The sequence below is a fragment of the Numenius arquata genome, chromosome 7 (assembly GCF_964106895.1).
Source record: "Numenius arquata chromosome 7, bNumArq3.hap1.1, whole genome shotgun sequence".
Classification (NCBI taxonomy): domain Eukaryota; kingdom Metazoa; phylum Chordata; class Aves; order Charadriiformes; family Scolopacidae; genus Numenius; species Numenius arquata.
This window is the reverse complement of record NC_133582.1, coordinates 51,398,617-51,455,893: the sequence shown is the minus strand read 5'-3', so window position 1 is coordinate 51,455,893 and position 57,277 is coordinate 51,398,617. Positions and strand designations below refer to the sequence as shown.

The 57,277-nt window shown below is 41.0% G+C and overlaps 2 protein-coding genes across 2 annotated transcripts; one reads left to right on the top strand and one right to left on the bottom strand.

Annotated features, from left to right (window-relative positions):
• Positions 1-8,430: 8,430 nt before the first annotated feature.
• Positions 8,431-17,722, top strand: WIPF3 (WAS/WASL interacting protein family member 3). The gene is made up of 7 exons (XM_074150885.1): positions 8,431-8,727; positions 10,616-10,748; positions 11,414-11,542; positions 13,075-13,833; positions 15,388-15,534; positions 16,227-16,328; positions 17,244-17,722. Exons 1-7 carry the CDS (start codon positions 8,431-8,433, stop codon positions 17,282-17,284), a joined length of 1,608 nt encoding a protein of 535 aa, XP_074006986.1. The 3' UTR covers positions 17,285-17,722.
• Positions 17,723-22,730: 5,008 nt separating this feature from the next.
• SCRN1 (secernin 1) lies at positions 22,731-50,523 on the bottom strand. Its single transcript, XM_074150441.1, has 8 exons — positions 50,365-50,523; positions 38,820-39,001; positions 32,306-32,508; positions 29,193-29,387; positions 27,414-27,579; positions 25,457-25,637; positions 23,310-23,469; positions 22,731-23,035 (listed from the first exon to the last, which is right to left on the bottom strand). Exons 1-7 carry the CDS (start codon positions 50,521-50,523, stop codon positions 23,311-23,313), a joined length of 1,245 nt encoding a protein of 414 aa, XP_074006542.1. The 3' UTR covers positions 22,731-23,035; position 23,310.
• Positions 50,524-57,277: the final 6,754 nt, after the last annotated feature.

The window sequence follows — 57,277 nt, the reverse complement described above, 5'->3', positions numbered from 1 at the left end:
ATTCTCTTTAGAATTGTTATTACCAAAGACTTAGCGTAGAAATTAACCCCCAAAATCACAATGGATCAGATGATTAAAGCCAGTAAAGGAGCACCAGGAGTCTATTTGCCTTATTGGCATACTGAAAACTAGGAGAGCAGGACAAGAAAGGAATATGCTTACTTTGGTGAGAGAAATGTGAAACGAAATAATGATGAATGCTAGATTGGCATGTAGATTAATCTTAATGATTACCTCACTCTTAGTTTAAAAAAAAAAAAAGAAAATAAATAGAATTTCTGTTGTAGATAAAGATAAGTCAGTTTACCAAGTTTGTTATTCTGACCTTATTTTCTACTCTTGTAATAAAAAAAACTCAAAAAGGCAATTCCTCATGGTATAACACTGTGATAAATGCATAATTTACACAGAGGTAGGATTTCTAAGGTTAAGAAAAACATCAGCTGATAGTTGTCCTTGGGGAGATGTTTTTTCTCCCTCCTCCATGCACTTGTCAGAGTGCAAACCTTGTTGAGCTGTTTCCTTCAACCTTCCCGAGAAATTCAGAGAGCTACAGTGCTTATCTGAAGGTGTGTGGGAGTTGGGTTTGCTCTTCTGACATTTAGCTCTACTGTTCTTTGGAAAGAGAAAAAACAACGCATGTAAAACAGCTTGGCTGAAGATAATGGTGATTTATGGTATTTTGATTTGGTCTTACCAAATATATTATGAGAAGGAGAATATGAGCATATAAGTGTGCATATGCGTAAATGTTTGTGCCTGCTTGCTAATTATTTATTGTAAAAATTAAGGTAGTTTCTCAAGTTTTCATTCAGACCCCTAGACCTGCAAGCATAACACTGAAAGAACAGAATCCTGCTTAGTGCCAATTACAAAATATGTAGGAATGTGTTTATTAAAATTTCATGCGAGCTGTGAGTAAGATGATATTTAGTACTTTGTCATAAAGTCCCTAGGTCAGGAGATACTAAATCATAATATTTATTGCTGCGAGGTAAAACATACTGGAGTGAGAGAGAGTGCAGGCTTGGTAATCCCGGTGACAAGCCATTACACGGGCTGTGCTAAGGGCTGGGCAAAGTGCAGCTGACGTTTTTGAGAGTGCTTTGTTCCAGCCAAAATAAAGGAAACTCCTCATTTATAGTGTTTTGATAATGCATCAAGTCTCACACCAGTCTGCTTTCGTAAAGAAGTGGGGGGCAATTATGAAGAAAAAATTATGTGGTTTTATGTGGTTTATTTGACTTAATTTTCAGCTACTAGAAAACGCGGGATTGCATAGCTATGGCATCTAAAAGTTCTGCTGCTGTAGCCTTCCGCTCTCGTAGTCAACAAATACAGAAATGGTAAGTGGGAGCTATGAAAGGTGGGGAAGATGTAAAGAAAAAATAAGTAGTAGGTTGGCGTTGCTCCCTGTGTTTCATCTGGACAGGAAGGTACTGCATATATTCATATGTGCTAATCTTCTTGAATGCTTTACTTGAGCTCTCTTAGGTCACTGCTTTTAATCTGTTTAGGTGGTGAATTCTGTTTTGCAGATTTCTTCATAAAGTCGTGCATTATACAAGTTATCTGAATGGAATGGAAAGCATTTAAATTTATTTTTCTTGTTCTTACTATCTGTTTTTTTTTCTGTATAATTTTCCATATAAAAGTATGGAAATTGCAGCGTGTTGCAGAGGTACCAGCTGTAAATGATCAAGCCCAGGTATTAGAAGCAGCCTATCTGCAGAGAGCTAATGGGTTAATTTACCATTCTAATCACAAGGTAATATTGCCCTGAAAAATCAGTACCCCATCTGTAGCATATGCAGTGGCTACATATTAAATTCCATCTGTCAATTAATATTACACTTGCAGCCTTTTAATTAGAAGAGAGCCCAGAATTATAGCGATACTTGAGTTGAACTTCTCTGTGTGGCTGGTCAGTGATGTTGCAAGAAATGTTGGGTTTTCACTATTTTCCTGTCTTGGGTTGACCATAATTTTGCATGGATGCTAAAAGGCATTTCAGAAGGATCAGGAGCGTCTGCACAGGTAACTGGGTAGGACAAGTGGCCTAGCGTCCTGAGAACAGAGGGAGATTAAAGCGTGATACGTATAGGTTGTCACATGTTGAATATTTTGTTGTCACTACTCATAATAGCCCTTGTCATTGTGGGGACCCTGCTATGGCAGACAGAATAAACAGAGGTCGTGGCACCGGCTCCCACGGCAGTATTTTCAGCCTTGTGCTGTTTGACATTTTCATTGCGATTCCAGGGCCTCAGGTTTTCTTGTTTATGTAAGAATTTTCACTCCTGTTTTAATTGATGTGGAGGAAATCTTGGGAATTTGGTTCCCAAAAATTTAGAAATCAGAAGGTGAAGTTCAGTATTATTTTTTTAAGCCAGTCTCAGGATATTTCTGGTATCTGACTTGTTACCTACTTTTAGAATAGTTTTGATTTTATGCTGCCTCCGTTCTGGTGGCTTCTGTTACTGCATATTTTCTTTCAATGAAATAACAGCCAGAATTTATGTTTTAAATGTGGGTGTCAGTAAGTTCAATACCCACAGAAAAGCTAAATGGCTCAGCAGCTATACATTGTCATATTGATTCCGTTGCATTTTTGCATTCAGGTACAGAAACTTAGCAACCCACACTGGAAAACTTTTAAGTCCACCCTTGTTCATAAGCTCCGCTCGTGGCAGGAGCAATCCACCCTGTCAGTATACGTGATTTTACGCTGTCTGATGGAGCGGTGCTAAGGTAAAATGAAGAGGGTTTTATTGGGTGCAGTGGCACTGATTACTGGTGGCGTTTGAAATGAACAGTGGGATATAGATGTAGAAGAGACATCTATATCCTGCTACGCCATTCTTTCGTCTCTTGTTCCCTGCCCTCGCTGGTACGGTTCAAGGGGGTAGATGGTAGCGCGGAGCAGGCACCGTCCCTGCTAACGCTGAAGCGCCTGATTATTTGGGACCAATGCCAGGACCAGGCGGCGGCTGAAACGCCGGGAAGAGGTCAGCAACAACTTCTGCACGGCACTTCCCTTGCTAGGAGCGGAGGAACGGGGCTGGTGTGGACACGGCCTATCGAAGCACACACATTGCTCCGTGACCTTTTCAACCCGGCGGGTTCAGATTGCAGAACTTTGTGCAATGGAGGCTGAGATCACGGTTCATCATTATTGAGCTGGGTGTAGATGGAATCGTGAAACGCGGGTCCTGTCATTCTCTTGAAACAATGACTTCATTAGCTGCCAGGAAGCTATCTGGCAGGTCCCCTCATGCGAGTTCCCTCCAAAAAAAAAAAATGTTGGCTGGAGAGTGACCCCTGGCATGGGAAGTGTTTGAAGCTCAGCTTGCTAGAAGGCTGAGAGATTGCCATGTTTACCCAGGTAGTCCAAGTGCCAAGAAGTAATTAGTTTCATCCCATGCTACACAGCAGAAACACAAGAAGCGGCTCTGATCTTGCGATTGACTGTGCAGGTGGAGTCTTGCACCGTGGCGAGGTTTCCCGTAATTAGAAAGCTTTAAATCAGAGGTCGGGGCTCTGTTGTGAACAGATGAACCAAAACTCGCACGTACCAGAGCTCGCAAGCTTCTTTATAAACGAACAGTTTAAAATACTTAAAGTTTTTTTTTAAAAAAAAAAAAAAAAGTCATGTGCTTTGTTGTTGAGACTTGTTGGATTGTTCCTCAAGCTGGGAGGGGGGATTGTTTTCATTCTTTTATTTCGCATTTGACTGTGCATGAGTGAAACCGCACCTGAAGCATGTTTAAAGTAAGTGCAAGAAGGATGACAATGTTTTTCTCCATTTTACTTCTGTTTGTGACTTGCTGGAAATTGGGCTTATTTTATTATTTTAATAAGTTCCTGGTTTTTGTTGCAGTTGCATTCCTCGGCACATTCCCAGGGGAGACTTTAGGTGCCCGTTTGAGAATCCTTTGTAAAAGTAATGCTCTCGCCTGCTGGGCAAACTGCTGCTGATGATGATACAAAATCGTGAATTCTTGGCATAATTCTAATCTAGTGAAGGTGGATTGATCTTGGGAAAACGAGTTCCTGTGGTGTTTCTGATTTCATGTTGGGCTACAAATGCATAGATGACTTTTATAATCCTATGCTATGTCAAGGAAGACATACTGGCTGCCTTACACTGAGATTTCTGCTCATCTTCCCTATTCTACCTTGTTCCAAAACAACCTCATCCTTTTCATAACAAATTATGAGATTGTAGTTTCTTTGAATGTTCTGGCATCTTACTGTCAATGTTTTTTTTCTGTCGGTTGTGTTTTTGAAAAGGATGGAGTCTTTTAAGAGTTGATTTCATTTAAATGCACTAGTCCTGGTGCTTACAGGGATCTCCTTATGGAACACTTGTGGTCAGCAGCTTGTGGTTAAGTGGAAGGAAGTTATGGAGTCAGTTGCTCACAAGCAGGTCTCCCCTGTTCTTAGTCTACTTTTTTTCATCATCACTGTTCCCAGAAGGGTATTTTAGCAGGGTGTTGCCCCTTACAGCCCCTTACTCTTACGTTAGTGCCCTTCAAGACTGTTGTGAGCTGTGCGTGGCTTTCCTTCAAAGGAGGAGGAGCTGTATGGCTCAATGGGGACCCAGTCATCATCTCTGGCTCCATGCTGTCCTCCTTGGAAAGCCTTGCTGTGCCATATGGGCAGTGAGAACACTCGTCGTCCTTCCTCAGATGATTTACCAACCCCAAAGAAGCTGTGTTTTGCTCTCGATATTCTTGGCCTTCTCTGACATGACGCAGATACAGCATTACACAGCTTGCTTCACCTTTATTGTCCTCTTTCCTGAGCAGTCCATATTTATCTACACCAGAATTCCAGTTATTGTTAATATTGGAATAATTTGGGGGGGGGTTAATTCTATTTCCAGTTGTTCAGCCTCTTCCTTGATGCTTTGCAGGTCCTTGAATTGAGGTTTAGATGTTTCAGTTGTCTCTCACTGTTGGTGCACATTTTCTTCAGCCAGACTTGTCACTGTCACCGTTGTGTCACTGACTGCATTGCCTACGCAGCTAATGCTGGTTTTGCCCTGTCTGTTGTCCTACACGCTGATTTTAATTGTCCATTGCCATGTTTGTTGGCTTTTTCTTTTGCATTTGTTAGTTTAAGTTTGGTCTCTGAATCATGTCTGAATCATGATGCCAGAGGAGGCCAGGACTGGCCCGGGAACTCTAATTTTCATGAATGTGTGTCTCTTTGATCAAGCATTCCTTGTCTTGGTGCTTTCTGTCCATCTTTCTTGATCTTGCTGCAACATCTTTCCCTTTCCCATGTGAACCTGAGGTGCTGCATGATGCATCGGTGAAGATCTCCTGCCTCAGCCCATGTCTGTGCAGGTTTGGCTGAGCACGGCAGAGAGAAATAGTAAGAAAGCAAGGGTTTGTTAAGGGGTGTCCTCAAGCTCTTCTTTTGCTAAAATATACACTGTGTGCGCCTTCTGCTGGTATCTGTGCTTGGTCTCTGCATTGAATACTTTTTTTTTGTCAAGGGGGGGGGAAATTTGGCATGGGAGAGAGGAAGGGTGATTGACACCAGATTCACAGAAATAAATGAAATTGTCAGCAAAAGAGAGAGTTCTCTTTCTGCCCATAGTAAAATACTGTGTGTCAAATTGATTGATTGATTTTTAATTTTCATGGTATATGTCCCACCAAATAGATAGTTGGGGATAAGATAAATGCATTTTGACTTCTCTTTTGGTTTAGTTTTTTTATCTAGTTCAGATAAATAGATTTTCTACACAGCTGTATTTCCAGTATTTCCTATAAAAAGTGATCAGAAAGGGAATCTACTGTAATGATACAATTCATTAAATTTTAGGCATATAAATACTCAATACTATAAGTTCTGTAAAATAAAAAAGAATGCAGTGCCTTTGGATGGAATTGTGCTTTATTTTATCTTACTTACGGCTCCTACCTATTATAGAGCTGGAGTACTGGGTCCTCTTTTCCCAATTAGCTGATGGGTTTGTTCTGAAACAAGGGTCCGTGACTGCCTGGCTACTGGATTGTCCGGGTGGCTAGAGGTTCAGTTTTGCTGCAACTGTCATGTTTGTGAAGATCTACACTACCCTGAAGTATTTTGCAAATTCAGTAAAGAGTGTATTTAAAAATCAGAGTAAACGTAACTCCGTTATGGAAACAGCGTGTGCATCCACTGTGGCCTGCAATCCCTGCCCAGAGTCCAGAAGATTTCCCCTTTCCTGTGTGCAGGGGCGCTCTTTCAAAGCTGACAGATAGTAATTAGTACTTCCCTATAATTCGTACTACTATGATTTTTTTTCAAATGCCTAATGACCTCTGCATTTATGTAATTTTAGTATCTGAACACGTATACCTCTTAAATATTTTAAGTGTCGTAGGAGCCCAGAGGGTAGGTTGATGTTCCCATCCATCTTGCAAGACATAAAGTGATTTTCCCAAGGTGATGCAAGTGTCGCAGCAGTAACGTACCCAGAGATGGAGCTCATTGCCATGGATTTCAGCCCATTGTCTTTAAAAAACAGGTCTCTCTGATCTTAATTTGTCTGATACAACCCAGTTTAGGGTGTTACGGTTGTGGTTATTCAGGGCCAAACTTTGCATGGTCCATAGATGTAGTGTAAATAGAATTGTCCTGCTAAACAAAATGATTCATTTTCACAGAACTCAAAACTGGAAGGAACTGTTAGGACCCACCGGCCACCTCCCCGCTGCAGGGTGTATTGCAGATCAGCAAGTAGCTCTGTTGGGGGGGGCCAATGACTTGTGCTCCACAAAAAGGGCTTCTGCCAGAGGGGATCCAGCCTTGATCCAAAACCCAAGAAATGGATAACCTGCTGCCGCCTGCAGCCCTTTCTTGCAGGGAACGGTCCCTCTGGCTGCTCCCGCGCTTGCTGCTTCCTAATCGGAGCTTGTCTGGCTGTGTCTTATGTTAATTCACCGAATGCCTGCCTCTGCTGGATTAACACACCCCAGGTCCTCACCGTCATTTCCCTGTAAAGGTTTGTGTGTCGTGCGGGCAGCCCACCCCTCAGACAGACCTCAGGGCTGACGGACCAGGCTGAGCTGCTAAAAGCTGAACTGTTTTCCCCCAGCTTTTTGAATACCACGTTGGCTCTTTCCTGTGCACCTCCAGTTTTTCAACATCATTTTAAAGATCTGGAGACCAGAGTTGAACTTGTAATCCCATTTTTGCTCACATCATTTTTTCTGGAAGGATGAAAGACACCCGAGGAGCGTGCTGTTCCCTCTTGCGCTGTGCTAGGGGGTCAGGCACACTTGCTCGTGCAGGCTCGCTGCTGGAGCCCACTCCCAGGTCTGGGCTTCTGGCACTCAGGATGCGGGCTGTCACTGCAGAAGTATAGCCAGAAGTTTTCATCCAGTCATTTTTACATTTGTATATTGTGCATTTTCGTATTCTCCTTCCCTCTTCCCTCCCCACCCCGCCAGCAGTGGGGGAGCACGTTTTGGATTTGTTGTTCTTTTCAAATGGCCTCAAGTTGCAGTGATTTGGATCTCTCTGAATAACCGTGCTGTCCTCCTTCATTTCTCTGCCAGTCTAAGTTATCACCTGCAAGTTTCAAAATGTTTGTTTCCATCATGGATGATTTACTCTCTGGAACATCACTCTAAATATTGTGATTTAATGGTACTTTCCTATCTACAGGTACTTTGGAGGCCTGTCAGGTGGCCCAAACATTGATCCTTTACCTTAGTGAGTGGCACAGCTGAGGTAATTTCGGACGCTGAAGGCAAAAGTAGTGGAGTTTGGCGAGATGAGAAGGGAGTAGTTCTTTTATGGTCAGGGTATCTACATGTGTGGTTTGTTCCATTCTGTTTCCAAGTAGGCATTGAATGTGCTGTGCTTTATGGCTGAAATAGCAGCAGAATAACCGAATGGTTACTAAGGTAATGAGAACCCACTGTTCCCTTACCAATTCATGTAAATAAGGTATGGAATTTAATTTCACCCTGTTTTACCTGAGGCAGCTCTGGCATCTGATAAAACAAATGAGCTTCACATTCTTCCCCAGCTTCTCTTCCAATTTTCATTGACAGATTAAGATGTTTCTCTTTTTGTGAATAAATGAGGCTGCCCTGCAGATGGGGGGGGGGTAGAAAGTAGCCTACAAATTACATCGTTTGTTTTGCAGCTGTTTTTCCTCTGTGACTCCAAATATATTTGTCTTTCTGCTGAAACTCTTCTATTGCAAGTAATCGGGATTGAAGATTTGACACCCATTTGTTCCTCTTTTTATTATTCTCTTAATGCACAAATGTATAGGTTTAGTATCTATTCTTGTGCTGTGGATTGCAGGCATAGCGTGAGGGCGAATTTCTTAATCAAAGGAAGGAAGGTTCCTTTCCGATTGTGTGGCAAAGAGCAGTATGGTAAAACCAAGAATTTGCAAATGCAGGACACCGGTAGATGAATGGGGGACAAACTTACCTGGTGAAGGGATTCTTGACAAGAATTGTCACCGGCCTTGGGAGTGACAGTGGGAGCAAACCAGAAATCCAAAGGAGCTCTGACCGCTGTGCAACCAGGCAACACTACACCCTGGACCACCTTGACTTTGTAATGGAAAAAGAGAATCTGTTATCAAGCCACTCGGCAGCGGATCAATCGCCCGGGTCCACCAGGCTGGGCATGGAAGATTGTGTCTCTCACCTGCAGGAGGAGGAAGGAGAAACAGCTGGGACATGGGATGGAGTCGTGCTTGAAGTAAGGGGATCTATCATGAGCGGCAGGCAGCTTGTTACGCTGCATTATGGGCCTGCAGAATAGTGCTCCTGCTTTTTTATGCTACGGATTGTGAAAAAAAATTAATATCTTGGCCCTGTTAAAGTGATACCAAGACACAAGTCCCTTGCGAACATCAGCTGCCATGGGTAGGGTGTTTTGGCCTAACAGCTATTTGGATATCAGGACCTTATGCTTAGAGGCATAGATGGAGGCGATGAAGTGGACAGCTGGCATAATATACGGACACTTGAACCGGGAAACGAAAACACAGCTGCTGGATCTAATTTTAAACATAGGTCTCGATCAGATCCCTCTAGATCCTGGTTGTCCTGCTACAACAAAGTCATTAGTGGGAGTAGAGAGGCGTGAAGTTCAAGATACTGGTAGAACGCTTTTGTGAGAAGGGGAGTCACCCTTGTTCCAGTTATGGTATTTCCATTTTTCACAGTAAGTATGGTCAACTTATAGAAAATGTGGGTGAAAGTCGTTTCTGGCTGGTACATGGTCTAACACTGCCTGCGCAGGCAGCTTTTCTGGCTTCTTAATGGGCAGCGGAACTCGCTGTCCTGAAAGCACGAGGGCAGACAGAGCTGTTTCAGATTAGTAAACCATGTAACAAAGTAGTTTTTTTCTAATATTTTTAAATAAATAGGGTTACAGTATGGGTCACAAGATGATAATTCTGAGTTTTTACATCAGGTGTTGGGAACGCAGCTGGCGTTGGCAGTGATCTGGAGTGCCATCTAGTGGGGCTCTGCACATCTAGCCTGACTTTTTTTTTTTCAGCGAGTACAAAAATAACTGCAAGTAATATCCTACCGGTATAATTCTTCATTTAGGATTAGCAGATTAGACTTTTTATTAATTCCGCAGCTGGTTAAGTATTATCAAGTTTCTCTTTTGCTTTCAGAATGCTATTACCAAGTTGGGTGTTTTGTTTTAAAGGGTGACAGTTTTGTTCTGCTTTATGATGACTGTGATGCTAAAATTAAGGGCTACGGGAACATTTCTGGTATTCGTTCTCTTTAGGAAGTTACCTGAGCTATGGGAATTTGCAGTAGCTGTGGACACACGCAGCACATTCAGCTTTTCTCACGTGGGGATTCCCCTCTGTTAGAGCGCTCTGTGACCACAGGATAGGTTTAGAAGTAACAGCTTTGCTGGTTTATATCTGCTTCAGGAAAGCAAAATGTCCAAACTTTTTAAAGATTTTTTTTTTTTTTTTAATAGCGGGAAACTTGATGAAATGAGAATAAAGAATTAAAATATTTTGGGGGTTTATTAAAAATTTTAAACTACAACCTGGCTTTACATTTACAGACCTTAATTAGGCTAGAAAGTTACTAAAATATAATGGTATTCTTCTAAAGACAGTCTACTTAATCTCATGTAAATCTCCGATAGACTCTAAATTAGTTAATGATCTTATTCAAATATAAGTATGCAGTTATCTGTCTCTTTTCCTAAGGCAAAGTAGGTAAAAGAAGGATGTTTGTTCTAAGGTGACATATAAAATCTTTGTTGTAAAGCATTGTAAATGGAATGAAAAGAGCTAAATAGCTGGTGTTGGGGGGCAGAGACCATAAATGGCCAAGCAAGAGGTCACATTTCATTTAAGCCTGTCCCCTAATTTCTTTTCAACAGCATTAGGACAGCTAGTATTAGATTTGTATTATATTTAAACTTTCAGGTTTCCTGCTTCCTATGCAACTGAATGCTCTTCTTGTTGATTCAGCTCAAAAGGCTGTGAAATGACAGCTGCCAAGGATGGTTTATTTCAAATCTTTTATCCCACGTTTGCTTACGTGCCCTTTCTTAGCATGTGTTTTTGTCTGTACCTCCTGTCTATTGCTCTTATTGTCAACAGGCAAGTTCAGAGATACCAAAATTGCGAAAGGAAGACCAAAAAGCACGGAACGCGCTCTTAGCTGATATCCAGCAGGGAACTCGCTTGCGGAAAGTGACTCAAATCAATGACCGCAGTGCACCACAGATTGAAAGTAAGTACATGCTCCTGGGCAAGATCCCTGGATGGGCTTTGCTGAAGCCTTGTTTGTGGAGGTCAGCTTGACACTTCTCAAACTAAGGGCAGGTTTGAAGTCCAGCAAAGGTCTGCATCTTCACATGGCTTTAGGGCGCGGAGAGAGGGGACGCTTTCTAAACTTGCATCCTGCTCTAAAGTCAGGAACTATTAACACTTCAGAATAAGTCTATAACTGGGTATCACCTTAACAGGCATCCCTTGTAAAAAAAAATCATGAACGATGAAATCCTTGAGAGTTTCTCAGTAAAATAATTGTTTAAGTGGGAATTGTTGGCTCAGGAAAAAGAGTCGTTCTTTTCTAAATAAAAAGAACAAAAAATGCCCAAAAATTCTGGAAAAAATGCCAATAAATTCAATGTAGCCTAAGACAACTTCTTGCTGGTGTCATCATTGGTGTGAAATTAAAGAGCACCAGAGGGTGCTGTGCTGCAAGGTACGGGTCAGAGAGTAAGGGCAGTTCACTGTACAAACAGTACCTCTCCTCCCTGAGCCTGCCCAAAGAGGGAAAACTCTGGTCTTGGCTATGTTTGTTGGTCTTAGCAGTCTGAGAGCAAGGATGAAGTGACTTTCTGATATATCCTGGGGGGGTTCGTGACTTTTTTTTTTTTTTTTTTTTAACAGAACCCAAAGGAGCTAATAGAGATGGAGTTACTTCAGCCGTTAATAAAGGCGGCTCTCAGCAGCCTCTGGGAGGCTTATTTGCTGGTGGCTTTCCTGTTCTCAGACCAGCAGGCCAGAGGGACATGTCAGGTAAGGGCTTCGTTTGTATGAAAGAACAGTTGGGGGGAACTGCGATTTGGGATGAAGGTACTTTGGGGTTAGCTTTAGTGAGTGATCTTTATTATGAACCCTTAATTCAACTTGTGACCATGGAAGGGTCAATTAATAACGTGCTTTAAATCATCTTTCTAGATCTCGGGTGCCTTATTCCTTAAAATGTCAATAATAAACTATGTCTACACTGGGTATGATGGAGATTTAATAGATTGTACAGAGTTTTAATGGAGATTTTTTTACATTAGTTTAAAATTGTGTCTTGAATAGAGTATTGAAATCTGAGTTTACCAACTTCAGCACAAACGCAAAGAAGTCTTATTTCCTTCCCTTCATTAGCACGTGTTTGTGTGTTATTTTAAGGATTGATATTTAAGATTTCTGCCCTCTGGATTTTATAAAGCATAGCTTTGATCCAGCAAGGTAATTTACTGACCTGAAAAATAAGGCATTTGTCACTTCACAAGGGCGGGAGGAAGGCACGTGTAGGAGCCCTACTGCTGCTTTCACCTCGGGAAGTGCCAGCATCAATGAGGGGTGACTTTTAGAGTCACGGCAATGGCCTGTGGCGCTGCTGGGCAGCTGGTGCCTGCTCAGGCAGCACAGAGAAAAGCAGGCGTTTGCGGGGAAAGCCAGAACTTGGCTCTACCCGGGTGGGTTTTTTCTGGAAGGCAAGCCCGAGCTGCGCAGCACAGCTGCTGAGTGGGCCTCCTCGCGTCGCCTCAGCTGCAGCACCTGCTTGGAGTTGTTCTTATAACTGTGCCCATGCCTGTCAGCCTGCATGAATGTAGCATGAGATGACTTCTCTGACATCTCGCTTTGTGAAAAATCCTTGACATTTACTCAGGAAAACACATTTTGTAAGGCCGAGTCTTTGGGCATTTGCTGTTGAAAAGGAAACATTAGAACCTGTGCCTTCTGGAAAGCCTTTGAGGCGATGGTAGGTCCCGGTCCGATTGGTCCGGGAGGGGCCAATTTACTTTTAAGAACTTGGCTTTTATCCACGGGATTGAGATTTATGTAACATTTGTGTGAACGTTTTAATCTTAAGTACTCTAAACTGATGTGTGTCGATCTACTTGAGGGTTTTGAGCCTTTTCACTAGGATTCTCGATTCCATCCCTGCTCAGCGGGCTGTGGGAGGCAGATGAGCCTGATATGGAGGACCCCAGGCCTCTGCAGAAAAGCACCCTCTCCTTAAACTGTTCCATTTTGCAGGAACTGGGGAGCAGGGTCTCTCAGCAGGTTGTCATAGTAGGCGTTTGCAGGGAAAGGCAGAACTTGTGTTTTTCTTCCTGGAAGGCAAGGCCAAGGGTCCCTGGTGCCCACTGGAATACATCACCTCCTAAGCCCCGTTACGCCAGGGGCAGCCTGCTGGATATGAGATGTTTTGGGTGAATTAATCACTCGGGGGAACCACTGGGGAGGGGAAGATGAAGAGCTTGCTCTTTGCATTGTTTTGTGGGAACGAAATCCTGATGTCATCTATGTGATATGTGTTTTTTCAGCAGGGAGGCCTGGGCAGCTTCCTGGAATCCGAGCAGCGGCTCCCAGGACCCCCGCCCCACCGAGCAGTGGTGCTGTGAAGGGGAGCAGTGTCCCCTCGCACCCAGCCGAGGGTCCAAGGGCAGCCATCCCACCGGAACCTCCCAGCACCTCCCGAGCCGCAGCCGGCCCCGGGCGGCCCAGCCTTCCCGCTCCCCCTCCACCACCTCCCGCTTCCAGCAAACCTTCCCTCACTTTCCCCCCTCCTCCCCCTCTGCCCCCTCCAGCCGAGCGACCTCCCAAGGGGGTCTCCCCCAACGCTCCTCCTCCGCCCCCCCTTCCTCCTCCTCAGGCTGACAAACCCACCAAGTTTCAAGTGGGCACTGTGCATTCGCCCCCTCCTCCTCCTCCTCCTCCCCCCCCCTTGCCCCTTGTGCCCCCATGCGGGTTTTCCAGCAGGACATCCGATTTCTCCGCTGCTGCTTCCTCTCCACCTGAAGGAAGGGATTGTCCACCCCCCACACCACCCCCGCCACCTCCTCCCCCACCCCACACGCACTCCCTGACCTCAAACAGGCTCTCCTTTCCACCCTCCCCAGCCTTTAGCGCTCCTCTCGGGGGTGCTGACCTGCCCCCTCCGCTGCCTCCCAAGTCCCCCCACCTGCTGTCACAGTTCCATAAGCCAAGCAGTATCCAGTCCATGCCGCTTCCTCCCACCCCCGGCCTCCCCCAGCCCACAGCGGTGGTGGAGACCAGGAAGAAGAGACCCGGCCGAGGCGCAGGTGAGAGCAGCACGTTCGGAGAAGGGAGGTTTTTTTTCTCTCTTTGGCTGGCGGGGGAAATGGCACTGGTGGCTGGAGAGCTTGGAGGGGTGAGGATGAAGAGCACACGTAGCAGGGGGGTGAAGCCCATGGCGTGGGAGGAATACCTGCAGGTCGCACGGCGTGCAAGGAGCGTGAGAGACATCATGCTGGCCACGCATGCGGTATAGTTCAATCCATCATTCTTGGAAGCAACATGCTGGTCAGCAAAAGCAACGTTTCAGGATCACTGGGCTGCTGCTTGTGTTTGTGTTGGCGTCGGGGTGTCTCCAGCAGTGCAATGGCTGAGCTCATGGGTGGTCTCCTCTAACAGTCTCTGGTAGGGTAGCAGAGTGCACACCACCATGGCCGCCAGATCTGCAGCTGCTGGAGTGCCAGCCTCCCCATGACATCCCTCTACTGCTGTACCCGTGCAGTCTGGAGCAATATTGGCAATGGCTGGAAAATGTTACAGTAGAGAATAAAACAAAGATGGGGCAGCTACAGCCATAGATGAGCAAAGGCAAATAGGGATGCAGCCCTCTGCTTTAGAACAAAGAGGAGCAGCCAGTGCCTCCCATGACCAAGGTGGCAGGGCCAAAGGTTTCTCTTGACTACTTGGGAAGCAGGGCTATTAGCTAGTGTTCCCCTGAGCAGATGGTAAAAGGAACTTTTATCAGACTTCTCTGATATGACAATAATAAAAAAAAAAAAAAAGAGGCTATATCTGTGTGGGCTTGAGAAATGAAGACAGCTACTTAATAAGGAACATCTGAAGAGAATGTTCTGTACCCTGTATTTTAGCAGCCAGCTGTCGAGAGGAAGATTACTGGTTCCCTTTGACAGCCATGGGGGAAAGGCCGTGTAAGTACAGATCAGGTGCTTCGTGATGGTGATTAATGCCGCTTGGGAACTGCCTGAGGAACTGTTACTTTGTCAAGATGCCTGTTTCTCATGGTCGTTCAACTTTTGAGGTTTCCATAAGATTAGTCTGTCTTTCTCTTGGTTATCTTGGGGGAGAAGCAGTTTTGAGAGGCTGTGAACTTGGAGGCCTTGGGCTCCCTCCCCCTTACACAGTTCCTGTGGTAGAACTTTGATGGCCCTTGCAACTCCTCAGTGAAACGCACAAGAATAATGGCAGTTCTACTGTGTAGTTGCCAAAGTGTCAGGAAATCATTTTCTTTTAGAGATACCATCTAGGATGGTTGGGTTTGGGGTTTTTTTCCTAAAGAAACTGCTTGTTCTTGTGAAAGTGGAAGGATAGTCCTCCCCTCCAGACTGGGACAAAACCATACTTCAGAATGTCAGACTTTCCCTAGAACTAGAAATAACAAGCCAGCTTCAGTAGTGACTTAAATTTAATACTTAATGCTATAAATCCGTGGTCAGGCTTGATAAACAGCAGTTATGAAGCTGGGTAAGTTTGCCCCAAACATTGCATTCCTTCTACACTGCCTCCACTTTTGCGCAAAGTTTATTCTCGGGTTTGTTAAGTCCTGGTGATGTTTATGTGCTGATCTGCTGCTTCTTTTCAAGGAGCCGGTGCTGGGAAGCTCGTCACACCTCCACAGCCACCAGCAAGGTCACCAACAACTGAACTTACAAGCAAGTCTGGAGTCTCAGCCTGGGCTGCAGCTCACGACCCCTACCCACCGCTTAAAAATGGAAATATGCACATCATTGGTAATATCATCTAAATCACATCTCTTAGCCTCAGTTAATAATTTTAGTACAAAAGCACGCGTGTCTCAGACCTCAAAAACTCATTTGAGGCTTTCTTATGTCAATAACAGGGTAGTATAACCAGACCCATTAGAAATATTTTTGTTACAACCTTATACAATGAGAGAAAAAAAAGGCTTTTTCACAAAGGTTTTGAATCATCCAGTAGACATGAAAAGCATGCACTAGCTGCAAAATTATTTAAGTTGTGAAAAGTGGTTGTAGTGTGCTTCTATTGCCATTCTTAAAACCAGTTCATGGACATTTAGTAGCTTCAATCCTGTAGAGCAAAGACTGCTAAGAATTATTTTTGTGGTCTGATGAATTGGCCATTCATTCTTGCTTAGAGCTAAATGGCTTGAAAACCACCTATGAATATCTCCGTTACCACAGTATCATCAGTGGGAAAAACTGGAATGGCAGCCAGAAGTTTAACTCTTCAGTTAGTAGCAGGCAGATTTGCAATTAAGCCAGAAACTTGGATGGCTCACAGAATACTCATCAAGATTGTTTATATGGGATGAACCACTACCGATTCCAGGGGAAAACAAGTCAGCATTTTTAATTGAAATTACTCGTGGTAATGATGTGTGGAATTTTTTATTTTTCAGTATCTAACAGTGACTAATGTTTATTTCCCTGAAATTTCTCAGATGACTTTGAATCTAAATTCACTTTCCATTCTGTGGAAGATTTCCCCCCACCTGATGAATTCAAGCCATTTCAGAAAATATACCCCAGCAAGATAGCTAGAGGTAAGTGTGTAAACATGAGAAGGACTGATAATTATCCAGTAGGATTAAAAACACAGAATTAAAATAAGGAACAGAAACAACCATTAACATGAAGAACTGGGTTGCTAGCATAGGCACAGGGAGGAATGGCATTTGTTACAGTGGTAACAGGGACCACAGATACTTAATAGTACTTAATTAATTACTTTAAAGTCTCAGTAGCTAAAAATAAAACGATGTGGCTCAAAACACAGCCTGTGTTCTTTAGATTGTTGAATTTGAAGAGCCCTGTTAAAAGCAGTGATGTCACCTAAACAGACTTGGGCAGGTACCAAATTGGGATTTTTTGTTCGTGAACTTGTGAAATCACAAAAGAAAGGTGACCTGATCCATGTCTTCCATAATGTGTTTTGATTTAAGTCCTATGCATGGCATTTTACACACCTGAATAACAAAGCGACTTGGTACCTGAACCTTGTCAGGAAAGCAATGAATGAATAAACCTTGCTTCCCTTCCACCTTTTAACTTAGAAACTTGGCATCAGGTCCCTGTTGTAGGAGCAGAAGTTCATCTGTCCAGCTTTGAAAACTGGAAGATGAAGGTGCCAGAAGATTTCATGCCCACATTCTGCTTTTTTATAAACTCCAGTCTTTTCTGTATTATTAGATCAACTATTTGTCTCCAACTTTTCATTAAGTCTTTTTTGGTTTCCATGCCAAGGTACTTTGCATGACTTTTCATAGCGGCCTCAGTCAGTCTAAATTGTCTGCTGTAGGATCTTAGGAAAGATGTTTTTGCTGAAGGGCTACAAAGCATGAACAATATATAGATATGTATACGTAAGGGTAGGAGATAAATGCAGCATCTCTGCTGTAGAACTGCATCCAAAATATGTATTTGTCTCCTCTGATTAAACCTGTCCTATCTGTTTACAGATCCCTCTAAAAATCCTCCATTAAGAACACATGTGAGATGAGAAGAGTCTTCTGATCCTCTGTGGATTAGTATTAAAAAAGAACAACATGAAGATAACCTATAAAATAGAAGGGGTCCCCATTACAGTGAGAGAGATTATATTTGAATTGCAAGTGCTGCAATGTTAACATTTCCATAAACTGGAAAAGTGATGTAAATCATACTTACTATAGGAATGTTATTACAGGCTTTTAAATTATTGTATATAAGTGGATATTTTTTAAGCCAAGTAGCATAAAATTTAAATTCTTTGTAGTGTTGAAATGATTCTCGTCCTTATCATGCTGACAGATGTTACCTCAGAATACTTTTTGCTTTGCCTGCCTGTAGTTAATTTTTCTCCTTCAATCATAATTTTAAATTTTTTTGGAAATTCTCCAGTTATTATTCAGACATTTTTCAATGAATTATCAGAAACTAACATGCATTAGACTAACATTAGTCTCTTCGTATGTTCCTTCACTGGATTCTGCCTGTCCTCAGATTGCAGCAGAATGTCACTTTCATGAACACATGGGCCCACAATCCTTTTCTCATCAAGCACAAAGAGGAGAGAGATGAGAAGGAGCCGGGGCTGCTGTTGAGCCTACCTCCTATTGATTACAGATCCTTATAGGATAGCATCTGAAGAAGCCCAGCTGGGAAGGGTGATCATGGACTTGACAAAGAAGACAGAACTTTTCCAAACTGGAAGACAAGAAAGTTGTTCTACTATAAGAAAAAAAAATAATAGTGTGTGTGAATACACATGCCATGAAATACGTATGTAAGGGGCACGTGTCCTGTCTTTTCCTGCTGGCAAAGTGACTATTTACCATTTGTGTGACAGCCTGTCTTTACCCAGCAATTAGGAGGCCTTTGGATGAGGAGTCCCAACACCTACATTCTAAACGGGCAACTAGAGCTACTATTGTTCACCCATAGCAGCAGTGAGGATTCACTGTCCAAAATACACCACAGGGAACAAGCCGTCCCCGAAGTGCTTGTTCCCTTGAATACAGTTGGCTGAAAAAAGTAACAGCCTAGCAGTGGACAAGACTTGAGCTTCTGCTTTTACAATGCAGCCTAGGGTAAGGTCCTTGGATCGCAGATGTGCAGATGTGGTCATAAGATGTCTCTATCCGGCAAGAATTACCCTTATTCTTGTGCATTTCTCTGCATTAGGAGGAGTATTGCCAGCTGGTTGAAGGAGGTAATCCTTCCTCTCTGCTCTGCGCTGGTGAGGCCACATCTGGAGTACTGCATCCAGGTCTGGGCTCCCCCAGTACAAGGGAGACATGGACATACTGGAGAGTGTCCAACAAAGGTCCACTGGAGCATCCATCCTATGAGGAAAGGCTGAGAGAGTTGGGACTGCTCAGTCTGCAGAAGACTCAGAGGGAATTTCATCAATGCATATAAATATCTGAAGGGAGGGTATAAAGATGGAGCCAGGCTCTTCTCAGTGGTACCCAGTGGCAGGAACAGAGGCAATGGGCACAAACTGAAACACAGGAGGCTCTATCTGAACGTCAGGAAACACTTTTTCACTGTGGGAGTGATCAAGCAACTGGCACAGGTTGCTCAGGGACATTGTGGAGTCTCACTCCTTAGAGGCGGTCAGAAGCTGTCTGGACATGGTCCTGGGCAACCTCCAGCCATCTCTTCCAACCTTAACCACTCTGATTCCCTTTCTTGCAGCTTTCCTGGGTTCCTGCGCTTGGGTCACAATAACCCCATGCAGTGGTACAGGCTTGGGGAACAGTGGCTGAAAAGCTGCCTGGCAGAAAAGGACCTAGGGCTGATGGTCAACAGCTGGCTGAATATGAGCCAGCAGCATGCCCAGGTGGCCAAGATGGCCAATGGCATCCTGGCTTCTATCAGAAATAGTGTGGCCAGCAGGACTAGGGAAGTGATCGTCCCCCTGTACTCGGCACTGCTGAGGCTACACCTCAAATACTGTTGTCCAGTTTTGGGTTCCTCACTACAAGAATGACATTGAGGTGCTGGAGCGTGTCCAGAGAAGGACAATGAAGCTGGTGAGGGATCTGGAGCACAAGTCCTCTGAGGAGTAGCTAAGAGAACTGGGGTTGTTTAGTCTGGAGAAAAGGAGGCTGAAGGGAGACCTTATCTCTCTACCACTACCTGAAAGGAGGCTGTAGAGAGGTGGGGGGTCAGTCTCTTTTCCCAAGTAACAGGTGATAGGATGAAAGGAAATGGCCTCAAGTTGTACCAGCGGAGGTTTATATTGGATATTAGGAAAAATTTCCTCACTGAAAGGGTTGTCGAGCATTGGAACAGGCTGCCCAGGGGAGCGTTGACTCACCATCCCTGGAAGTATTTAAGACAGGTAGACGTGGTGCCTAGGTGCACAGGTTAGTGGTGGATTTGGCAGTGTTAGGTTTACAGTTGGACTTCATTTTAAAGGTCTTTTCCAGCCTAAATGATACTATAATTCACCAGCTTCCAAAAGGGCACTGCTGTTCCAGGGTAAGCCTAGTGCTAACAGCCAGGCTATTTACAGTTATGTAACAGTTACAGTATACAGTATATTAATGTATATAACCATAAATTCCCCTCAGCTGCAGGTGTAACAACATTATAGATCACAGGTGAAGATCACTCCCCATGGCCATGCCTTTTAACAAAACTATTTGGAAAAGACAGGTAACTGCATCTTTACACGTCTCTGCTTTTCTCTTAGTTCTTGCAACAGCTTAGTTATGCTATAGCTCCTACTCCCGCACACGTGCACGCCCATGGTGTGGAGATGGTGTAAGGGTAAGAAGCTCTTCACCTGTAGGGCTCTAAGAAAGCATCATTAGTCTTTTTCTAGCCTATTATACCACCTTGCTGTACACCATGTGAAAAGAAAAAAAATTAGTGATGCTTGACCAACACTTACTGTCACTGTTGTTATTATAGTTACTTGATAAATATGCATAAATATAGTACTAAGCAGGGGTCAGCATATACATTGCTTCTCAAACAACTGGGAAAGTTTAATACTGCTTTGAAGAATATTTTGTTATAGTACTATTAAAGGTGACTTATTGGTTGTTCTCACTTGTTCTGGAACTTGTGTACTGCTCTGAAATAAGTACCTTCACAAGGATTTTAAAACTACTTAACGCTATACTACCTGCCAGAAGATATCTAAAGGAGAAAAAAATTCTACTCCTGTTTTTATTATGATTAGGGGTACTTTAGAAGCAAACAACACCTTTCAGGGATTAAATTAGAAACCCTGTGAATATCGGCAAGCATTGGTGAAGTGTTATTTCCATATATACTGGATTGTTGTTCAAGATGCGTTGAAGCTTCTGAAGTTGCCATTACCTGGAGATGGAGAAAATCACACTGGCTGTCACCCAGCAGCAGCTGGTCCCAACTATGTCCTTCCACTGAGCTACAGCTGCGCTCAACACCACTGGAAGTTTTAAGACCACTGGGGTGTCTGGTTTCTCAAACTCCTAGGACTAGTGATTGCACTCAAGCATATTGCTGTAGCACAGTTTTGTGTTTGGTGGTGTTTTGGTTTGTTTTTTTTTAAGTGTACTACACATCTGAAGCAAAAGCAACATACTATTACAAAATTACTACCTGGATTGCTGTGCTCAAAACAATTTATTAGTTCTGTCATATAAGCAGTTCCAAATAAGGACATAAATTCCCACAAGATAACTGCAAATGTTGGTGTCTCCTTTCCTAGGAAACAGGCAAATACAATACATTAGCAGGAACACCCTCTTTCATCTTGCCTCCCTCCCAACTCTCAAAGGTCAGAGATCTGAGTTGTGCAAAAGAGCTGTGTGAAGTGGTATATCATAATTGTGGCCCTCTGGAAAGGGCAATCATTTTATCCCTGTTCTCCCCTTGTTCGCAATATCCAGCTACTCCTGTCAGAATTCACAGTGCTCAGAAAGAAACAGCTTATAGAAGCAGCTCTGAAGTTCAACATGGTGTGTGTTAAGTGTACTCTGATTGAGAGTATTTTTATCCAAAGCACCCTTTCATTCCAGAAGTGGATTTCACGGGAAATCCATTTACTTCAGTTGTAGGCAGTTGGCAAAAGCACACTGCTCTTTCCTCTGGCTTCATCCAGCACAAGACCCTCTGAAATCAAGTATGCTCCTTGTAGTCAGATAAAAGCAAGGCAGACAAAAGTTTTAGGGTTTACTTGCCTATTTTCTCCTTCCCTTATCTCCATTTTCAGAATATCTAGGCACAGGAGCTGTTCCTGTAATAGAGAGCACGGGAGGAGTGCATTGGGAATCGGAATATTATTAGGTAGGCCATAAAAAAAAAAAATCTTCATGCTTGTTTCCTGTAAATGAAAAGGTCCAATGTTTTCTTGTCCAACTGCCGGTTGTCATACAAGGCAATACCAAAGTAATGAGTCTGAACGGAACAATTTCATAAATGAATTTCTGAGAATGCAGTGTGCCAATATGGCAATGACTGTTTCCCTGATGCACAACTCTTACAGTTTCAAGTTGAGGTGTTGCTGCCTTCTAAGGGGCTTTTATTTCCCCAATGCAAAAGTCTGTGGTTCTTCACCATCTCCTTCCCTGAACAGTGAAGCATTTTAATAAGGGAAGTGAGCATATGAAGTTAAAGACATTGACTTTTTGTCTGAACTTCCTGTTAAAAAAAACCCAACCATCTTTGCATGACAGGAAGCAGTGTTTACTGGTTTAATTATTTAAGTGTTTGCCCTATGTCACTTCTACAAGAAGAAAATACATGAAAAGCAGGTCTGTCTGTGAGACTGTCATGGAAGGGAAGCATGCTGCACAACTGCACTTAATATAAGGAAGCATAAGACAGTCATTTCTAAGCCTAACCTTTTGGATTGCCACACCCACCAGTAACTCACTGGTACTTAATGATTCATCAGCCATGTATGCTCACCACAGAGATTATTAGAAACTGTTCAGCAATACAAAGGCAGAAAGATGGAGAATAGTCAGGTATTGATCAATGTCCAGCATCTATTCCCTAAAAAAATTCCAAATTTGTAGCTTGTGTATAAATATGACTCCTTATTAATTGCATCCTAAAAGCCAATAGGTTATGTACAGACGTCTTAAGCATCCAGGCTGGCTCTGCATTTTAGTACTCGGTACAAAAACAGCAGCCAGGTGCGTTACCAACACAAGCTTCCCTAAGTTGGCCGCAGGTGAAGGCAAAACTTAACATGGGGGACCCAATTCTGATCATTTGTACAGGCATAATGTCAGCTGCTGAGTGACTGTAACCAGATATGCCCGTATGAGCCCAGTACAGCAAGGTCAAAGACCAGGACTTACCTTCCTGCCCCCTCAAAACTGGGATTCCAACTCTATTGTTCTTTGTACGAATTAGCAAGAAGAGAAAAATGCAAGTCAGCTTTGCTGCAAGCCTAGTCCTGAGCAATAGAGGAAAAACCAGATTGCTTTCAATGACGATATGGCAGTTAGCCCGATGAAGTTAATCTTTGCTTTAATTGGTTGCCCAACATACATATTTAAACATTCTGTACTAAATTAGCCAGCATGCACACAGTAATTGGACCAGTCAGTGACTTTCTCCTTTCACTATATACATACACAAACAGGAACACCACAAGATTGGACAAAGGAAAGCAATTTGTTAACCGGATACAGCTAGCAAGTAACATTTTTTCCTCTAGGAATGTTTTTCCTGCAAATTCACAAGTGTGAAGACTTTCTTTCAAGGCTTGAAGAACTTTGCAGTCTTCCAGAGAAAAGGCTAACAATAGCCACCGTAGCTGAAATGAGATAAAATTCATTTAAAATCCATTCCGAGCAAGAGTGAAATTGAAAAAAAAAAAACTTGCCTGCAGTGTAGCATAAGGAAAAGGGACTTTGGAGACAATCCGAGCAGATGCACTGAGGTAGAAAGGTGGCTTTGGACCCGATTCTGAACACCCTTAGCTTAGTGTAAAAGAGAAGGAGGAGGATCAGAATCGGATCCAACATTTCATATTCACTGAAACCTGGTACTAGAAAATCAGTATCTAAAGAATTGAAGTGTTTGCTTACTTTATTTGAAGAACTTTAGTTCTGTGTCAACACAGTCATAGAAAAGATCCACTACTTCAGCAGGATCCAGAACCTCTGTACGAGTGAGGATATCTTCCATTGCTTCTAAACCTTGTTTTTCAAGCTCTAACATGATCCTCATCAGTTTCTGGCCTTTATCCTAAAGGCATGAAACAACCAAATTCAATTAACCAGTAAATGGGCACATTAAAGCATTTTACTGTTCTGTTTTGTTATGGTGATCTTTTCAAGTATTTTTTAAAATGATAAAGACTTCTTAAGCAAAAACTATTTCTGGTAATAGCTTTTTGGATGGTCAAAGGCTAAAAGGAACAGTGCTGGACACTTTATGCATTAATAACCAAGAAGCAGTTGCTAAGTTTAAATCAGAGAAGGAAGATGGAGTGAAAGATGGATAGAGGAAAATGGTGTAAGGCTTGTACACATGACAGAGGTAAAGCAACGTCTTTAGCCTGTAAACCCGCAAACAGATCTATATGAGAAGACTAGAAGCCCTGGGGATTGTACAGATCATGGTACATACATCTGTATCCCTCAGATCATCACCTGCAAAATGATGATTAGATCTGAAATTATGTGTAAAGTAACAGCATTAAGACTCCAGATCCCAGAGAAGGCTGTGTGTGTCATTCTGACTTCTCCATGTTTCTGGGCAGGAGATTCACTCCTGAAGGAAGCATCATTTTGTTTTATCCAGATGTTATTTAAAGTCTCCTTTTTCTTTTTTTTTTTTTTTTTTTTTTTTTTTTAAAGGGAAAGGTGCTGTTTGTTTTGCTTGCAGCTTTCAAAATTGAATTCCAGAACAAAAGGGCATTTAGAATGAGTGACAGTTCTCAGCTTTCCAGGATTTATACCAGCATTTGTGCAGAGAGAGTAGGGCACCTAAGCTAAGGTTTAGGCTCTCCAGCGGGCAGTTTCTATAGCATGAACTCTGACTAAAAGCTGTATTTCCTTTTCTACCACAACTCTTGGTGTCACACCATGGGACTTTAACAGGGAAGATGCTAAAATACCTCTGCCCTAAATCAGCATCTCACATAATGCTACGGGAGACAGCTGCATATTGACTCAATGTTACCACAGAGGCCACAGATTTTAAATTAAACCATCCCAAGGGATTAAATACCACATCTAGCCAAAACTCTGTTTAAATAAGTCTGTACTAGAAAGGTTACCATGGTTTCCTTAATCGCTAATGGATAAGTCTGAATGCTGTTACGATCTTAGCAAGACTCTGACCTACCCAAATACACACAGAGGAAAACTGCAGAAGAGCAAGTCCTCTGCGGAAGTTCAACATGACTATGTGGGTCTTCCACAAATTGCCCAAAATACAAACACCAGCATGACTGGCATGTCCTGGTGATCTCTCCATCTCTTTCACTTCCTTATAACCAGTTATCCATTTTACTGCTGTGGTTGTAATTGCAAATGTCAAAGAACAGTTACCAAAGTACTTGCACTATAACAGCAAGAGTTATATCTCAATCAGTTGGAAAAGCTGTACAGAACAATCCCCTTCCTGCCTTTATTTATTCCTAAATTTATTCCCGTAAGAGATCTTCAACACTTTAGATTTTCACAGTGGCAGGTTTTCAGCCTTCAGGTACCTGTTGCATAGCACTGGAAAGTATCCTTTCTTCTCACATGGCATTTTCAGTTAATTCTTACAAATTAGCAGAAGTGCATTAAATTGAGACTTGCAAAACTGTCACATGCAAATTACTCCTTCAAGAAAAAACCCTCTCAAACTACATACTTCTTAATCCAGCATGTAAATTAAATTACAACATTCCTGCCATCATCCTATCGTATAATTCTGATATCATGTTGCACTAGCATCCAGTGTTCAATAATCACTTGAAAAGACTATATACACAATGGGGACTGAACAAGCTGATCAGCTTGTCAGTCTGACTTTTCACTTTGTGAAAGTAATGGAGCAGAGCAACACTCAGGATAACCAAAAAAAACCCCTATGCAGAATAGTTTGTCCTTCAGAGGGCGTCATTATCCAAGCTAAACCAGGAAGGATTCTAAAGAGTATTCAGAGAATTCTTTTCAGTGAGTGACTTTGAAGTAAATTATGGAGTTCAGAATCTACTTCTTTAATTCCAGGCTCTTACCTGATCATTCTCAAGGAGAGATCGGGCCCACTCATGTGCCTTGTACAATTCGTGCCTGCGATCAGGTTTCTCCTGGAATCGAGGTATCTTTTTAGCAGGATCATCATTGCCAAAAGAAGGAGACTGTACTTTTGGTACTAATTTTACATCATCAACAAAAATAAAGGGTTTAAATATGGACCTGAAAGAAATGAGAATTACTGCTTGCAGCAATAAGAGTGATTTTTGTATATGTTATTGAAATGTTCATTAGGCTATTTTAAAACAACAGATACAGAACAGCATAGGTAATTCATCTACACTAGGCACAGATTAGGTTAGAGAGTTGGTACTGGTTGGTGCCACCTCTCCTTCTCCTCCCAGATTTAATTTTCATTAAAATCACAAATACACACTTGTGTGGAACAGGGAAGATTACATACCTTTCTCAATATCAGAGGATTTGGCATATAACCAGCAGCAATTTAGATTCTTATGTTAAGGGGGGCAGGGGGGAAAGACATAGCTACCAGTATTGCGACACTTCTCAAACAACTTCAACACTAAGATTGCATCTAAACTCCAGAGAGAGAGAGGGACAGAAAAAAACCAAACAAACAAAAAAAAAAACCCCAACAACAGCAACAAAAAACCCACAGCAATCCAGGATCTTCATTCCTGAGAATCATTTAGTAGGTATTGGCAAGTGCATGGAGTAACTGCCCTTCTCCCCTTTAGATATACAGCAAAACAGCACCCTGCATTCTGCTGCAAAGAAGCTGCCAGAAGTGCAAGACTTCTACAAAACATGATTAATAACCACTGCCTGCATACAGTCAGCAGGCTCATTGCTGCAACCCTTTCCATCACTGTCATGAAGCCTTGCTGACTAAGGGTTTATGTGACTCACTAGCTGCACTTAAAATAATGCCTTTTTTTAACGCATTAGAGTGTAAAATAATGCGAGAAACGCCTTGAAATAAGTGTTTTTACAGCTAGACTCTCCACCTTTAAAAAGGACGGAAATCCCACCAAAATAATTTGAAGGCTTGCTCCTTCTTATCTCAAAGGATTTGCATCAAGACAAAGAAAAGTTTTGGTAAGCAAGCTCAAACTTCGTATTTAACCCTGAAAGTCTGAGTTGCATAATGCAAGGTTGGTGGAAAGTCCCTTTGGCATGGATGACTTCTGTGGCCCTTGGTAGAACCTAATGCTTACTACCACTCTTCTTACAGGAGTGACTGTCAGCTGCTCAAGGGCACCATTTTTTTTCTCCCCATAACCTCTTTACCTCAATGCAAGTGGCAGATCTCCTGAATAACTGCAAGTGGCTTAGTTTAATTTCTGTGAATCCCAGGTGGATTCTGTTTAAAACACAAGATAATTCATTAGTTCTTTGATGATGTGGCCCATGACTTCCCTTATCTCCTCTGCTACTTTCAACTAGAGAAGACCAGAAGACCTGATTTAAACCAACTGGAAATTGTCCCTCCAATAAAAACCACACTTGGGATACTTGAGAGTTGCAGATGTATTGCTCAGTTAACATTTTGATGTCATACAAGGCTACCTATACTACACACTCCCGCCTCGCTATTTAGACACTATATTAGTTTCAGTTTTGCACCCACCTCTGTTCAAGAGAAGTGACTAAAATGCTCCACAACCTCATAATCTCAGCAAGAACTCACTGGGAAGCAACTATGCTGGAGTAGTAGCTCCTGGGTCCTCCCTCAACTGCATTTACTCTAAAAGCTCTGAATTTAGGGCCTTTCAGGCCAGTGGTATCCATTTAGAATTGCAGCAAGACAGAATTCAGTAACGCAGGACTGTCAGATTGCACACCAACAACTACTGATTGCATTTCTGGTTAGAACACGCCTTTGAAGCACGTTCCAATTTGGGTAACAAGGTTTGTTTAGTATCTTTCAACCTGTCACCTGCTCTGCCCCCAGGGAACCCCAGTGCTGTCGCTTACCTTGAAGGGTCTGGCGTGCCAGTGAAGTAATGAACACAGGGAAAACTAGGGTCCTGAGGCAGGACAGACACTATGCTAGATGTAGTAAGGAAAGATTCAGAGTCTACACAGACACCGCTGTCCTTGTCACGCAGGACATCAATCATAGCTTGTGCAGAAACGTCACCTATATGAAGGGGAAAAAAACATTCCTGAGTTTTCAACTGCTTGGATGCCAGGTAAGGATTTTAGCCTTGGCTTTGGCCTAATATGATCAGTGACACTCGGCACAGGCATGTCACAAATCCCAGTTAATAGTTTCTATTTAAACCCAGAATGAACTTGCCTAGCTAGTAAGAGAGACCTGTAAGAAGAATTAATTAGGCATTACAATTGCTAAGTAGGGAGAAATGTCATTAAAAAGGCATTTTACAGGAAGAAGGCCATCCTATCTGTAATATTGCTTTAGCAATCACTACGAACAGACTATGAACTATGAACTTAGAGGGAAATGGGTGTTTTATGTAAGAAGCTACCTCTACCCAAGCCCAGGCAGAATGGGAGCAGCCTGATCCCTCACTTCTCATCTATTTCCATTAGCTCTCAAGCCAAAATTTTGAAACATCATCTCGCATTCACAGGTGTTACAGCAGCAGACCTAGACTCTGAGATTTTTCTGCAAACCACTATCTATAAGAATCCCTTGATCTCATTCTATTTCCTGCCTGTGTCTTATCACAGTGTTCTCCCCATGGCACCTCTGTATTTTCTTGCACTAGCCCTTTGGCAGGTAGGACTTCTTCCCCAGCAACTTCTCAAATCCTGCACAGATTCACCCTTCTTGCATGGCTGCCTCAATACACCAGGAGACATGGAATGACCCAGCAGTCTGCAAGATTTGCAGCCTGTAGGGGCCCTGAGGTTTTTTAGAGCTATAATGCAGGTTTATTAAGACCTTTCACCTACGGTCCTTCAGAATTAGTCTATCTGCCTCTCAGATGTTCTATAGCCTTATCAGGAATTCTTCATTTCAATAAATTTTTCACCTTTACACTCTTCTTGACATTTGCCAACATGTGAAAATGCTAACTATCTAGTAAATTCACATCTGTAGTAAAGGGCTTTTTATAAAAAGATTAATGCGTACCATTTTTCACACATGAAAGAGCAGATACATGACTGCCATGCACTGCTGCAGGCTGGTCATTTCAGAGCTATTCTGGCTAGCTGCAGTGAACTTAAGTCATTAATAAATTTTGGTCTGGAAATAAACCCTTCCTTGGACTGGAGGCAATTGGCACATCGTCCGTTCTGGTAACTTTGTTCTCCTTTACAATGAAAAAGGGACTTCAGTTTGCAACTGACTAGCATTGCTTTTCCTTAAACTATGATCTTAGTTCCTTTCCCAAAAGCCTAAGCAAACCTCCCAAAGTGTAGAATCCATTGAGCTCATACTTTTGTATGTGAGGCCATTTTATTTCTTTTTTAAATACTATAATTTTAGTAGAAGGTAGGGCCACTATAATTACACCAAATCACAAATGTAGTGGCACATCATGTACATCAGAACAACAATGAAGAAAGTTCTTTTATAATTGCAATCCTGTTTTAAAGCCTTAAACTTGAGGACAATATTAAGGGCTTCATCCTAACTCGTGGCAAGTTTAGGGACAGTCTTCGGTTCTTGTCTTCCTTTCCACATGGGTTACATGTAGAGGTATTCACATGTAGTTCTGGACAGAACACCTGAAAGGAGGAAGTAGTGACTAAAAATCGTGCTGCACACACTTCAACACTTACCACCTTGCTTTTCTAGGCTCTCCTTGCCAGAACAGCAGGCTAAATGGTCATCAGCAAGAGAGAACACTTCAGAAAAATTGAAGTCCGAGTCTCCATTCCACCAGCCTTGACTTCTCACATAATTCCTTAGTTCAGGATGCTCAGCATCAATTTTTGTAGTTAACGAAAGCTGATTGCAAATGCATTTCACCCCCTCTGTAGAAAGGGCCACATATTAAGAGAAAGCATTAATACAGTTTTTTCTGGGAGAAGCTGGAGACAAATTAAACCATTGGTTAGGATGTGCATTTGGCATGACTACGTAACTACACAGACACAGAATTACCAGTCACTGCGGGTTGCAGAACTCAGTTCTCTGTGCCCTACTGAAGTATTTACACTTAAATCAATTTGTGATTAATAGTGCTATTTAGTCAGAATACCAGTTTCACAATCTGTACCTCATACATTCTGACCATGAAGTAACAGTGGCCTCCAAATGCCAAAGGCACTTGCCTGATTTTTTTCTCCAGTGGTTTATTCCACTGTCACAACAAGGCTTGAGGTCTGACTTGATTTCAAAGTATATTTCAGCAAAGCTGTATTGAGTTTAATGACCCTTCTTTGCCCCTCAAAATTGAAAATTTAATTAGGAAAATGTTTTTAAAATCTTACCAGTTGCTGTAAGCTTCCCAGTTGAAATGCAACTTTATTGTAAGCAGGTAGAGAGGTTTATATTAAACTTCATTTTTAATCTCAAATTTTAAAATGGCACGAAGTAAAAAGAAATTGTAAGTAACCTTCAAAGAATATTAAGGGTTTTTTTAAATTTGCTTTTCTCAAAAATACCGCAGTGCTTATATCCATGTATCTACAGCATGACTAACAGTGGCTGCTGCAGATACTCCTCAGAGAGAATAAAGCAAATGCGTTGGAAGCCAAGGAAAGAGCTGATAAAGTAAATCTGTAAACTAAAATAAGACCAGATTCTGGAATTTGGCACAACTTTTTTCTTAAACAGAAACCAAAGCAGTATTTGTGAAAGTTATTAATACTGCCTTCCACAAAAGTGAACTTGCTTTTGTAATGCCTCACGTATGCAAATTAAATGAGTAACAACAGTAGGAATTTCTGTGCATCAGTCTGCATAGAAGTCACTGTCATTCAGTTCTGACTTGTACTAGGTCACTGACAGTTTGTTCTGAGTCACGCTTTCAAACAGAATACCTGCCAGGGAATTTTCTTGACTTGAATGATAGGAATACTTGTGTTCGTATCAAGCTAGGCGAGCCACTCCTTAAGAGCTCTTTAAATAGTGCATTTAGTAACTCGCATAAAATAGTATTTCATGGTTTTAATCCCTCTCAAAAAATGAAAATCTATCAAGCAAATAATTCTTCCACTCAGACTGAAGAACGGTAATAGGAAGGATTTTAAAGTGTTTATCCTTAAATTACTGTCAAAGAGATGCCTGATAGACATTCACTATAAGCTTTACAGAACTGCAGCAGTAATATTAGAAACAGAACAACTCTGAGGATGGAGTCAGGAAAAAAATGCCTTCACACTGGGGAATGACACATTTTCCCTGTTTTAGCAGCATTTCTGCATTCATTTGAAAGCTTAAGAGGCATGCTTATGGTTGCAAAAAAGAACCCCCTGAACAAAGTATGAAATACAGTTCTTACATAGCCAGCAGCCTTTCCTCCTGGCAGCCTCAGCAGGCTGCAGGAGATGGAAACTACTCTATCTGCGGCTCACAGGGACCTCCTGAAGAGTCAAAATCAGAACAGAGCTGGAGTATCATTTCAAAAAGCTGCAAGCAGCAGATGAAGGCAACAGTTTATTTGCTGGGAAGAAGGACGTGAAGGTTATGTATTGCTGATGCAGCTAAAAAGGCTAAGTAAAAACCACTGTTCCTCAGATACCAGCCAGGTAGGTCAACAGGAGAAGGCAGGCTGTCACTACATAATCCTGGGAACCCCAAGGAGCCGCTGCTTTCCAGAATTTAGATCGGGACAGCATTATCAGTCTTCCCTCCTCTATGTTTGGTATCTGTTGTGCTAGAAGACTTCCTCCATCTTGTAGGTATCCTTAAAATGCAAGCTTTGCTTGGGAAAACACCATCCCTGCTAAGGCAGCTGATTCACATTTGATGGCATGAACTGACAATAGGCTGTCATCCAACACTGCACAGCCTGCTGTTATTTCCTTGCTTTGGTACTTTCAAAGTTCAACCTCCCTCCTCCCCATATCTGCTATCTACTACCTTTTCAGTCAAGGGGAAACAAAAAGAGAACTGAACAGATCTGTCATATCTCAAAGCAGGGATTTTTATAATCCTCTGAATTTTTAATTCATTCAAATGTGAGTAAATTTTGAAAAGCTCTACTCTAACAAAAATAAAAAACCCTTCAAAACTAAAAACAACAACTGAGAATAAATTAAGTATATGCCTTAGACAGTTATATTATATTATTATATGAAAGCAGCACATAGTTGCTGGTAAAGTTTTAAGTAAGTTCAGCCACCAAGCAGTGAAATCTAGAAGTTGTCTGGCAGCTCTGGCTTCACACATACAGAAAAAGAAACCACCTACAAGTTTAAAGAGCAGAAAAGCATTGTTTTGCAGTGTCAGATAAGAAATAGGGGTGTGAGGGGACTGTATCTATTGCAGTAAAGCAACTAGGAGCAGCCCATTCAATTTATCACTTAACATAAGCTCTTTTCTCAAAGCTATCAATGCTTACCCTTCCATCTTAATATTTTAGATTTGCAAGTAAAAATTTGGGTATTAACTCCATCAAAAAGACACTTGAAACATTCCAAACAGCAAATAAATCTGGGAAAACAACACTTACCAGAGAAAAAAGTTTAAGCATGATGATTATGTTGCTTATGTATACAGGTAACAATCTCCAGTTTCACAGAAAATGCTAAGTTACATAGCCAATGCAAATCAACATTTAAAAAAAAAAAACAGTACTATAAACATAGGTTAAAATGCAATGACTTCATCAAACATTTGCATAAATTAGTCACTAATTTAAAGTCAATGACTGTAAGAGCAATTCTTCCAAGACAATTCTTTACATCTTTATAGCAATAGAGGTTTGCGTGAGTGATAAACTGACCTGTGATTTTTTCTGCTGCCCAGTACTTTCCAGAAGTCTCCAGTATCCAGGCTTCATTTCTATCCACAATCAAAAATGCACTTTGGAAAGTATGGCATGAACTCCCATCTTCATAATAATTTCCACCTTGTCCATGCTCTTCCAACAGAGCAACTATTACATCCAGTGCTTCTTTAGCTGTTGCACCTCTTTCTAGGCCAAGTCTATCAGGAAAGGGTAAAACAGAGATTCAGACAGACATGTGACAGTGAGGTGTCCATACATTATTAAACATCAGCACAGATATGGTTTTAAAATGCCAAAGTGCCAGGTATGCCTAGTGTAAGAATTCTTGCTTTAATGAGTTACTAGAATTACTGGATGAGATACTAAAGTTATTTGTTTGAAATCTTTATTTTCTATAGTGGTTCTTTATTCTCAAGCCTATCATAGTTGGATTTTAGGTTTTAAAAAAAAGAGTCCAATTACCAACCAATGGCCTCAACTGCACTGTAAACATACAATGTTCTATTTATCCCACCCCCCAAGCAGAATGAATTTGAAGGACAACTTGCAAAGGTCTTTTTAAAGTAACAGTTGTAGGCAAATTTACATTTCTGTACAGAATAGTGAGAAACTGCAAATTAATATTACCAGAGATCAAAAAAGGGAAGAAGTATTCAGTATTTCAATCTCTCTACAACCTCTCTTTCCCAATGCTCCAATATTTAATTGACCACGGAAACTAGATGTATGTTATCCTTTGATGCATATTGCATGCTGTAGACAGAAGCATTTGTGCAGAGTCATGCTTCAGTATTCCTGCAGAGGCTGCCTCAAAAAAAGTTTAACAATTAAACACCAGATACAGCTTTTGTCTGAACTGAGAGTACCCATATGTCTAAAGAATGTGATTTTAAAAAGAAGTTTGAGCAAAGTAAGCGTATTTTAGGGAAAAGTTAACTGAGGCACAAGAATAGGTTTTACAAAACTATAAGGAATGATGGTATCCTGCCTTGAACAAACGGGATGAAATAATCACTTGAGATAATTTGCAGCCTTAATCAAGGCAACAATGAAAGCAGTAACCAGAAGAGTCCAAATCAGACCTGCAAATGATTCCACCAGTTCCAAAATGCAATTACAGGTAACAAGGAAATTATTTTAAACAGCAGTATATCCATGCCTCTATCCTCTGGGAGAGCTACCCGGATCAGTCCAAAATTCCTCTCTGTTGGTTGTGTCATCTTACTATTGTATCTTACTCAAATAGCTCTATGGACAAAGTCATTTGACTGATGGATAGTTTCATGAAATCCACCTTTTTAAATTTAAGTACTATATTAGCCCTTTCCATTTCCCTGGAAATTACATGACAAGAAAACACTACTCTCTCTCTCTCTTAAAAACTACAGTTCACAAATCAGGTCCTGAGAACTTGAATACAGATTTGTTGATCTAAATACTTTCCCAACTTGATCTCTGCACTGGGCCTGATTTGTTAAATAGTTGGCCGCTATTAGCCTTATTTTAGGTTGAATTATTGGAAACAGTGCTTTCATCTCTCTCAGAAGCTTCTATTTATCACTTAGTGACAAAGTAGACCCAACTCGAATTTTAGGCTCTAGCCTTACAGTAACAATTTCTCTCCCATCACCTTCTTACTTTGCATTTATAGAGTCTGCCACTCTCATCTTTCTCGCATTAGCTGAAACTTCTTTTGCATTGTTGTCTTCATTTTTAGTCCCTATGCATTTATGTTATTCCTTCATTCTTTTCATCAGTGGTGCAACCGCTTTTTCAGAGCAATACAGAGATGCTGGTCTTAGCACACACCATAGACATCATTTAAAAGCCAGTCCAAAAGCATGTTTTATTGATTCCCTAAGAACACCTCCAAGAGCTGTCACTGCTGCAGGTAAATGAACAGTCTGACAACTACCTTCAAGACTATATAGTCACTAGATTCAGTGATAAACTACTCCCTTCTCCCCAGTTTATGACCATTTGGTAATAATTAAGATCAAAACCTGCCAAGAGACATAATGTCACATAAAAACTTTTAATAATTTTTCTTCTGAGATGGTTATAGTCTAGCTTTCTCTATCAAAACTACAGCAGAGATTCAGGCTGAAGAAATATCTTCCAGATATTTTTTTTTTGCAAATGGCTCCAATGTTACATTTGCTTTCCTTTAACAAAGGCACAGGCTCTGCTTTTGTTTGGGTGCTCCTATCTATCAGTCACAAGGGACAGCGAAAAACAAAGAAAACAAAAAAAAAAAACCCTACACAACCACCACACAGCTCATCTCCACAAACTGCAGGTCTTGCCAGTTATCTCAGCATCACTGTCCTGGGTAACTGCAGCATAACCCTCCCAGTAACACATTTCAGAGCACCCTTCAAGGCAAGCTGGAAGAAAAGTTTTAAGACATTTCACTCCCAGATGAGAACTTGAATTATTTATTAAGAAATTTTCAGTGACTTAGTACAATCCACTCCCTCAGTACATCTAATGTGCTATCATAGTTTATTATAACCTTGCCAAAACAACATTATCTTAAGCTTTTCAACTTCACATATCCAGGTGCAGGCTTTCCAAATGAAGGAACTAACATACGTGATGATGACATTCTGCTTTATTGAGTTTTGATGTCTCTAGGGAAAGAGATCAGTAAACAAATTAATACTATTTTAAGGAGTGTTCTTGACTCCCTGCCAAGACTGGCATCTCTGTGTGGTTCTGAAAAAGTGATTGCACCAGTGAATTAAAAGAACAAAGAAATAATACAAACACATAGGGATTAAAAATTAAGAGAACAATGCAAAAGTAAGGGTGTATTTTACAGGTTTCTTCATATTCTTCATCTTTTCTATGATAACGTTGTCCTGTTCTAACTGTATCAGCATAAGTAAAACAGTACACCATCTCTTCATATGAATGTACTTCCTTAAGTAAAGGGGTGCTTTATAGAGGCAACTGTGCCTCAAAAACAAAGAAAACTTCACTGCACTAGGATATCTGAAGAAAATCCTGATAAGCTAACCAGTGCAGCAATACTGGTGCAGCTTTCCAAGACCAGCTTTTGAATAAATCCCTAGATCAGAAAAGAAGCATTTCTTCAGAATTTGTGCTGGAACCCATTTTCTCACAATTTTTCTGTCTGTTGTGACTAGGTTCATATTCTTCATTTAGATAAACTAAGACAGGGACGAGCCCGGGTGGAGCAGGACCAACTTCTACCCCTCAAGTCAATCACATGAACTTTATTCATTTCTTCAGAATCATTCATAGGTTCTAACATGCTGTGATACACTATCAAGCCACAAATCTGTAAATATCTGTCTTAATCCTCAGATAGAGCAGTATACTACAGTATACTAGGTATATATATAGAGACAGTACACTAGGTAGCCATACTATGGTATACTAGCATACTTACAACATACTAGGTAACACAGTTTTCAGTCATTAAGCCAGCAGCCAGTTACTAAACAAGCTAGAAACTTCATGAAAGACATCTTTACTAACGTCCATCATGATCTTTACTGAAAAAAAAAATGCTTTGTCTATGAGGTTGTGGGATGAATTTTCAATTTCCTATTTCAACAACAAAACACACTAGAATGATACTACCCGGCTGAAAGATGCTTCTGGCCTGTTTAACGCCATGTGCTCTCACAACACTCAACAACAGCCTTTGCCCATGTTGGCTGGATTTTAAAGCCTAACTGAAAAGTGAAAATTCCAGATGAGTGCAAAGAGAGAAGTCTCCCCTATGGAAAAAGAATAATCACTTTAACAGAATGCAGAAGCAAACTCTTGCCCGAATGCTCAGGCTCCCCTAAAAATTGATTCTACTACCTGGATGACAGTCCTGGGCTGATAACTCTTACAGCTGCTCTGAAGAACATGTTTCAAAGTATGAATCTTTTAGCTTCTTTTGCAAGCAGCTAGTCATATGTGCACACATAGAGTGGCAGTCTTCATCCTTCAGCTAAGATCTAACACAGAAGCAGAAGTCCAACATATACATAGGTGTGAGAAAAATTTGGCCAGCAGAGATGTGCATTTCTTAATCAGGCTTAAAACACCTCTGTTGTTTTGTTTTGTTTGTTTGTTTTTATTTTATTTTATTCCAATAAATCCTGAGCGATAGAATTAGTCTGTTCTGCAGGTGGGTAAAAAGAGGCAGAGCTGGTGGCAGCTGCTTCACTGCAGCCTATATGATTGGTTTTGTACTTGATGGCTCTCTATTCTATTAGGTGATCCAAACCAGATAAGCTTAATGCAACTGGCCAAGTCTTCACAGTAAGAGAAGGAATCACTTTGGCTGGAACAAGAGGCAGACGGTAGTCTGCAACACATCTCTAGTTCTCCTTGCCTGAAGCAGTCTCTGCATTTGAGCTACAGTCAATTTCTTTCACAGAGAAGAAGGAAGAGAGGGGTGGGTAATATCTACAGGTGATGATCACTCCTGGTTTATGACCAGTTTTCCCTTATTTTGATACCTCCTGATTTGCTAGTGTGGGTAAATCTATCGCTGCTGGATGACATATATATTTGAATGTTCAACAGTATTTTGACACTGCAATAGCTATGACCAAAATAAGCAGAGCTCTGCATCTAAACCAACAGTTTGTTAAAGTTTCAAAAGGATGGCAGTAGGAGGGAAAAAATAAAGGTGGAGCTTGAAGGTCACCTAACAAATCCCTTTCCTTGACAAAAAGAACTCTTGTGGTTTAACCCCAGCCAGCAAATAAGCACCACACAGCCACTCGCTCACTCACCCCAGGTGGGATGGAGGAAAAAATCAGAAGAGTAAAAGCGAGAAAACTCATGGGTTGAGATAAAGACAATAAGTAAAGCAAAAGCTGCACATACAAGCAAAGCAAAACTAGGAATTCATTCACTACTTCCCATTGCCAGGCAGCTGTTCAGCCGTCTCCAGGGAAGCAGGGCTTCTTCACACGTAATGGTAACTCCAAATGCCCCCCGCTTCTGCCTTCTTCCCCCAGCTTTTAAGAAGCTACGTTTTCTTAAAAGAGCCCCCAAGTCTTTTCAGCCTCACTTGATGCAGCTGAACTCACTAGTCCTCCTAGGTACAGCTTCTCCACAGATTCCTTCAGTAATACAGAGTTTAGAGAAAATACCAAAGAAAAACGTAACCCCAAAGCCTTCCTGATTTTCTGATTGGTCAGATTCTATAGATCTCTGATGATATTCCCCATTTCCAACTGCATTCTCTCCAACTGGCTCATACTCCTCTTGATTTTTGGTAGCTAGAACCAGATACTGTATTTCTGCAGAGACATCGTTAGAGAACTTTTACAATTACAGTTTCAGGCAACTATACACCTAACAACAATTTCTTCTAACTCATGCTTCCCAGCCTGCTTAGGAGAACACCTTCTAAGGTATTAATGCCCTCTTAAAAGTCAAGGTATCTATTTCCTGTCCTCTATCCATAACGTTTGTTAACTCATGACAGGAATAAAGTAGAATGGTTTAAAAGGATTTTTCTTGACTAACAGTTATTATTGCACATTTATCAACTCCTTGATATTTAAGTGGGTTTTTTCCCTTTCAGGAACTGAGGTTAAGCTGGTCTATAACCACAATTCTTTTTAACTCTATTAAGTATTGCCACAAAATTTAACCTTTTCTAATAATCCAGAACCAATCCCATCTTTCACTAGTTCTCAAGAAAAATGAGAATTCACCTGAAATTGGTGAATTCAGCCCACCCATTAAATATCCTAGGGCAAATTCCAGCAGGTCCACTGGGTCTAACATTGATTTGCTTAAATAAGCGGTTGCTGTCCTGTTCCATCTTTAACTACATTTGAGTCCATTTCCTCCCTTTCTCTTTGTAACAAGTTTGCACCACGTTCTCATGTTCTTCTACTTTCAGCTTTCTTCCCCCACCCAACTCTCCTTTGAATTCTCTTCACTGCAAGATCAGCATGCAGGTTGAGGCTCATAGCACAGCACAAGCCTTTCAGGCAGACAGCCTTAAATGAACAGACTTACAGGAGTTTGTTTGCCAGCATTTAAATAAGTGCAATGGTTTGCACTGGTATGCATGGGCTGAAGCGAGGCATAGTAGTTTGTTTATGCCTACAGTTGGCTATAAGCCCAGGATAAGCTTTTTAGGTCAGAGTAGACTGTTGTAAAGCGGGGGAGAAGGACGGACCCACCAGCAATCTGATGTTACAAATTAGTTAGCAGTTCCTTACTAACAATGTAATCACCTCTCATCCTGTCAGAACAGCCGCTGTAGCCTGTAGGGCTGCAAGGCTGTAGGGTAGGTAGACAAGGTAGGTTTAGTGAACCCACATTAGACTGGTACATACTTGGTAGCCAAATTCAGATTCCAAGTGCTAACTCAGCTGTGTCTGGAGCTCTGCCTAGACAGGTCTCCTGCTAATATTGTTTTAAAATCTCCTAATGCCAATACCACAAAGTTGTATTATCATCATCTAAACCTTTGGTGTTTGAACGGCTGGTCACAGCTCGGCAAGCCACCCACCTGACAAGATCCATTCCAAGCAAGGCTTCAGATTCAGAAGCTGGTTCTCTGGTCACGATGGCTTCATTAGCTACACAGACTCCATGCTCGTTAGCACCCATTTCTGCCCCCCAAAGCCAAGAGGGCCTGCTCAGCACAACAGCATGAGTCTTCGGCACCTGCTCAATCTCAATATATGTGCACTGGAAAGAGAGCAGGAAGAGAAAATGCAAAACAATTGCAAGCACTTTATCTAATGCTGTGACTGAAGTAACACAAGAGTTCAATGTACAGACAGAACACATTATTTAAAAAAAAAAAAATCCATGTCTTGTGTATAAGCGGGGAATTTTTTTAAACAACATTTAACTGTCATGTTTGAACTTTTACATCCTTATATTGCAAAAGTCTAGGAAAATACATATCTCTTGATCATTGCTTCAAAGAGTCAAGCAGAGCCCAAGTGCTAGAATCAGCGGAAAGCAGCAGTAGACAGGCTGTACTGTTACAGTAAAGATCACAGATCATTTTTGCACATAGTAACAACATCAAACCACCCTACCATCTCAGCTAAGCACAAGCTCCAGCACTTTACTATAACAATGATGACTGGACAAAGTACATTAGAAGGCTTCCCCCTCTTCCTTGCTGCCTCCCCTGCAGCCGCCCCCAGGACTAAGGCTGCTGGTAGAAAGAAAAGAAAAAAATAAAAATCAAGACTTGAAAAGATTCAGTGGAATTCTTTGATAAACAGTCACATGAAATAAAACAGAGGGATTATTTCTGCTTAAAACGGATATTTCCTCTATTTTAAATGATCTACTGTAATCAGAGGTCTGTGGATGTATTCTGACAAGTCAGATACACAGAGGAAGGCTACAGAGAAGTCATTAAAAATGCAAGGAAGAAAGAAGTTATATGTTACCTGTCAAATATATTTATTCTTCCCTTGTTCTAGGACTTAAAAACAAGCACTGTTTTCCCAGGCAGCATGGAAAAGAGCTTGATCCATCATTAGATCATTGGCTTGTACAAGCCATAGGATTGGGCTTTACATTTTACTGCGGAGGTCACATTAAGTTCTTTGAGGACTAAAATCCACAGAATTTTCTTGTGAGGAAACTGAGTCTGTCTGTGGTATTTATGAGACGGCTCTTAGTGTCCAGCATTCCTGTCTTAACATCTTCCTTGCAGGGAGTAATCTGCAACATTTTTCTCAAGGAATATTTGGTCAGACATATCAAAGTGAGCAGGATGAGCAACATGGACTTGTGGACTGAAAATTGTTTGCCATGAAAATAAATGCTATGTCTATATTAAACTTAAAGCCAAAGGAATCAGTCCAAGATTAGTAGCAGTGAGAAGCTATTTTTTTTTCTGACCTGTCTTTCCCCCCTCTAAGGGTTTGTCGGCCTAAACCATGACAGGATTACACAGCATGACCATCTTTAGCTTCCAGTCTTGAGCAATGATTTTTGCAGTAACAGTTAGTCTTGCATGCAATTAAAATGTATTACAGACAATCTTTGATCAAAAATGGCATTTTTAGAGTCCTTAACCCTGACCATGCAAGAAGGACACAAGAAATGAGCTTGTCACCTTCATTAAGAATTGGGTCTGAACAGGTCAAACTGTCATTTTTCTATAAACCGGGCAAATTATAGGTGAAATAAGAGAATGATTTCTCAAAGAGGTCATTTAAAAAAAAAAAAAAAAAAAAAAGGAGGGGCGGGGAACTTTTTCATTCTAAGGAGTTAAAAATACAGTAGGGACATGCTTCCTTTTTCCTTTCTGCTGCGCGCTTAATTTTGATTTTTGGCTTAGGCAATAAGACCCCGGTAGGGACTCATCTGCTGCATTTGTTGGAGAAAATCCCAAATGTTTGACCAAATTTCTTATATACTAATACACTATGATTTCATAGAGGCAGATTCCTCATCTATTGAGGTGCGGTAACATCTGGCACTGACCAGGAGCTAAGATCCAACTAATAAAAGCACTTTATACAGTTCACCCTTTGTTTCATTTTCTAACCAAGCCACGCCAGAGCAGACATTTCTTGTCAAGTCTCCCCTTCTCCATTTGAGCTGTCAGCAAGCAAATCTCATTTTTCACATTCTGTGCAAATTTTTTTTTCAGAGCCTTAAGTGAGTGCTGTTTGGATAAGCACTGAATGCATGTGTGTGAGTGAACAGAGAGTAACTGTATTTCCTGGATGTGCAAAGGAGGAGCCGCAGCAGCAGGAAAAGGAATTGGACCAAGCACCTTCCCACATTACACGTGAAGACAGGACCAGAGCAGCTATCAGGAGACAGGTCTGCAGCCAGCCAGACACCAACCCCTGCACAGCCCAAGTCTTGGCTCCCTGCATCTCACAGGTGGCCAGCTAGCTGGACTCATCCTGCAAAGACACCCAGGACATGAACCTTCTCATTTCTGCAGCAAAAAGCAAAAACCTAGACGCAGTGCGGAGGAGACTTCAGTACTCCATAAACCCACAACTTGCATAGCATTCTCTGGATGAATAGCCCTATTATACAAGCTTGCTTACACTGATGCTTTGATTTTCTAGAAGGAAAAATGATGAAAACACTCTGAAAAGTGACAGGCTAAAAAAAAAATTGCTGAACGCCTTTTCTCTGCAGAACATATTCTGGCTATCCTTGCTACCAAATGCTTATTATTTGGGGCCTCACTCCAAAACCAAGCATTTCCAAAGCTGCTATTCATTATAAGGATTTTATTGTCAATGGCAGTAGTCAAGAAAGGGGAAAGAGAAAATTGTTTTCTCCTGCTGGAAGGATCCAGAGCATTCAGAAAAAATTGCTTTTGCTTTGTAACTATGTAATCAGAGGCCAGAAAACATCCAGAAGCCTCTCTACGCACCTCAGAATACAGCTGTCACCCTCTATATTGCTGCTTTACATTCCCCAGCCCAACAACAAGCAAACACGGACCATATTTTCATGTTATTTTCAGTTTCCATACAATAACTCATGTACTTCGACAATGTTCAAGCCTTACATATATAAATTGCCTTAGAAGACCTAAATAACAGAAAACCATTCCAATCTGACAGTAGCTGACAGGCCTTGTAAAAATACCATCAAGTTGATTCTTGTTCAGCAATCCTTTACCATGGTTATTGACAATGATGAAAAAGGCTTGATGAGATTTCACCTTCCCATTAGAATTATTTACTCCAGTAAGCAGAAAAGTAGGCACTCAATAGGACCAATGTATTAAGGCAGGCATTTTGTTCATATTTATTAATAATAGGTATGAGCTTCTAAAAAAACTAGAGTCCAGAAACAACAATAGATTATTAATTTTAAATATAAACCTCTTGCTCTTCATTACTGTAAGGGTAGTGGTGGAGTTATGTCAGACAAATCTTTTCCAGATAAAAGAATATCTTCATTCAGGAAACAGAGGACTTGGCTATCCACCTGCAGCCATGACACATCAATTGTAAAGGTCGGTCAACTAAAGGCAGTCACTGGATTTGCAGCACAGCAAACTATCACCACCTATCTGTGGCCAGTCTGCTCCAAAACATAACATCCACAGAAATCAGAACATATGCTTGTAACAGCCCAGACACGGAAGGAAATAGTGGGGGAAAGACAACACTATCCACCAAAAAACCTCATTGGCCACGAGATCTCTAGAAATGGGAGTTCAGATGATGACAAGATTTCAAAACCAAGCACAAACCACAACCTCCCTGTCCCCTCTCCAGCACCCCACCAATCTGGCAAATCCCTCTAGCACAACAGCAAAGCAGCCTGTTCTACTGAGAGCCATGCCAAACTAGGCAATGACAAATAAAATAGACAGAAGGTACTACTGTGATTCTGCTTGCTACCAATCCTGTCTTTAAAATTCCTGAAGCATCCAGCCTCAGCATTTTCTAACACTAACATTCTTCTTTGAGTATGAATGCTAAAACCAGAAGAATACTGACACATTTGGTGGCAAAGGCTGTGCGTGAGTGGTGTCAGGCTCCATTGATTTGCTAGAATTCCAGCCCTGAAAGCAGCATAACTGGCACCATGCCCTGTGACAGTAAATTCCCATCGGGAAATATAAAAGTAAAGAACAGAGACTTCACACACAAGAGAAAGAGCCAGCAACTTTAAAGAGAATTAATCAGGCTGGAAACTAATGATGTTTCTTTTATTTTATTTCAGTATCAAGAAAAGAATCTTATCAAGGCAGTTCTAAGTATAGTACAAGGCACAAATGTACCTCCCACCCTAGCTAGGGCATGCAGATATGTTGGAGGTATTCCAAAAACAGACATGACTGTCATAAGGACAAGAGATTTCTTCTTTCATTTATGAAAAGAAACTATTGTGCAGCCTCTACTGTACTCAGGCTGCAGAAGCCTGATTCCTAGCACTGTCAGGTCATTATGAAACATCAATGAAATCACATAGGCTTTGGCCCTGGATAACAAAGGCAATAGTCAGGGAACGCTTTAGAAAAGAATTACCTATGAAGAAGGGCCATAAAATTCTAGATTACAGAAGAGATTCCCCAACACCACCCCCTGATCAGATACAGGCTCTAACTTGGCATTAACTCTTCGCTTAATTACTTCAAGCACTGCTGTACCATAGCACACATTTGAAAATAGGCAAAATATCTGTACTATTGCAGTAACTCGAGAAGTTGCACCATGGCTGCTTTTAAACCCTTCCAAAAGAGGGATGGCAAAAATGTGTGAGGCAGTCTCGCAGCCTGCTGCCTCCGTGGCCATCAAGACATCGAGACTGATAGCCTAGTTGGAACTGTCTAGAGAGGCGATTCCCCAGGTGACGTGGGCTACCTACGCCCTCCCATCATAGTGAAGTGGAGGACTGGAAAGCAAGAACATGGTTGTTCAAAAAAGCCCTTCAGACCACAGCTCCTGCAGACCATGTGCCTAATAGAATGTGTTTTACAGAAAATTTGTTTGCTGCTTATTTACAGGAACAAATGCTCAAAGGAATGGGAATAACCGATCTCTGAAAAGAGAAATACGCAAGCAGTAGCACACAATACAGAAGATGTGGCTAGCTGATGCTGTTACCACTCCCCGCTTATGCACTAAGTATAGAGTGGAAGATACCTGGATGACTTTACAACACCCATTAAGCACAGCCAGGACAGCAAAACTGTTGTGCCATAGTAGAGGGGACAGCCATACACCAGGATAAATCTAGCCCAGGTATATCTCAAGTACTCAGCCCTAGTTCTAGCAGACATATAGTCAAACCAGAATGGTGAACAGTGGCAGGATGAATCTTCAGGCAGCTGGCTTTCAAAAACACATGCTATGCTAGTGCTTGTATCTTTGTGTTGTAGCCAGATAGAAACACCAGCAGCATTTACTAAGTGTACAAATACAGAACAGAACCAATTTCTGCCACAGTAGAGTGCCTCTTCCTTCTTCATATTAAGAACAGTTTTTTCCCTTTTTATGAAGGCCCTAGTACACTTTATATAAGCTTCTGTATTTGAATAGAAACAGCTAGGAAAAATACACATTTCAACCAAAATCTGTAAAATTTGAATCTGTGTGCCTCTGACTGGTAGCAGTGTAATTTATCTTGAAGACGAAGACAGATCTTATTCTAGAAAAGAATTAGAGAAGCTAGAAAAAGCAGAACAGTTCCCCTGTCAAAAAGCAGAACCACACACCCTCTGACCTACTCTATCAAGCCACCAAGGAGCCCCGGGCATGTGAGCCACAGAATGAAGATGTACTCAACAAAATGAATACAGAAGTCTTTAAACAAATAAAATATCACAAAGTGCAGCAAGGCACCCAAGGCTGAGAACACTCTGTGGAGATACTATATGTCAGAGTTGATTTAGCAGTCAAGAATTCACCTCTTGTTTTTTAAGTTACAAATCTAGCAGTCTCCCGGGAGACCAGCAAAACTAAAACTGAAATATGGATGAAGCTTATTAATTTAATTTTTTTTAAACTGTGAGAAACAGATTTCAAAGAAGTCACAAAAAGCCCATCACAGATATTATCCTCTGAACTTACAGATATCCTAGGACTGATTTCTTTTCTTTGCCACTTTGAAATACGTGCTCACACATCTGTTTTGCCACAAGTAAACAGTTTGGGTCAAGATGGGATAGTTGGCAGTTTTTTGCCCCATACAATTCCAGCACTCTCCCTCTTCTTCCTCTCTGTTCCAATAAAAAAAAATTAAAGAGATTAAAAAAAAATAATTCAAACTAACCAATTTTGCTTTGGTAGCAGAAGGGAGCAAAGCAGCAGCACTCCTACAGTTAAAACATAGGCTTTGAGAGGGCAGAAACACACAAGAGATTATGGCTTCTACCTCTCTCTGCACTGCTGCTGCCTCGTGCATTGTGTTACAAAGCAAAGTCAAACACATTAGTTTAAAGGCCAGTGGCCTGCAATGGAGCAGAAGAGAGAAAAAGCTCACATTAGCCAAGCAACAGACTCTGCTGAAGGCAGCAACCACTTTCTCTCTTTTATTAGTTGCTGTCTGTCTGCACAGTGCCTCTCCTCTATCTCTGTGCGAAGTCTAAAGGTTAGCTTAAACAAGGTGGCTTGAGGTAAGCTGTCTGACTGTGTGTGCCATGAAACAGGCTGCTCACATACCCAGTTATCAGGTCTCAGCTGAGAGGCAGTTTCCTAAACTATTGCTGAACTGTAAGCTTTTAGACTACAACATTTTTAATCTACATAGAGTAAATGAAAAGTTTCATCACAGGCACAAAAACTGCTGTTTCATCAGTTTCCTGCCAATCAGCACTTACCTATGGAGGTGTCATAGAGGGGGTGCCCAGGTTCAAGCTCACAGCTGCAGTAACACGACTGTAAGTGTAGCTCTGTCAAGCTAATCTGCAGGGTTCCCAAGGAGCGAACTCTCAGTAGATTCAGCTGCTGCTTGGTTTCTGTTACCGGATTCTGAATATCTTACCCCCAGAGATAAGGCAAATAACCCAAACAGCTGCTATAAGAGGGAATTAAGGTATAGAAGGACTAAACCACAGCACTGGCATAATGCCTGGTGATTACGTTACAAATACCAGAATTAAGACACCTCCAGGTAATATGAAGCCAACTTTAATACAGTCAAAGTCTACTTTCCAAACTTTATATCTATCTCGCAACACCAGACAGAAACCCCTCAGCTTCAAGCAAGCTATGTCTGCAGTGCAGAATGCAAAGCAAAAAAATCTTACTGCTCCTCTAAAAACTCAGATCAAGGGGAGGTAGGATGGTATCCTTTAAAAAAATATATATATTTTAAAAAAGAGAGAAAACAAAAACACAAGTAAGGCACAACTGTGCCATGAAGTTTTAGAAAACACAAAATTCCTCCTACCCCACAGAGGGCTGGCTTTAAGCCCAGAAGAGTGTTTAATACCAACATATTAGAAAAAATTTGCATATTCCAGAATTTGATAGACTTTGTTGTGGCCATCCATTTCTATTTTCCCTTCCTCCACAAAAAATTGCATGCTATTAAGATAAAAAAGCTTCTACAGCTCTATATTGAAGCAAGCAATCATGATGATTTTCAAATAATGGATAAAAGGTCAAATTAGCAGAAAGGAAGGTTGATCTTAAAGAAGAAAAAATCCACCTGGAAAATTCAGCTAACAAAAAGTCATCTGCCCAAGACTTCTTCAGGAGAAAGAAAACCACAACAAGCAGTAGGTTACTAGAAAAAAAGAGAAATCTAGTCAGTAAAATCTGCCTTAAAAATAAGACAGAGGGGCTTCCATCTTAAAACTCATACAAGATGAATTTTCACTAACACATGAAACATTCTTAAAATCCACATCCGGGGAAAAAAAGAACACACTTTTAGTAGAGAATTCAAAAAAGGACCCTATTTATGCTGAAGGGGAGCGATATTTCACCTGCATGCACGAGTTTACTAGACTGACTACTACAACAAGGAAGAGCGCTGAGCAGCATCTGCCACTGCAAAGTTACAATGCAAGACAAGAACAAACTTTTGAGAAAGTTGTCACGCACACACACAGAACAGACCTTTATGAAAAGCCCCATTGTTCAGGGTCTTGGGAACCGGCTGACATGGAGAGAAGGAATTATGTTGATGAGTTAGCTGCAGGGTTACTTGTCTGGTAGATTAAGCCACAAAGATCAAGCTTAGAATGACTTGCAGTATTCACTGAATTTCCTTGTTCAAGGCCATGCCACAAACCAGCTGACACCTATACAGCATAGCCTGCCCAGTTCCTTTATGGCAACAATCTAGCTGAGCTACTGTGCCATTTTTGGTTACGTTATGCGTTACCACATTTGCAAACATGAGCAGCGCAGAACATAAATACGATACGGACCTCCTGAGAGGGTCTTATAAAACAACTCGTGTTGTTAGTGTGTTGAAAATCACTTCTTAACACAAGTTCAGAATGTTGGTGACAGTCACAGAGAAGTAATCAAAATTTGATACGCATTGGATTACGTTACCTGCAAAGAAAAGAATATAATGTATAGCAAGTCCACTATCGTTGCCCAGTGAAGGTAAAGGATCATGTATCTAACATAAGAAACCAATGCAAATGTACAATATGGAATGGAGAGAAAAGCTGTTCACTTGGGGGAAAAAAAAAACCCGCACAAAACAACAAAAACCCCAATGCTAGGATGAATAAGAGAGAAAATTTAAAGAGAGGCACAAAGGGTTACTGACTTACAAAAACAGTAGCAGGAAATTGGTCAACAACATTTTTCCATTTGCAAAATATCATACATTTAATTTTCTCAGACCTGTTCAGTTAGTTTTATAAAACGCAAGGGAAGGAAAGCTGTAGCAAAAAAAGTCCCACCCAATGATAACTGAACTATTGGCAGTTTTCACGGGTTTTAAAGAACAAAGTAATAATTCTGAATACGTCAAAGGCTACACCTAGAAGCTTTAACATTCCTCTCCACAGCCCCTATTAGCTAATTACTTCTGACAACTCAATAAGTTCGCTTAAAAGGTGTATATAGTGTTGTATGCCTGCTACTTACACAAAGCAGCTGAATTCAAGCCCTTCCTTAAAGCTTTTCTTAACTTTAAGAGGTACCACTAACAGAACTCAAGGAATTAAAATGCTTTACACAAGCTCTGCCTATAGGCAAGTATGTATTTGTGTTAAGAGGAGTAGTCTTAGACACATCCCTACAATAGGATAAATACGTACATTTCACCTAATTAGCAAAAACTGAAGACCTTACTCCTATTTTGCTATCACAAAGAGTTAGTATGTTTGAAATCGCAATCTTCTTATTCACTAGTGTCCTTAAGTTCTTAAAACAGCAAAATCTAGAAGAAAATCTAGCAGCTCAAAACTTGGATTGGAGCTTTTATTGATTCAATCTTTCACAACTCCTACAGTAAAGGGGATTATTATTATACTTTTTTAAAAAGACCTTTGAAGCAGCCAGTTTTAAAAGAAAATTTAAAAAAAAAAAAAAGGGTTATTTCTAAAGAGAATTCTCTACAACATTGGTATTTGCTAGACTTGTTTGATTGAACACACTCTCTCTGAGAGCGGGAAAAAACCCTTGAACTTTAAAGAAAAACTAACAACCAAATCTATCCTTAGGTCTGTCCAAAGGACAGCATTTAAAGGACTGTGCAAATCTACCAGACAGCATTTAGACCCAAAAAAACAATTAAAATCAGTATCTTGTTTTAACCAGCTTACTCTAGTCAACATACCTACGAGGAAAAAAAAGACAACATATTAAGTGCCAAGTGTGATGAAGATGCGCTGATAAGCAATTGCTTGCACTACTCCCCGAGCAACTGAAGATATTTTTATTCTGTGCTGGGAGGAAAGAGGAAGAATTTCAGTAAATATTTGGAACCTGTATGTTTCTGTATACCACCGTACTTGCAAAACCTCAGGCTAGCTAATGAAGAATTATGTAGTAGCATAGACTAGCAGAGGCCAAAGTACCCATCTAATTAGGGCTTAAGCCCCTACTTTAAAAAAAAAAAAAAAAAAAGGCATTAGCCCACTCCAGTCCCTTATCTAAAAGCACATCTTCACCACATTGCAACAAACTTTACCTTCACTTAAAAAAAAAAAAAAAAAAAAAATCAACATTTAAGGGGAAGGCTTGCAGATACTGGTTAGCAGAATCAACCTCCAAACTGTAGTGTACTAGGCAAAGGGATTGCGCTCCCTCCTTCCAAAAGGACTGGCAAGAGAGTCCAGTTTATGACTGGATTCTAGAAAAGGCATTAAATTGTTTAATCGTGGGGTGGGAGAGGGATGATAGCAGATTCTATATGGCTTAATTATATCTTTTCTAGCAAATTATGACAATATCATCAAAGAGTAAGATATGGGGCAAAGAGACCAAAAGAATCAAGTACTCTAACATTATATTCTTATAAAGTATTCTCCTTTAAGGACACAAACACTCCAGAGCAGCTTTTGGAAGTTCTTCTTCCACAATTAGAGAACTTTTTTTTCATTTGCAGTTCTATGAAGAGAAGCTTTAAAAAAAATCTCTGAAGTTTTCTTCTTGTCTTATTGTCACACTTGTGTTCTGTATATTAGCCCAGATCTACAACAGTGCTATCAATACTGCACTGCAATTAACAGCAGCTAGTGCTTTTGGACAGGGGGAGAGGATTTCTTTACATCCAAGATTAAAACATTTAATAACGCATGAGTTGTACTAGATGCTGGTAGCAACAGGAATCAAGAGAACATTAACTGTTAGAAAGAACAGCACCAAATCCTCTGAAATTTGGAAGCTGTCCCACTTGAAAGACAGAATTAAAACTGGCAGATTTGCCAAAAACTGGCCTTAGGATCTCTTCTGGGGAAGTGACAATTACATCCATAAAGGACCTGTAGGGATGAGACACACCAGCCTGGTGCAGAACACCTGGTGTCCTCAGCCTTCTGCACAGCCACAGGGACAGGAGAAAGTTGAACACAGGGAACCTCACAGCTCGTGCTTTTCCAGTTGCCAGCCAGAGCAAGAACATGTGGACTCCTGACAGTGCAGATCAGGTTGTATGTATAAAAGTTATGTTTGACTTACAAAGTGTATGCTTTTATTTTCCTTCTCTCACATTCCCTTATTAGAGCACAAGTTCTTTGAGGCAGAGGTTTCTGGCTACCAGTTTTGAAATGTGCTTAGGGTAGTCAGGCCCCATTACAACTGTCAAACAACCACCACGAATGAAAACAATTTATATGGCAAGTGACAAACTTTGAAAATTTCCTTCTAGATCCAGTTAGCCAGAATATTTTTCCCCTAAAAGGAAAAGGCAAGTGATAAGTTACACAGTGCAGGAATCTGAGATGTGAACAGTTCAGCCTGTCTGCTGGAGCAAGTAGAGATCATAGATTTTTCAATTAAACAAAAAAGTTATATTCTTAGTTTCATTCTCAGGACTTTGAAAAATCTTGTCTCCTCTCTACTCAAGAGGTTTCAGTGAAGAGAACAAGGACTCCAAAATCTGACACGAACACAAGACAGCATTCATTTCTTCCAATAATAGTAATTTCTTATAGTTCGAAGGTAACAATTCACCCTTACCTCAACTTTGCTTCCTGGATCGTGAGTTGCGGCAGCAAAGTAGACCACCTCCTGTACTTCATCCCTGGGCCGTGCAGAGTTCTTTCCAAACACCACCAGCCCATCTTTAGAACATGGGGGAAAGGCTACAAAACAGTAACTTGGGGGAGCTGCAGCCATCCTAGACAGGAAAGGAGTAAATAAACAGAGGTAGGGTTTGCTCAACTCATAATTGCATGCATTAGAGAATCATTCAGTCTACCACCACTTCTTGTAGCTAAGAGACAAAGCATTCCCTCTATCTCTCAATTGACTGTGCAATGATAATGGAAGAACAGGTCAGCTCAGAGGAAGCTTATCTGGATTTAATAAAAAGAATTATAGTAATTTTCAGACATCTTTCACCCAAGCTTTGTGAGGCCATAAAGAAGAGGAATAAAGGCAAGATGACTGTACCTTAATGAGTCTACTTAGTCCCCACAGAAAGAAAAACGATATTCTGCACCAGAGCTGTTTGGGAACATATGACCTAGATGTATTCTGCTGACTCAGACAAGTGCAGAGACACAGAATAATTTTAAATAATTTACTCTCTCTGCTCCCATGCAGTTTAAAATTTTAAAAAAGGAAAGGGAAAACATGTTTGAGAGATTTCTGAGGGAGGATAATGGTGTAACTAGAAACAGAACAAAGATATAGCACAATTATATCAAAAAACTGTCCATCAATTTAACTACTCGGATCAGAAAGACTGAAGCACTAATTGTACTTTATTTCCTCTGTGGTTTGTCTGCACTGCTGCTCTTGCCTACAGTTAATTGATTGCAGTTTATTTGTTTATGCAGGCTAATGTAGAATATTCTTTAAAATGCTGATAGGATAGCACAAACTTTTTAAGATTAAGTGTTTGCAATCACAATATATTAACAAAAAATGTAAACTATTTCAGGACTGTGACACTACTGTAGCTGGTCTTGTGTACATTGCCATATCTGACATTTTTTCCACCATGTGGGGCAACTTCTAGCACAAAAGAAAAAGGTGGGGGTTTATTGCTTGTTAAAATAGCACTCAACACAGATGTCTGAGATTTCTTCAGATTTTATTATTGCATCAGAAATTCCAGCCCCAAAATGAACAAATACGTTCCTTTTCTTCCTCCACAATATCCTGAACAAGTAAAAAATATCTGCATACATTTGGACTCCTTAGAAACAACTAATACAATCAAAAGTTTCCCCCAAAAAAGCTTCTAGTTTAATTGAAAGACAATTCTGGGGGTGGACATGTGTGCAAAGGTGGTTTTGATCAGTAACTTGGATATCTTTCAAACCATTCAAATTTGACTTTTTATGGTTTTAAAGCAGTACCATCTGAGCACACGCTTCTTACAGAATACCAGGCTTCCAATATTAAACCAAAGAAAGAATGCCTTTTGGATAAAGGCTATAATCCATAGAGTGGTAATTGTTTGTGAAGAAAACACTCAAGAGTTTGCCTATAGACTATGAACGGGTCACACTGACACTCAACCTTGCAAAAAAACTTCAAGAGAAGATGTGTGTTAAAGATGTCCTCTACCAACACAATGTTGGGTGATGAATTGTCTAGGGAGCTCACACTTTTTAATTTAGGTAAGATTATGTACAAGAATAATCAGCCAGTTGAGTTGAAAATGCATCAGGAAACAAACCAACCCCTTTTTACAAGCAGAGGTTTGACCAGTGGGAAGGAACAAGCTACTATAAGCTGAAGTTCTTACATACCAAACATATTGCCAGGAAGGCATAAAAAGACAGTAAGGAATGCTTCAGCACCATGTTACTGAACGAATTGAAAGGTACACAAGGCAGACCTACAGACTGCGTAGGCAGGGAAAAGAATTAAAAACCTGTAGGTATCTAATATTCTACAGACTCCTGAAGTCCTCCTTGGAATAATGCAAGCTCATTTGTATTTGTAAGGGTTTTGATTTTTTTCTTTTAAATATACCAACAGTTACTGAACCAAAACCAAATTGCCATTTTAGTACCACTTTTGAATTATGAAAGCATGAGTAAGCTACTCTATAACTAGAGTTCACTTCAACACACACTCTGTTCCACACAGGGGTGTATATAACAGTTATACACTGCAAGCTGAATGTTAGAACCTTGTACCTAATTGTCGTAAGAGTTGGCACTGGGATCTTAAATTAGGTTTCTAGAGAAGGAAGCTCGCTAGCAGTATACTACAGCTTAAATCTCCTCAGTTTGCTAGGTAGCAGTTTTTCCTAGAACCTCATTTGGTTCATTTTAAATACAGCAAGGATGGCAGTTTCTCAGATACACCCACAACCTGTGTTTGTTCACAACACTAGTGAACTTCATCTTCCTCCATCATGTAACTAAAGCAGTCTGTTAGCAGCTACCTAAGCAGGACATTTTTACTTGCCTTCTTCATTTTCCTTTTCCTTAGTTCAACTTCAGGTTGTCCCCATTTTCCTTTTCACACATTTGCCCTCTCACAAGATACCACCCTGATTCAATATCAAACAAGCATCTTTCATCAATGACATAGACAGTGGGATCGAGGGCACCGTCAGCAAGTTTGCAGAGGACACGAATGTGACTGGTGTGATTGACACACCTGAGGGATGGGATGCCATCCGGAGGGACCTGGACAAGCCTGAGAAGTGGGCCCACATGAACCCCATGAGGTTCAACAAGGCCAAGTGCAGGGTCCTGCACCTGGGTCAGGGCAACCCCCAGTATCAACACAGGCTGGGAGATGAAGGGATTGAGAGCAACCCTGCCACGAAGGACTTGGGGGTACTGGTGGATGAGAAGCTCAACATGAGGCAGCAATGTGCTCTCGCACCCCAGAAAGCCAACTGTATCCTAGGCTGCATCAAAATAAGTGTGGCCAGCAGGTTGAGGGAGGTGATTCTGCCCCTCTACTCCACTCTGGTGAGACCCCACCTGGAGTACTACACCCAGCTCTGGAACCGTCAGCACAGATAAGACGTAGACCTGTGGGAGTGGGTGCAAAAGAGGGTCACAAAAACTGGAGCACCTCTCCTATGAGGAAAGGCTGAGTTGGGGTTATTCAGCCTGGAGAAGAGAAGGCTTTGGGGAGACCTTCTTGAGGCCTTTCAGTACTTAAATGGGACTTATAAGAAAGATGGGGACAGACTTTTTAGCAGCACCTATTGTGACAGGACAAGGGGTAATGGTTTTAAACTAAAAAAGGGTAGATTTACACTAGATATAAGGAAGACATTTTTTACGATGAGGGTGGTGAAACACTGGAACAGGTTGCCCAGAGAGGTGGTAGATGCCCCATCCCTGGAAACATTCAAGGTCAGGTTGGACGGGGCTCTGAGCAACCTGATCTAGTTGAAGATGTCCCTGCTTATTGCAGGTGGGGTTGGAATAGGAGACCTTTGGAGGTCCCTTCCAACCCAGACTATTTTACGATTCTACCTTTCATCTACGGGAGAAACAGAATATCCCTCCTTCACAGCACCTTTGGTAAATCAGGCTAACTTACAAAACCACCTACTGTTAATCTCTACTCTTGTTTCACAGATTATTTGTTCCTCAAACAAAATGCAATCCTGAAAACCTTGGAAGACACTGGGAATGACTGCAAATATATCTCAAAGAACACCTTGTTGCCTATTCACAGCCATAGTTCTTTACCACCGAGCACGTTAACATACAAGCCCGATTTTCTCAACAGATCATACCTCAGACCTACATTTTGGTGTAGACAGAGGTAAACACACACTGCATGTCAACAGGCTCTAGTTTTGATTGCAGACTGTTACACTCATGGATGGGCCACTGCAAGTTAAGAGAAACAGGGAGCACACAGCCTATTGTAGGCTATACCCAAAACCATCCTGCATGTGAAAGCACTAGAAATGGACAGAGCTACACATTATGCTACGCCACTACATAATAATTGCTGCAGTGTCAGGTAGTTAACAGGCATCACACTTGGGTGACCTAGAATCATGGTGGGCACAAATGTTGGCAAACCAATTCTGAGTTACAGCCACAAGGTAATATACTCCACTTGCTATCTTTTTATTTGACGAAAACATACTACAGCAAGGATGCAATATTGCACATGGTCATATTTTTTCCAGAGTCTCCTGATCACTATGGCACTTAGCTTAGTTTGTGTTCTGACACTATGAAGAAGTTTTGTTTAACAAGTTCCTTTACCAAGATCTTCTCTCATTGTGATAAATCTCATTTAGAGACTGCCAAGCCAAATTAATTCTATGAATAAATCACCACTATTGTCAATGGTAAAACAGACAAGCTCCTAAGTACTTTGATGCAGAAAGAAACAAGCAACGTCCACTGGGCAACATCTGGCTCCAAACGTCACAAAGTAAAACAACAGGTATGACAATTATCAGGGTTTTATAAACAAATCTGAACACACTATACTCCTGAAATAGGGGTAACATGGGAGTGCTATTGCCTAGCATCACCTCAAGAAAACTAACCCATAAATCTTGATGGACATAAAATACTAATCTTCAGCTTGAGAACATCAAGACCTGGAACATTTCACTCTAGGGTATTTTCCATTTCACAGTATGAGGATCTTATAACTGCTAACATGTAAAAAGAAGAGTCACAAATTCTAATTAGAACAACTCACACTGTAAGTGTCACAATTTGTCTACAATCAGACTTTTAGAGTGGTCAATGACAAATAAAATTTATATTCTTTAAGTCTGTACATAAAGGTTGTGTCATAATCTAACGAAATCTTCATTTAGATGTCATTTTTCACTCATTAAAAAAGGAACAGACAAATAACACTGTTCTAGAAACAGACATGGAGGACAGACTGCAGCATCCCATCCTCCTCTCATGAACACATGACCGTCAGAGACTGAAGCCACACTCCCAGGAGAATAGGGACGGGCATACATTATTCAGTGCGTTTCGGAGCCTTACCCCTGACCCAGGACAACTGAAATAGCTCTGTATCCTCAACAAAGCACTCTGAGCTTAGCAAGTCAGAGGCCAAACTGCAGAAAGGAAGATTTTCATACTAACTTGCTCAAGACTTAAAATTTTAAGTTTTTTTTCCAAAATACCACTGTGTACTGCTTCTCTGAAAGCTGCAATTTGGTACTGAAATAATTTTTTATAAAGTTAAAAAAATTGACTGCTACAATAAAATTACTTTGTAGAAAAATAACTTTATCCTCTCATATTAAATAGATATCAACTCTTTTAAAGCCAGCTAATTTTCCTTGTTTGCCAAAATACCCTGAAGACATTAAGCACAAAGTAATTACTAGTTTTACAAAGTTACAAAATATGTGAAAACTGGCTTGCCAACAGTAGCTTTCATAGTTCCAACGTATTATTTATTAAAAAAAAATTACCAAAAATAAAAATTCAATATTATGAACTATTATGTTTTGAAGCTCTCCTAATAACTTATTGTTCAAGCAATTCCAAAGCTTATTTCTAAAGCAGTAAAACTGCTTTTGCCAACAGCAAGTTCTTTTCTCTGTCTTTGCTTTCAATTGGAAAACGAAACAATAGGCTTATAATGAAAGTGCAGCACTCACTAGGAAGCACTGGGCAATAAAAAGGTGACCCAGTGTGAGAAAACCGGGTCAAAAAAAAAGGGTCTGTCTTGAAATTTAACTCATGCTTATTGAACTGAACCAATATGTGCTCTTCACACTTTAATTGCTGATAGCTTAACGCCCTGCAACTTTATCTCAAGAAAAGCTAAAGATGCCTCTAAAGTCACATATAATATCCACTTGGTTTTAACACAAGTTAAGTTAGCTGGGGTTTCTGAAATGTTAATTAAGATTTAACCAAATTAAAAAATTCTGAAGTAGCTATTCCTACTCCTTTGCTGACATTTGGGACACGTTAAGTGGTGCAGATGTACAAACAGTTCTGCCCTTAATACATTATGCAAAATTTTTGATTTCTACACCAATATAGTCTCTGGCCTAAAAATTTAATAATACATAGTCACCACCATGTAGGGCAATACCAGACCAGCAAAAGATATTACATGAGAAGTCAGCTACCACCTTTACAGCTCCTCTTCACAAGAACTCAAAACAACGCTCAAGTAGATAATTAAAAAGAAAAGTTCAGTGAGACCAAGCAGTCATCACTTACACCACAAAAGCATCCACGTCATGTCACTACGAGTAGAATTTAACTGTAAAGTTTGCCTTGCATTGATATGATTTGACTCACAAGCTGGCAAAGCTTCAGCTTGATCAAGCCAAACCTTCACCTAGAAGCACAATTGCTGCATTCATTACTCAGCATAGCTATGATAATAAGTCTTCCAGCATGGATGGAACCACAAACATCACACTTTCATTCAGCTTAGCGAGGTTGCATAGATACATCATACAAACTAGTCTTTCAAACATTTTGTAAGTTTGTCTTCAAGAGTTTCATTGGCATGACTGTCCAGCTTTCTGAAGCACAGACATAACAGAAGTGTTGTACAGGGTGAAGTCTAAACCTTCCCTAACCCCCAGTTTTTCAAGCACACCCGTGGTTGTCCTAGATAACCCATTGTTAATGCTGGTGATAATCAACATCATGTTTTCAAGACAGTGCAGATGTCCACAAAAACAAGGGTGGGAGGGTTAACACTAGGGTTTCATCTCAGACCTCCATAGCAGTTCGGTGAGAACACCAGTTTCACTGATCATATAACCTAATTTTTTCCACCCTCACTTCTATAGTTTCTTCAAATTAAAGCTGGTCTGGAACAGGTGCTTTAGGTACCAGAAATACAGAAGCTGCTAAATTCCTGGCTGTTAAGTCCTGAGTGCATTCTGATGATGATGTCATTTTCTTTAAAGTTTATACTGCAAAAGAGATTTGAGCTGCTTTTGAAGTCCAGAGAGCACATTAAACCTTTTATGAAA

What these genes read in the sequence shown, in the direction of transcription:
- WIPF3 (XM_074150885.1), top strand. Translation starts at nt 8,431, where the DNA reads ATGAATGGGGGACAAACTTACCTGGTGAAGGGATTCTTGACAAGAATT. An exon ending in GAGACCCGGCCGAGGCGCAG is followed by an intron (nt 13,834 to 15,387) that starts GTGAGAGCAGCA and finishes CTTCTTTTCAAG; the next exon opens with GAGCCGGTGCTGGGAAGCTC. An exon ending in CCCCAGCAAGATAGCTAGAG is followed by an intron (nt 16,329 to 17,243) that starts GTAAGTGTGTAA and finishes ATCTGTTTACAG; the next exon opens with ATCCCTCTAAAAATCCTCCA.
- SCRN1 (XM_074150441.1), bottom strand. Translation starts at nt 50,523, where the DNA reads ATGGCTGCAGCTCCCCCAAGTTACTGTTTTGTAGCCTTTCCCCCATGT. An exon ending in GGCAGCAGAAAAAATCACAG is followed by an intron (nt 29,388 to 32,305) that starts GTCAGTTTATCA and finishes CCCTTTCTACAG; the next exon opens with AGGGGGTGAAATGCATTTGC. An exon ending in GAGCCTAGAAAAGCAAGGTG is followed by an intron (nt 27,580 to 29,192) that starts GTAAGTGTTGAA and finishes CCCTTCATATAG; the next exon opens with GTGACGTTTCTGCACAAGCT.